This window comes from Hippopotamus amphibius, chromosome 1 (assembly GCF_030028045.1).
Source record: "Hippopotamus amphibius kiboko isolate mHipAmp2 chromosome 1, mHipAmp2.hap2, whole genome shotgun sequence".
NCBI classification, from domain to species: domain Eukaryota; kingdom Metazoa; phylum Chordata; class Mammalia; order Artiodactyla; family Hippopotamidae; genus Hippopotamus; species Hippopotamus amphibius.
This window is the reverse complement of record NC_080186.1, coordinates 9976803-10048404: the sequence shown is the minus strand read 5'-3', so window position 1 is coordinate 10048404 and position 71602 is coordinate 9976803. Positions and strand designations below refer to the sequence as shown.

The 71602-nt window shown below is 48.4% G+C and overlaps 1 protein-coding gene across 1 annotated transcript; it reads left to right on the top strand.

The window, feature by feature from the left end:
• Positions 1 to 29481: 29481 nt before the first annotated feature.
• Positions 29482 to 68641, top strand: LRRC38 (leucine rich repeat containing 38). Its single transcript, XM_057732614.1, has 2 exons — positions 29482 to 30139; positions 68019 to 68641. The coding sequence occupies exons 1-2, from the start codon at positions 29482 to 29484 to the stop codon at positions 68270 to 68272; spliced, it is 912 nt and encodes a 303-aa protein (XP_057588597.1). The 3' UTR covers positions 68273 to 68641.
• Positions 68642 to 71602: the final 2961 nt, after the last annotated feature.

Below are 71602 nucleotides of genomic sequence, written 5' to 3'. Positions count from 1 at the left end.
CTCTGCCCTCCAGGCACACTGGCTTTCTTTCTAATTCTGGAACTCTCCAAGCCCAGCCAAGCCTTAGGGCTCTCAGGCTGACTATTTCTTTTATCCAGGGCTTAGTGGGCATACGACCCGTGTCATCACACAGGGCCCTGAGCTTGGAGGGGCCTCACGCTTGGATTAATGCTGTGCTGTTACCAATGTGAAATTCTTTTTTTTTTCTTTTGTGTGTGTGGCGCACGGGCTTAGTTGCTCTGTGGCATGTGGTATCTTTCTGGGGCAGGGCTTGAATCCATGTCCCCTGCATTGGCAGGCAGATTCTTACCCACTGCGCCACCTAGGAAGTCCCTGAAATTCTTAATATGTTTTGAACGAGAGCCCACATTTTCATTTCAAGCCTGGGACTTTGAGAATCACATGGCCGGCCCTGCCTCTGCCTAGAACTCAGTCTTGGCATGTATGGCTCCTTCAGTCACCCAGGTCTTTTCAGCTCAGATGTCACCTCCTCAGAGGGCCCTTCCCTGGGCACCTGCCCGAAGCAGCCCTACCTGGTCTCCCTTGGTCACGAAACTTTTGTTCTCCCTACAGCGCCGTCCCTGTCTGCAATGACCTTACAGTTTAGTTCTCCCCATGCGTGTCTGTCTTGTCTTGTTCATGCTGCCTGTCCACAGCTGGCAGTGTCCCCATGCAGAGGTGGCCCTGGGGGAGCAGGGGCACCTGTGCAGGAAGGAGAGTGGGTGAGTGTGAGCCTGGCGGGGCAGGGGAGGAGGCAGGCATGGGAGCTGGGCCCCCAAGACGTGGGTAGTTCTCTTTTCTTTTAAAATTTTTATTGAAATATAGTTGATTTACAACATTGTGTTAGTTTCAGGTGTACAGCAAAGTGATTTGGTTATACATATATATGTAAATATATATATTCTTTTTTTACATTCTCTTCCATTATAGGTTATTGCAAGATATCATATATAGTTCCCTGTGCTATACAGTAAGTCCTTGTTGATTTTCTATTTTCTATGTAGTACGCTAAACACTCTTGCGCAGCCCCAGGTGAGGCAGTTTCCCCCACTGCCACACCAGCACCGCTGTGTGTGTCCAGTATGTGGCCTGTCCGTCCTGCCACTGAGGAGCTGTGAAATTCTAGACCAGAGCAGGGGGAGTGAATTCCCCTCTGACGTCAGTGGCTGATCCAACCTGTGTCCTGAAGCCTGAGAAGGAATGACTGGCATTTTCTCTCTCACTTGGCGCCTTGTGGATGCCATCCCGGGGACAGGGGCAGGGCCGAGCATCCAGGCAGGGCTGTTTATAGCTTCTGGGTGCTTGGCAGCTTGATTGGAGTTCAGTCAACCTTAAGTTATTGACTAAAGGCTTGCATGTGCGTCTTCAGGTTAGAATTATCCAGAGCCCTCCAAGGGCATCTGGAACTGTAGAGCTGCTGCCTCTGACTCTGTATTTTGCCCACGGATGAGGTTTCTTTTCTTTGGAAATTTCTCCAGTGTGGAAAAGAAATGACTTGATTAAGGCTGTGGTTGGGAGACAAAGGGTTCAAATTGTGCTGTGTGCTTCGTATGATTCAGTTAAAAGCATCATCTTTATTATTGTTGCTGGTTGTTGATTTACCCAGAACTAGAGGGCTGTCTCCTTGGTGGAGAAATGAAGACTTTCATTTAATTAATTCAGGAAATCCTTTTTGAGTGTCCTCTGTGTAATAAGCAGGATACGGGTCTCATCCGGGGGGGAGCCAAAAGATAATAATAATTGCTGTTGTTTAGGTATCAGACACTGAACTAGGTACACTACGTATGTGAACTCACTGTAACCTCCAGCCACACCCTGAGGGGGTGTGTTATTTTTATTCCCATTTGACAGCTGAGAAATCTGAGTCCTAGAGGGAGGTAAAGCCATGTGCCAAGTTGCCCAGCTAATATCATGGACAGCTGGGCGTGGACCTGTCTGTGCCACTCTAGCGCCCAAGCTCATGGTCACCACCCCATTATGGCAGTGGGAAGAAAGGTGATGACCTTGAGATTTGCCCACAGCCTCAAGATGGGTCTGCCAGTCCCTGTGGAAAGGAATCTCCTCCTGTCTGTAATCTTTGGAGGAATTGCCCCATTTGCTCCATCGAAGAGAACAACCTGGCTTCGGGCACTTTTTCTGGTGGAGTACAGGTAGGGATGCCACACGGAGCTGTACACTGCACACCTCCAGGGGCAGCGTTCACATAAACTGCTGTCCCTTGAAGTAGTGCACTGATTAATTGCAAGGTCCCTAAGTAGAGATTCATTGCCTTAATGAGATTATTTAAAATAAAAGGGCGAGAGGGTAAAATGAGCGGGAGAAAGGAGGAGAGAAATTGTCAAGGATGAGTACCACCTGGCGAGGTAAGGTTCAATGTCCACAATGGGGAACCTTTGAAAAGGACACAACTTATACTAGGTTTCTATGTTTATATAACAAATGACCCCCAAACTTAGCAGCTTAAAACAGCAAACACTTATTGCACAGAATCTTTGGGTAATTTCAAAAGGATCTGCGCTCAAACCATCACCACCCGTGAGGGCGTTGCAATTGTGAGCAGCTCGGTCTTGCATGGCATGGAGTGGCCTAAGGCGCAGCCCAGGTGGCGTGGGGGGGCCATGATGGCAGTGCCCGGCCTGGTTGGCGTAGGGTGGCTGGGGTGGTAGGACCTGGCCCGGCGGCGTCTCTCTTCTCCGGGGAGAGCAGCACGTCAACTGTGGTGCGTCCGGTCGTCCCGCACAGTCCGGATGGATGGACACGAGGCTGCCAAATCTGCAGACCTGGAAATGTCACTCTCGAGTGGTTCAGCTGGTTGGTTCTGACTCAAGATCTCTCCGGGGGTTGCAGTCACCATGTCTGATGGAATTGCAGTCATCTGGGGCTGGAGAACCGGCTTGCAAGCTCACTTCCATGGTTGTTGGTGGGAGGCCTCGGTTTCTCACTGACCATTCATAGGAGACCTCAGCTTGAAACTGAGCAGGACCCTGTGGGACTCCTGGGAATGGAAGCTTTTCTGTGTGCCCCATTTCTTATTTATAGGGAATAGACTCCAACTTCCATGACCTTCCCTGAGTCCCAAGCACAAATTCAAACAGTTGCTACTCAGGGAAGGGTGGGGATGTAGAGACAAGGGAGGATCAGCCAAGAAACAACAGTGCAGTCTTGGGGCAGGCTCCTGCTTCCTCCTCAAGGGATACACATCATATCTTTGAGTTCTTCTATAGAACTAAACCCCCAACAAATGGAAGATGAACTACTTGATAAAGAATTGTTCATTCCAAAGGGAAGCTCATCGTTTTATAACCTCGAGAAACATAGCTTATCAGGAGAACACCTGAGACCAGATTAAAGGACAGGCCCTGCACATACCCTGATTCTTATTAGCAGCCCTGCCCTTGAACCATTGCTATAAAACTCCTCACCAGTTCCTCTGAGTTGGGACATATAGTTTTTGAGGGCACAAGTCCACTGTGTCCCCCTTTGCCTGGCAAAGCAATAAAGCTCTTCTTTTCTATTGCACCCAAAACTCTGTCTCTGAGATTCATTTCGGCACTGGTGCACAGAGGCCGAGTTTTTGGCATCAAGCTCTTTGCCATGTGGCAAAGCTCTCTAAAGGCAGCCTGAGTGTCCTCACCAATGGCAACTGGCTTCCTCTGGAGAATGTTTGAGAGAAAGAGAGAGAAAAAGAGTCAGAGACAGAGAGATCTGAGATGGATGCTGTAGTCTTCTTATAACCTAATACCAGAACTGACACACCAAGAGCTAGCTGTCACAGGGCCCACCTCAGTACAGTGTGTAGGAGGGGATACAAAGGTGAGAAATCCAGGGGGAACCACTGGGGGATGTCTCGGAGGCCTGCTTCCACACAGCTGCGAAACAGGAACACTGGTATCCTTAGAAAATCAACTTGCGAAGCCAGTAATGTCTCTCCCAGCGTGGGCTCCCCAGGCTCTGCAGGCCTTGGGGGGTTTCAGTAGTCAAACCCTTTCATGCCTGATACATGCTCCATGGATGGGATCCCCTCGTGATCGTTTCCAGCTGAGTTCTGAGTGGTGGGGTCTTTGTCTTGTCACCCATGCAGCCTCACCTGTTATGAAAGCCAACAGGTTCCATCAATGGTTTGAATGCAACATCTGAACAGCAAAATGTGTGACTGGTTTCTCAACTCTGCCCGCCCCCCTGCCACAGGGCTCTTGAGAAAGGAACCTGTTAGAGCCTGGGACTGTGTTCTGTTTCATGTAACAGCTAAGCCTGTTGTTGTTGGGGGTATTGCTTGTTTGGTTTCTTACTTAAGACCTTTAAACCGGGTGTCTGGGGTGGAGGGGGAAATAAACCAAACCTAGGGTCATCCACACCTGGTTGAAATTGCAGCATTGTCGCTTCCAGTTTGTGAGTATGGGTAAGTTACTTAATCTCCCTAAACTTTATTATTGGATCAAAAATAATGGAAATAATGATATCTAGCTCACAGAAATGTTGTGGGAATTAAATTAGATAGCATGTAAAATGCCTCATGTGGTGCCCTAAACTTAGAAACTAAATAGGAAATGGTGGTTGACATGGAAACTATTGTACCATATACAGAAATAACCCTAGCTACTTTATTTCATGTTTTTCAGCCTTTTTGAAATGTAACTTTTTTAATATAAGAAAATGGTCAGTTTTAGCTATAAAAGTGATCATGTTAAAATGTTTTCTGCAGTCTTAGCTGTGGTTTTATTACATCCTAGAGCTTAAAATATTCTGTGGACCCATTTTTTTCAAGAATGGTATTGGAAAAAACATGACTTAGGTTATAAAAATTCCAATTTAAAGTTAAATTTTCAGGAACACATCTCTTCCTTAAAATGAGGAGCATGTGTATCCCAGATGAGATGAAAAGTTCCCTGTTTCCTTTTCGTCCCTTCATTCCTTCATAATCAGACACTAGTGTCTTTTGGCAAAATATCTGCCTGTCTACAGGTACAATTTCTCAGAAACAATTGCCTCAAAAATTCTTTTTCTGAGAGTCTCATCTGCAAGGTGCTTTCTCATCAAAGACACATGCCTATTTTCAAGGGAGCAATTTGCTTTTTTCTTTTTTTTAATATGTATTGCCATTCTGTGCAGAGGGCTCCCTCCCTGAATTCTACACTTCAGGATATTGAAAGTCGCTGCAACTCCAAGGCAAGTGTCACCCACCAACAGCTCTGGAAAAACTAATCAGGAGTGGGAGATGGAGCATCACAACGCAGAACTCATTTTCTGCTCTTGCAGGACTCGTGATGAAGCTGAGAAAAAGGTCTTGAATCACCCTCTGTGTTTGTCTGTGTGTACGCCTTGCATTTGCAGGTGGAGGGTGGACCAGATGCCCAGGGGGATTTCGCCTAGGGGGCCTGGAGATGGGATGGGAAATTGGTAATTAGGTGTCATTTCTTATGAAGCATTTCCTTTCACCTCTTCCCATCTTCTCATTTGATAAAATCCACCCTCCACTGAGGTCATTTGCTCCGTAAAGAATCAGACAGCTGGCCTCCTAATAGACACTGGAGAATTTCCAAATGCAGCATCTCCAATCTGATTTGAGTAGCTCTGCCTAAGTGCTTCTCACTTAAACCCAGTGATGATTAAGAGTGTTTCCATGATGAACTAGCCACCTGAAGATTAGAGTTTAATGACTGTTGAGAACCAAGGACTCATACCTGTGGCTCAGAAGGTGCCTTCCATTGCTTTCCTCTTCTTCTGAATACCTGGTCCAGGGCTGGTTTAGGGCTCTGCGTGCACACAGGAGGTGCTCAATAAATGCTTACTGACTGACATGGTTCTTTACACACACACATACATAGCTCTTTTAGCTTAGTCTATTCCTTTCCTTGAGTGATTGTAGGTTTAACTGTGTCTACTCACTTTTCCATTGTACCACCTGGTCAATTTTGAGGTCTGTTCCACCTCATTCATAAACAGGCCCAAATGTACCTCATCTGTAAACTGCTAGGGAGAGGCTAGTGCTGATGAAAACATTCATCAGAAAGCTCTGAGAACTCGGGACTTCCCTGGTGGTCCAGTAAGAATCCATCCTGCAATGCAGGGGATGTGGATTCCATCCCTAGTCAGGGAACTAAGATCCCACATGCTGCGGGACAACTAAGCCCGTGGGCCACAACTACTGAGCCCATGGGCCACAACTAGAGAAGAGAAAACCCACACACCTCAACTAGAGAGAAGCCCACATGCCACAGTGAAGAGCCTGCGCACCACAACAAAAGATCCCGTGTGCTGCAATGAAGACCTGACACAGCCAAATGTAACAAACAAACAAACAAACAAATAAATAAAATATAAATAAAAATGAAAGCTCTGAGAACTCTTCCACCCCTTAGAGGCAAAGCACAGTTATATAGGTTTTTGAGACAGAGGGCTGTACATTAAATGCCATAGATAGTTTGCACAATCCAGATGTGTAAGTACAAAGGTGTGAGTCATCCTGACCTCTTTACAAGATCAAGAAGGAATGTTACTTTTTTTTTTAATTTTTACATTTTTTTTAATTTTTAGCTGCTGGACATAGGTGCCATTCATTTATTTTATTGTCATACCGCTTTGGGAAGTTTGAAGGAAAACATCCACTAGCAAGAATTCCGTCACTTTGGAATTCAGTCACCGCCACCACTATCCAGTCTCCTGCTGGAAACAAAGGAATGTTATTTTTTAAGAGGTTGTCTTCTTGGTGCTTAGGAGAACATTGCTCTTTACAGTTGAGCAGGTATTTCTGCCAATGGGGAGGGTTGGTGATGCCCAATGCAGATACACGATGCACAGCAGCACAGGAGAGAGGAGGCCAAAAGGCAGAAAAAATTTTCTGTGTTTCAGTTTTTCTTGTCTTGCCATAAAATATTGTTACCAAACTCAGGTTTTATGCTCCCGCTCAAAAGCCAACGCTCGAGTCAAGGGCTGGTTGGAAAGAAAAGGTTGCTTTATTCAGGAGGCTGGCAACCTGGCACCTTGTTCACCTTGGTTTCTCTGGGGAAGAGAAACCAGAAGTGGGTGTGCTTTCTGCGACATCCTTGAATTCAATTTCTGATCTCATGAGCAGATTGCAATGCTCGTTATTAATTTCATGTTTTCTTTACTTGGTTAATTTACTAAGAATTAGAAATCAATGAAGGGAAAGATTATAATGAACACTCTTCAATGTCTCTGGTCTATTTTCTCTGACACCACACAATTCTCCAATTCTTTGGACACCAACTGTATGCCCCGCTATTCAATTCAATTCTGACATTATTTACCTGGAGTTCTTAAGTCTCACCTGAACTTCTGACTGACTGGCTATAAATCCGGAATTCCCATGACTCCCTCAGGTTTTTTGTTTTTTAAAATATTTATTTATTTATTTGGCTACACCAGGTCTTAGCTGTGGCATGTGGGATCTTTAGTTGTAGCATGTCAGACCTTTAGTTGCGGCATGTGGGATCTAGTTCCCCGACCAGGGATCAAATCCCAGCCCCCAGCATTGGGAGTGTGGAGTCTTAACCACTAGACAACCAGGGAAGTCCTTCCCTTGGGTTTGACAATTTGTTGGAATAGCTCACAGAACTTATAAAAACACTTATGTTTACCATTTTATTATAAAGGACAACTCAGAAATAACCAAATGGAGATGATGCATGGAGCAAGGCATGGGGAAGGGTGTGCAGAGCTCCCATGCCCTCTCTGGGAGCACCACCTTCCCAGCACCTGACATGCTTACTAACCTAGGACTAAAGTATTCGAGAGTTTTTATAGGGCTCCATCTCCGGCCTCTCTCCCGTCCTGGGAGGTCAGGGGGTGGGGCTGAAAGTTCCCACCCTCTAATTACTTGGTCTTTCTGGTGACCAGCCCCACCCTGAGGCTGTCTATGGGTCCCACCTTACGTCATTGCCTTAGCACAAACTCATGTGTGATCTAAAGGAGCACCTGTCAGAATTGAATTGAATTGCTGGGTATACAAAGAATTGGAGAACAGTGTGGCGTCAGAGAAAACACACCAGAGATATATAAGAGGGCTTTGTTATGAATAGCAAAAGATTCTCCTAACACTCAGGAAGTTCCAAGGGTTTTAGGAGCTCTGTGCCAGGAATCAGGGGCAAAGGCCAATATCCAAAGGTGATTTTTTTTCAGCCCTCCCTACGAACAGCTTACCCCGGGGGTGGTCTTTCTAAGAGTTCCCACTCTTTCCCCATGACCTCTTCAGATGAAAGGCACTGACTACAACAGGTCTGAGACTGAAACAATAGTGAAGTTGCTGGTTCCCGTCAACTTAAAAAATATGCACAATCTAAAAGTTGAGAGTTATGTTTTATTCAGTGGGAATTTTTAGGACTTCAAGCCAGACAAACAACATCTCAAGGAACCCTGAGAACTGCTCCACAGAGGCAAGGGGGGAGCCAAGATAAATAGGAGTTTTGCAGCAAAGGGCAGGTAGTCAGAACATCAAAAGATTATTGTTAAGTTAAAGAAAACCAGATATCCCTAGTTAAGGAAATTAGCATTTTTCTATGTGTAGGAGATGCAAAAGTCTGGGCTCTCTGAAATCATTCCTTTGATATGCACCTCAGCTATGTGGAGCCAGTGTCCTGTGTTTTCACATTCTGGGTTTCCTCAGGGCTCACCATGGGGAGTGGCTGCATTCTGATAGCAGCTAGATGGCAGGTATTCTTTCCTTCCTGAATTTTCTCAGGGCTCACCAGATCGCGTTGGAGGGCTGCAGTCGCTGATGACTGTGACATCCTTTGTTTACTGATACAGCGGGAAATATTCCATTTCTCATTCCCATGGAGGTGGTACCCATTGTTTGCTGTTATTGTTGCTTTTCCAGTTATGTGAGGCAGAAAACCCAACTCAAACTTTAAATTGGCTCAAGAAAAGCAGGACTTACTTGGCTCATGTAACTGAGAGGCCCAGAGAGACTGCACATCTTCTCACTGGCCCTCTTCTCTGCTTCCCATCAATTTGTCCGCAAGCTCCACACTGGTTCAGGGCCCTGCATGCACACAGGAGGTGCTTAATAAGTGCTCACCATGGCCACAAAATGGCCCCAGAAGCTGCAAGCACCACATTCTCATACCACAGCATCTCAGCAGAGGGAGGGAGAGGATGGTCCTCTTTCCCCCAAGGCCCAGAAAAACAGCCACTGGCATCTTCATGGAGCCAACTGAGTCATGTGTTTAGGACCAAACCAATCACATGGAGATGGGGTGAGGTCTGTTAAACTATTCATGACACTTGTTAAAAAGGAAAGACAGACTTTATTCAGGACTGTAGCAATAGCTATAGGGATTGCTCCAATGGGGTTTTGAAACGGGTAGAGAAATTGGGCTCAACTCCCTACACAGAAAGGAAAAGTGGGAATTTATAGCCAAGACACAGGGGCAGGGGATGGTCAGTGGATGGAAAATTACGGAGAGGAAACATTGGGAGTAAGAGGGGATTTTGGCTAAACTGACCTCACAAGATATTGCTGAAATCAGGCCAGGGTGATCAGACATCACCTGGGGGATGGTGGGGGACGAGAAATTTGATCAGATATTGAGAGTGAGGGTTCTGGCTAAACTGACTTAGCAGGATTCTTGCTAAAATTAAGCTCTGAGGACATGCCCAAGGACAGGGCCTGGTGGGAAAAGAGCTCAGAGTAGCCTGACTAGAATTTGGTCAAGGAGAGAATTTTTTCAGGTCAGTGCTCAGAACACAAGGCTGAGAATGGGGGAGGGGCTGATTTCACCAAGAGGAAAACTCTGGGAAGAGAAGAGAAGGGACGGTGGGTTGACAAACATGTCCACTATGGGGATGGAGCCAATGCCCCAAACCTGCAGCAGAATGATGCTCAGTCCTTGGGTGGGGGGACTGCTGGGGTGGGGGGACTGCTGAGGTGGGGGGCGGTTAACGTGAGTTTGTTTCCTACATTTACCCAGCATGGCCACTCCTTAGAAGCTACTGTTATCCGAGTAACTGGGTTCTCCTCTTGGTGAGTATTGAGCCAAAAGACACAACCAAGCCAAGATCAGGAGCAGGAAGGATTTATTACTTGCACAAGCAAGGAGAACACCAGGGATCTTTCCCAAAGCCATATCTCCCCTAGCAGCAAAATTGGGGAATTTTTAAGTTAAGGGTACATGCATACTCATGAAGGGGCTTGGGTGGTCAGCAGAGTCGACTGAAGTCACAGAGATCAGAAAAGGTCCACATCCTCATCCCTCAGGTTCCAGTTGATCTGGTGGTTGAGAACCTGAGGGGGGTTTAAAGTCTGCAAACCAGCTCATGGAAAGTGCTTTAGGCTCGTCTTTACCCTTGAAACAGAACTGGGAGTCTTTACAACTGATTTGTCATCTTTGCTATCATTTCTTCTCTTGCCTGATAACAGTTTGTTCTTCTATTCCCTTAGGGTCATTTTTACTGAGACCCGTTCTAGGACAAGCATTGCGGCCAGGCTTAGGCCACAAAATGGATTAGGCAAAAATGGCTTCTCTTCTGTCAACAAAGCCATGCCTGGTTTTTTTGCTCCAGGGACCCTCTGTGCTTCGCCCCTGACCCTATGTGCTCACAGAACCCCAGGAAGGGGTGTTAAGCATCATCTCGCCTAACAGTTTCATTTCAGAGATGAGCCTGAGGTCCAGAGATCTTCGTAACTTGCTCAAGACGGCAGCAGGGAGGAGGCTGCACTGACCCCAGAACACAGATCTGGTGCCCTGGAATCAGCGCCGGCCCTCTCCCAAGAGCCAATCGTTAAATGTTCAGGAATTTTGCAAGCTTATCAGTAACCACAGCCACTATTAAAAATTAAATGCTATACACTTACAATGAAATAAACTATATTAAAAATGAAGGCAATCACAAGTGCTCACGGCAGCACTATTCACAATAGCCAAAAGGCAGAAACAACCTAAATGTCCATCCACAGACAAACGAAGAAATGAAATGTGGTCCATCCACATTTGGAATGGAATATTATTCAGCCACGAAAAGGAAGGAAGTAGTGACGTAGGCTACAATATGGAAGAACTTTGAAAACATTATCCGCAGTGAAAGAAGCCAGACACGGAAGGCCGCGTAGTGTATGATTCCCTTTATGTGAAGTATCCAGGGTAAGCAACTCCACAGAGACGGAAAGCAGATTAGTGGTCGCTGGGGTCTGGGGGTGGAGGTGGGGGTGTGGTGATGGGAAGTGGCTGCTTGATGGGTGTGGGGTTTCATTTGGGGTCTTGACACAGTTCTGGAACTAAATGATAGTGTCCAATTTAAGTGGGCTAAGCACTTCAAAGTGGTGATGTTTGCGCAACATTGTGAATGTACTTAATGCTACTGAATTGAGCATGTTAAAATGATTTTTCCAAAAAGGCAATAAATACTCAAAACTCATTATTTTCTAATTATTTAACTATGTTTTACTATTGTCTATGCTTGGGAGGTTATTTATAGCTAAGATGTCTGCATGGCAGAAGCTCTACTAAACAATGTTCTATTTACTGTACATTTATCCTCAGGTCCACACTCAGTAATGTCATGCTGGGAATATTTGCATACTCCCATGACAGGAGTATTTGCATCACAGAAATTGAAAAACACTTCCTTGACTGGGCTATTGAAAAACGAATAGACTTAAGAAAATAATGGGAAAACACTAACAAAGCAGATTTTGTGTCTGTGATTATGATATTGAGACCAGCCAAAAAAGTTAAGGAAATATTCTAGTATTGGAAAACTGTTACCTGATTGAGCAAAGAAGTTGCACATGTGATTAATGAAGTCTCGACATATACCTTCATTGTTTCACTTTTATTTTAGTTATTAATGCAAATGAAGACATCCATCAATATTCACGCTAGAACTATACTCAACAGGCAATGATGGCAGTGACTGCTTTGCTGAATCGGATAGTGATCAAGAAGTTATTTGTCGTCTGATTTTGCCAGATCATGGTTGAATTGCGACCAGAGGTTTGCTACAGCTCAAGAGTTCTGCAAAAATCAGTGAAAACACTCCGCGAGAATTAGTTGGGTGTATGGAATTTACAAGAAAAGGTATTGTATAATTTACTATTAGTTGTAAATTGTGTGTTAGATGTCCTTTATGTCAGCAAAATTTTAACTTGTTTTTGCACATATCTATTTGGAATATGTTTTTTCTGGAGACGCGATGGTTAAATACTTACCAGCACATCGCTGGCTACAACACCCTTCTAGCATGATAGGGCCCAATTTAAATGGGTTAAGTACTTCAAAGTTTCCCCTAAATGTGATCATCCCACTAGAGCTATCATAAATTATCATCAAGACCCAGAAACTGAATGCTGGCAGCACTGAGAATAAGGGGGACTGCTATTTCTTGGAAAAAGTAGGATAAATTGAGTAAGAGACTTCTTGCTCAGAATTGGTTCAATTTTTTTCCACCTGCCAGTTGAAATGAGATCATTTTTCCCCACTCAGAGAAACAGTCTGCAGTATATTCTTTCAATCTTGCCTCCCAGAGTTCAATTGGGAAACCAGGTTGTTTGATGTTTAAATGAACATGCAAAATGACTTTTTTTAGAGTATGTTGCAGAAAATTCAGAACAAAATATTTTGGCATTTCCCCAAACCTATGGGCTCCTTGTACGCTTGTCAAGAGAGGTACACAGACTTCTCGGCACATAAGCTGGTAGGATTCCCACCAGAGGACCAGTACAAAGAGCTCCAAAGGTCTCAGAACTCAACAGATTGATCATGCCATCCCAGGAAGGGAACATTCTCAGTGAAAAACAGGTGTGTCGGATTTTCTGCTCTTTCACACTTGAATGAAAGATGGATGGATCACAGTTTTCAGGGGCTCAGCAAAGAGAGGACCTGATATTTATGAAGCTTTTTAGAATCAATCAGGCGCTTCACAGATGTTATCCCGTCTAATCTTTGTGGCAAACTTGAAAGGAGGGTATGATTGAGATACAGTATGTGAGGTGAGGAAACTGGGGCTCAGAGGGAGAAACTAATGGTCTAGCCTCATACAACTATAGGGAAAATCAGATTTGAACTCAGGCAGGAGATAAGCAAGGGTCGATGGATAAAAAGGGAAGGGAAGTAGCACTATGGACTTTCTATTGATTACTGATGCCCAGAGATGAAGAGGGTTGCTCTGGGCAGGGATGGTTAAAACTAACACCTATATAGCTTAGAAAAGAAAGTAAGAAAGCATAGTCTGCGCTGATTAGGCTTGCTGGGAACAGATGGGAGGCTGAGAAGGGAGGTGGTGGGGTCCAAAGAGACCTGATAAACACCATCCTTCTGGATCAACGGATACATAAATGGGTTCTGGATCAACTGAGAAACAATAGAACTGTCAGTGGACAGAGGTCTGGAACATTCTCTTTATTACTAAGACTTTGGCGAAGGTGGCTTAAATCTGAGAGCAAGTGGACATCCTACAGTGGAAATGGGCAGACGAAGGTGCCAGCTATATGCAGAGCTGGGCCAGCATGAGGCTACCTCTGTAAACCGCCAGCTTGGAGGCACACAGCTCTCAGGGAGAGGGAGGGAGCGGCTGGGTTAGCCAGGCTCAGTTTCTCCAAGCTGCTCTTCTTCCCCCTCAAAGGATGGGTGAATCGGCTGAGGACAGCTCCCTCCAGGCTGCAGGAGACATCCCCCAGTCAGCTGCTGAGCACTGTGGCCATCATGGCCTAGGCTCATCTGCATGTTGCATGGGCCCTTTCTTAGCCAGCCTTAAATCTGCAGCTCACCTGTCAGGTGACAATGCGCATTCCAGCCACTGGAAGTAGAAAGGAGCAAGTCCCTTCCCACCTGCACAGCCCTGGAGCTGAGGAATTATTGTGTATTTGCCTTCTCAGGACTTCCTCTCCATCTGCTTGGGAGGGTTCTGTCCTTTCTGTCTTTTCTGGGCTTTTGAAATACCAAATTGGGACCATGAGTAGAGAAAAGCAGGGGAGAGCACAGGAAAGGACAGAAAAAGCAAGCTGGCTGAGGCTTCAGAGAGCACGGAAGAGTGAGGGATTTGGAGTGTGCAGGGTTCTGGAACAGCTGTGAGGATTTTTGCTTATATGTGGAATCTAAAAAAAAATGATGCAAATGAACCTATTTACAAAACAGAAATAGAGTCACAGATGTAGAAAACAAACTTATGGTTACCAAGGGGGAAAGCGGAGTCGGGGGCAGGGGAGGGAAAAACTGGGAGACTGGGATTGACATACACACACTACTATATATAAAATAGATAACTAATAAGGACCTACTGTATAGCACAGGGAACTCTACTCAATACTCTGTAATGGCCTATATGGAAAAAGAATCTAAAAAAGAGTGGATATATGTATATGTATAGCTGATTCACTTTGCTGTACAGCAGAAACTAACACAACATTGTAAATCAACTATACTCCAATAAAAATTAATTAAAAAGTAAACAAACAACAAAAAAAACAGAGAGAGAGAGAGAGAGATATGGCCGGGGAGAAGAGAACCAGACAGAGATTTCTAAAGAGTTGCCCTTCCCTTTAGTGTCACTGGAGAAGCAGCAGCAAGGATTGAAACTGTATTGTAATTACTTTCAGGGACAGGAGGGCGCTTCTTTGAATTTGACATTGTGAAGACTCTTTACACATATTCCTGGCTTATAATTGGGGTGCCCTAGATATTAAAATGACTGGCCTGTGCGTGCCAGGAGCTGATGGTCAGTGTGAGTCTTGGAATCTCTCCTTACAAAGCTCACGGTTTCACGCGGGACAGACAGGTGAGCAAATAATTGTAACTCAGTGAGGCTAGAGTTGCATCAGAGGATGCACTAAGGACCAGGAGGACACAAGTGAGGAAAGGAGACATTCTATCCTGAGGAGCAGTGCAGGCAGAAGTGGGGCCGGGAAGGAGGTAGTACAGAGCAGGGAATAGCACTCAGCATGGAGATAATAGCAGGATAGAGGCACAGAGGGCCAACGACTGGTGTGTTTAGAAGCAGGAGGGATGGTGGATGGAGATTAGGGTGGAAAAAGCCAGGAAGAGGTTGCATCTGAACACAGAAAGCATGTGTTCAAACTTTCTCTAGGACAAAGGCAAGCCATCGAAAGTTTTTATTTTGATGTCAATACCCTTTTCCTCATTATAAAATACCACTTAGAGATACACTGATTTTATCCTTTTTTCTCTGTATGCATGTCTGTAAAACAAAATTGGGACATAACGTTTTGTAAACAGCTTATTTTCACTTAATATTTTCCATGTCACTGAATAGTCTTCTAAAATAAGATTTCGAAGAGCCGCATAGCATTTCCTTAGGTGGACATTGTATAATTTATGTAACCAGTCTTCTGCTATTGGATGTTTGCCATGGTCTGAATGGTCCCCCACGAAATGGTGTGTTGAAATCCTAACCCCCAAGGTGATGGCCCTAGGAGGTGGGACCACTGGGAGGTGATTGGTTGGTTCGTGAAGGTGGAGCCCTCATGAATAGGATTAGTACCCCCAGCCCTTTCCACCATGTGAGGACACAGCGGGAAGAATGCTGTTTATGAACCATGAAATTGGTCCTCACCAATTATAGAACTTGACCCCATGGGCACACTGATTGCAGACTTCCAGCCTCCAGAAATATGAGAAATAAATTTCATTGTTTATAACACCATCCTCCCACCGCCTGCTGTCCCAGTCTCTTGTATTTTGTTATAGCAGCCCAAATGGACTAAGCCAATATTTCAGGTGTTTCTAAAAAATATATGCCATTATAAATAACAATGTAATGGACATCTTTGTGCCCATCTCTTGTCACCAGAAGGCTATAGGCAAAGATCAGCTCTCTTTTTGAAAGATCACAATGATAGGAATGTAGAATGTGATTTAGGTAGTGGCAAAGCCTGGAGACAAGAAATCAGTTAGGAGAATAAGAGTTTTACAACCACTGAGAATGTGAGGCCAACATTCCCAGATCAGGACTGTGGGCTGCTGAAAAGAAAAGGATACAAGGAAAAGATGAAGGAAATCTCCAAGAGTTGCTGTCAATGGGTGTGGGATTGAGGGAGAAACAGCAGCAGCCAGGGATGTAACAGCAGTCATGGTGAAGACAAGAATGATAATAGAACTCACACTTATGGAGGGTTGTTCTAAGTTTATATCATTTCTTTCCAACCTCACACAACCCTCTGAGGGAAGTACTATGATTCCCATTTCACAGATGAGGAGAACAAGGCACAGACCGTTTAAATAACAAGCTAAGATCACCAGGGTGATTGCACAATTTGCCAGCTTAGCTCTGTGCTCACTGTCCCCACTGGGCCCCCCTAGCCTGGGCCACACATGATGGAAGTGGTCCTGCTAGCACAAGAGAGGAGGCATGGGGAAGAGCAGGCCTGTGACTATTTTATTCCCCAAATGGAGCACAAAGTTTCTGTGGCCCTGAACCAGCCTGTTAGAAACCTGTTTGTCCCCCCCGAGGGCAGAGCCTAACACCTGGGTTTGCATAGCAGGTATTAGGTAAAGATTTGTCCAATGAGTGCATGGCTATGTGACCAATGATGGGCTCTGCCCAGAAGCCAGTTGTTGCTGGAAGAAGACAACTCCTGATTGGACCAGCTGGGCTGCGGGCTGGGTCTGCAGAGGTCTGAGTGTATCTGCACAGCCATATCCATGGAGGGCCACTGGACCAGAAGACTCAGGATGCAGTGGTGGGCAGCCTGCTGCCCAGCTATCCCAGGGCTATGGCTCTCACCCTGATGGCGGTTGTGATGAGATGCTGCAGAGGGAAAATGCCATCAGCCAGCCATTGACAGGTATCTTCCAGCATCTCCCCGCATCTTTGCCTTCCTCCCTGGCCCCTATCTCCTGCCAGAGAGGGGCATCAGCCATAGCTACAGGTGAAGTAGGCAGTAGCTGGAAATACAGTGACCCCCCGGGACACCCAGAAGCTTCCAGCTTCAAAGCCGTCCACCCCCCTCCACCCACTGCTTGGTCTTCATCTTCCACTGCCTCGGATTCTGCTGTTTCTAAATCCACTGGGCCAGCTAGAGTGCTCCTTCCCAAAGCTCCTACAGTCCTTACCATTGTCAATATTGGCCATTTCCTCCAATATGCTTAACTGTTTTCTTTACATAAACTCACACTTTTAAACCCGATTACTGACTCCTGCTTTGTAATAAGCAGTAAGATCTGTGAAATGCCTAACTGACCCAGTGAAGATTAGGAAAGGCAGGGCTGTGGGCATCTGGGGTTCAGAAGGCAGGTTAGTGGGACTGTGGTGGGCAAATCCTCCCTCCATCCTCTCCCTTATCATTCCCCTTGGTCAAGACCATTCTGGCCTCTGTCTCCTATGGTCAAGACCCTAGTTCAGGACCCCATCATCACTCTTATTTCAAATTACTTTATTGAACTATAACTTACATACCACCAAATTCACTCATTGTAAGTGTCCAACTCAATTGTTTCTAGTAAATTTATAAGTTGGGCAACCAACCCCAGGATCCAGTTTCAGAATATTTCCACCACTCCAAAAAGTGTCCTCATGCTTGTGTGTAGTAATCCCCACTCCTACTGTTTTCTGTGGGCAGATCTGCTTACTGTCTGATTTGCCTGTTCTGGACAATTGATGTAAATGGAGTCATACATTTTGTGGTCTTTTGTGTCTGGCTTCCTTCACTCAGCATAATGTGAGGTTCATCCATGTCGTAACATGGACCTGTAGTTCATTATTTTTTTTATTGCTAAATAGTATTCCACTGTATGGACATACCACACTTTGTTTATCCATTCACCAGTAGGTGGACATTTGGGTTGTTTTTAGTTTTAGGTAATGATCATTAATGCTGCTGGGAGCATTAGCCTGGATGTTTTGGGGTAGACATATCTTGTTCTTTCTCTTGGGTAGAGTCCTAGGAGTGCTGGTGACATCATCATCTGCTTGAATTGTCTTGAAAACATCTTGCCTTCCCCAACTCAATCTCTACGCTGTTCCCATAGTCATCGCTCCAAAAGGCACACCCAGTGATGTCTCTTCCCAGCATAAAACATTTTAAGAGCTTAGAACAAAGTCCAGATTCCTGATCTCGAAATATACAGTGGCCTTCCTGGTGCAGCCTACTCTCCCCTCTCAAGCCCCTCTCTCATGGTGGGGATCAGGCCAGGTGGGGTTGTCACTGTGTCCCCAGTGTTCAAATCCATTTAGAATGAATGCACTCAGTCAGTACTGTTGGGTGAATGTGTGGAAATAGCAGTTCTGTGATCAGAGCCTTTAAAATGCTTGTACAGAACTTAGAGACTGACTGCCAGACCCTGGGGCAGCTGCAAAAGAAGGTCCAGAACTACTGTGAACTAGCAATCAGGAGGCTTGTGTTACCTTCCAACACCGATTTTAGAGTTTAGTAAGCCTTTCTCAAATGTTCATGGCCAAATTCTAAATTATTTCATAAGACCTCTGTGTCTTTATGTACAAAGCTCCCTCTTGCTGGAACATATTTTCCTTACCTGGAACAGATTCCCAATCTGCTTGGAAAACTCCTGTTCATCCTTCAAAACCTTAGTCAGCTATATGTGTAGTAACCAAACCACTTTGCTCTACACCTGAAACATTGTAAATCAACTACACTTCAATTAAAAAAGACAAACACCAAAACCAAAAAATAAAACCTTAGTTAGCTGTCACTTCTTCTGTGATATCTTGTCTGATCCTTCCCATTCAGTTCGAATTACCATTCCCTTCTTCCTCCATACGACTGTATTTCGTACATACTTTTATCATTGTTTGCTTTACAAATCATTTGCTTATGTGTTTGCATACAACATTAAGCTACCTGTCAAGGTATCTGAGGGAACCGCACTCCATTTGCCTTCTTATCCCAGTTCCTTGGCACAAAGGAGCTCAATGTAGTTTATTTTCTAACTGAACAGATCATTCTCAAGCCTCAAGTTCCCCCATTGTCAAAGGGGCGGCTGATAGTACCTGCCTTAATTACCTTAAAGGATTTTGTTTTTTTATTGGCTATGTTGGGTCTTTTTTGCTGTGCACGGGCTTTCTTTTTAGTTGCGGTGAGTGGGGGCTACTCTTCGTTGCAGTGCTCAGGCTCCTCATTGCCGTGGCTTCTCTTGTTGCAGAGCACGGGCTCTAGGCGCGTGGGCTTCAGTAGTTGCAGCACATGGGCTCAATAGTTGTGGCTCACAGGCTCTAGAGAGCAGGCTCAACAGTTGTGGCGCACGGGCTTAGTTGCTCTGTGGCATGTGGGATCTTCCTGGAGCAGGGATCGAACCCTCGTCCCCTGCATTGGCAGGCGGACTCTCAACCACTGCACCACCTAGGAAGCCCATCTTAAAGGATTTTTAAATACCTTGATAAAAGGCATGAGAGACTCTATGAAGGTCAAATCCAATCACCTCTTGCTTGGCCAGAGCTTCTGGTTACTCAGCTGGACATGAATTGACTTTGGTTCAGGGAGTGCTTGGAACTCTCCTAAGCCTTTGGCAGCCTCACTGTGAGCATGGGTGTGAGTTAAGGAGCATGACTAAGAGCTCATGACTGTCTCCCGCTCCTTCTCGGCTTTGTTTGTCTTCACTGTGCGCACCCCGTCTGACATCCTCCAATAGAGTCATTTCCCCATGCCTCCTCTCTCGTGCTAGCGGGACCACTTCCGTCATGTGTGGTCCAGGCTAGGAGGGCCAAGTGGGGACAGTGAGCACAGAGCTAAGCTGGCGGATTTTGCAATCACCCGGCCCGCATTTGAATTGTGAAATGTTGTTCCATGGCGAAGACTGCTTGCTGGTTTCCAGCCCAGATTCATCCTCTCTTCTTCCTCAGCCCCTCGCCAGACCCAGATCCCTAGCCCCTCTTGAAGCTGGTTGCGGCTAGGGGCTAGACTTTCACTCCCAGAAAGGAAGCGGAAGTGATGGTCGCCTTCCCCCATCACCCAACCCTGGCCTGGGCTTTAGCTGAGGTGGGCCCTGCTTGTTCCCTTCCACCCTCCTGACAGCTACACAGATGTGGCAGCAGCCCAGCTCCACCCACGCAGGTGAGGATAGCATCGTATGCGCTTAGCAGAGCAAGGACTTGGAAAGAACCTGGGTTCTCCCCAGTAACCAGGTGGAGTGGGGCTGCCCAACAGCCTGGGACACACATCTTAAATTACTAGTGCTACTCAAGAGAGATTCATTCTTTGTTCTTTAATTTAAAAAAAAAGGTTTTTTTGGCTGTGTCCCATGGCTTGTGGGACCTTAGTTCCCTGACCAGGGGTTCAACCCAGGCCCTGGCAACGAAAGCTTCGAGTCCCAAGCCCTGGGCCACCAGAGAATTCCCTCTTTGCTCTTTAATTTAATGAATGTTGGGGTCTCTTTGTTCAGCAGTCCAATCTTACCCTAACGTACACTGATACTTTGTAACAGCTGGGACTTTATCTTTGTTCACTGCAGTGTTCCCAGTGCCTCCAACAATACCTGGCTCATAGCAGGTACTCAAACTAGTATTCGATGTGGAAATGAATGGAGCCAGATGGCCAGGGTTTGAGTCACTGACAAAACATGTGACCTTAACCCCATGGACCTCAGTTTCCTCACCTGTAAAATGGGGATAGTTATTGGACCTTTTTTGATTGCTGAGAAGACTAATATATTTAGAGCTCATAGAGCAGTGCTTAACACACAGTAAGCCCTCAGTGAGTGTTAGATACTGTTATCATGATTATTGCATAAATGTCGTGTTTTCCTTTGAGGTCTTCAGTAATTCTGAAAACAATTTCATGTTAAATTAGAAGAAACTTCAGGGATAAAGAAGCCATGCTGGCTTGGATAGTAGATGTGTCCACCTCTGCTACTGGCTGGCACAGATGAAGTGGATTCACCCGTTAATTGTTTATTTCATGAACTCGGTGTGATGGCTTTGGGAAATGCATGCAAATCTATGCAAATTACATACAAATTCACATAAAAATAGCCTCCCTTGTGCCTCCGCATTTACTAGAAAGAATTCTGGTGCCTTTATACTCTTGTTCAGGTTATGTCACGTTCCGTTGCTCCTTATCTGCACTCTCAGAAAGACTCACACCTGGCTGGAAGGAGGGAGATGTGCGCACATGGTTGTGTGCATGTGGGGATGTGCACATGTCTGTGGGATGGTGGTGCGGAGGGCAGAGGTGGCTAGCGAGGGCAGCTTAATACTGCTCTGCAATCAGATATCTGTGGCTGGTCCAGAATAAACTTTAAAATTCCAGGCTCTGAGGCCCTGCGGCCAATCAGTTAGCAGTCCAGCCATATAACCATTTCCCATTATTATTAAACAGCTCCCTTTAGGCCACAAGAGCTGCGAAAGGAGCACAGGAAACTTGTTCCTGGGGTGGGGATGTCAAATATCCTTGGAGCTCCCCAGCCGTTGAGTAATCAGTGAGCCGTCTGAGGCTCGGTTTCCATAAAATGGACACAATGACGCGTGGCCTGCGTACCTGACAATTGCTTTGAGGATCAGCGGAGATTATGGGTGTAAAGGGGCTTTGCAGTCCCGTGAATGGTTAACAAGAGGGCTTGGGATCACTGATCACTGTCATTATTACTGGGGGAGGGGGTAGGATTTGCAAGGAGCAGCCTCCACGGGGCCACAGAACAGTCTCTAGTATTTATGGGGTTGAATGAACAGCTCTGCAGTACAATTACAGACACTCATATCTCTTGAGCTTTCCAAAGCGGTTCAGACTTCAAATATTCTTCACCCAATTATCACTCCGCATGGCAGAATCATTCATTCATACAGACATGCACTCATTTGTTCATCTAGCAAAGACATAGAGCACCAGCCCTGGGTAGGGTCCTGTGCTGGGTTCCAAGATTTAAATATGGAAAAGTCACGATCTTTGCTCACAAGGACCTTTTCCTTCTGCCCTTGTTCATAAGGACCTTTCTTCTCACACCAGAGCTCACTAACCCTCCAGCAGGGGAGACAAACATGTCATCGATAAATGCCACACCACATGCAAGGGACAGTGATGGAAGCCTGGAGAAGAAGAGAGGCAAAGGAGGCTGTACCTGGGAAGGTCAAGGCCACCTGGAGAAACGCATGGTGTCTTGAAGGGTGAGCAGGCACTGCCAGGTGGACCGGCAGAGGGAATGCTGCATGCCAGGATACAGAGCATGAAGCCATGTGGTCACGTGCTCCAAAATCTGATTTGGAAAATATGGTCAAGATGTACCTTTCCCCAATCACAGCAGCCCAGGCGTCCCTGACTCCTCCAAACGCCTGTGACATTTATAAACTCATAAGGCTTGTTGGCAGTTATCATACATAGTGAGTCCTTGAGTTGTCTGCCCTCTGCTGCTGCTGTGTGTCTTGTCTCTTCAAAGAGATTGTGAGTCACCTGAGAACTGAGGCTGTCTACTCTATCTTTAGCTCTCCAGAACCCAGGTCAATGCCTTTCTTGTGAATATTAAGCAGGCAAAGGACGTTTGTTGCAGGAGGCATCCAAAAGGATGACAGTGTTAGGATGCTACTACTTTTGAGCACCCACTTGGATGTTGTGCCACATGCTAATTTATACATTATCTCATTTAATCCTCACAGTAACCCTACAAGGTGGGGTTATAGACTGTGAGTCTATTTTACAGATAAAGCAACTGAAGCTTTGAGAGATTACTTGCAGAAGAGATGAGGTCTAGAAGTGAGGGAAGTAGAATTTGAATGCAGTCTGACTGCCTCAAGGGCCGATGCTTATAGCTTTGATTCTACACAAATTTACTGCCCCTATTTCAGCACAGGGAGATCAACTTGATGCTTGGTGATGACCTAGAGGGGCGGGATAGGGAGGGTGGGAGGAAGGTTTAGGAGGGAGGGGATATGGGAATATATGTATAAATACAGCTGATTCACTTTGTTGTACAGTGGAAACTGGCACAACATTATAAAGCAATTATACTCCAATAAAGATCTAAAGAGAAAAAAAATAAAGCAGCATGAATTGGAGTTTTCAGACTGACAGGTAAGTCCTGAGCTCTAACCAAATTGTTAGTTTCTCTTCCTGTGGCTGCCTCTCAAGCCAGGGGCTCCTTGAGGATGGGGCCATGCTTGCTTCATCCTTATACCCCTTTACCTAGCATAGCACTTATTCTCCCAGGATGGATAATAAGGGGATCAGGGAATTGTCCAGAGCAACTCTGGAGGGCTCCCTGGAGGAGGCCAAGTTTCCTTGAGCCAAACTTGGAACGTGGTGGGAGGGAAGTGGGAAAGAGAGTGTGTGTGAAGGCTTGCAGATGGATGTGGTAAGCCATTTATGGGGTGCTGTGGGCTTTGATGGAGTAGAGAGGAGCTAGAAAAGTGTCTGGGAGAGCCCCGAACACCCAGGCTACTTCAAGGGTACAGGTGGAACACTTTGTGCTCCATGCTCCACACATGAATCCCTCTCCCTCTGTGAGACCAGGGGAGCCAAAGTCCCCTTCAGAGGGATGAAGGTCCTTGCTCCCTCTAGGTGGTGAACGTTCATCTCCAGGTGAGACACCACTGGAAGCTCTTGAGAAAGTGGTGGTCTAGTTGAGAGGCATCATTTGTAGGTGGCAATTAATTAAATATTTTTCAAGTGCCTATTATATTTTGGAGCTGATTCTAGCAACTGGGACAATGTAATGGTCCTCATAGAAGTTCTATTTTAGTGGCAGGAGGTAAAGTGGATAAGTAAACTGACAAGCAAGCTAGGTAATGTTAGGTGGTAAAAAAATGCTCTGAAGAAAATAAACAAGGTAGTAGCACAGAAGTAATGGGCGGGAGGGGGAGGGAGGGCAGCAGAGGCCAGTCAGAGGAGGAGGTGACATTTGAGCTGAGAAGACCCAAATGATGGCACCCACCATACCAAAAGCTGGGGGCTGGGGAAAGTGTTCCAGCCAGAGGGTATAGCACAGGCAAAGGTCCTGGGGTACGAACAAGCATGATGAATTAGATGTACAAAAAGACCAGAGTGCCTGGAGCATGGTGAACCAAGGGGAGAGGGGTCCAAAATGGCGTGAGATAGGAATGTGGGGCCAGAGCATGCAGGGTCTGGTAGGATTTTATTCCAAGTGCCAAGGTGTATTAGCTAGCTATTGCTGTGTAACAAATTCCCGAGAAATTTAGTCATTTAGAATAAAACACATTTTAAATCTCACAGTTTCTGTGGGTCAGGGGCCTGACAGGCCTTCACTGGGTCCTCTGCTTAGGGTCTCTCACAGGCTGCAAACAAAATGTTTGCTGGGTTTATGTGGTTGTTGGCAGGACACAGTTCCTTGTGGGCTGTCGATCTGAGACCACCTTCAGTTTCTCACCATGCAGGCCACGCCAACATAGCAGCTCACTTCATCAAAGCACACAAGCCAAAGAGGTAGCAGAATGAGTCTGATAGCAAGATGGAAGTCACCGTCTCTTGCAATCTAATCACAGAAATGGCATCCATCACCTTGGCCAAATATGTTAGAAGCAAGTTGTGGGTCCCACCCTCACTCAGGGAGTACCAAGAGTGGGGATCATTGGAGGTCATCTTAAGTCTGCCTACCGCTCACAGGAAGCTATCAGGGGTGTCTGAACATGGAGGAGACATGGTCTGATGTATATTTTCAAAGGCTCACTTTGGCTTTCTTGAGTGTTGGGAGCGTGAGTGGAGGTTGGGCAAGACTGGAAGCAGGAAGGGCAGTGGGGACTTCTGTAAAAGATGTTGCCAGGTTGGACTAAGGAGGTCCCAGTGGAGGCAGAGATGTAGAACCAAGGGGCCTTGTCAATGGACAGGAGGTGGGTGCGAGGGAAGAGGAAGAGGGGATGAGTCCCGAGCTCACTGTGACATGTGCCTCCTGCCTGTGGGATGGTGGTGCCCTTGACTCTTGGAATGTGTGCTCTGTGTTTTTCTCCTGGGAGACACAGGGTGGCACTATCCCCATCCTCCTTACCCAAGGTCACACATTTGCTGGATGGCTGGCCAGCATTAGGAGCACCGGCTGTGAGCAGAGAACAGATGTCTCCTTGTGCCAGGCTGAGGGACTGACCCCATGTCCTTGGTCTCATTAGTCGGCCTATGCTCAGGCCAACCAAGCCAGGATGCTGGAAGCTGCTCACCTATAACTGTGCTCACAAAGTCAGCCAGAGCCGGAGAGGGCTAAAGTGGTGTGTGTATGTGTGTGTGTGTGTGTATCTGTCTGTCTGAGATATGTTATACTTGGAATAAGGTTCTGGACAGGGAGAGTTACTAAACCGATCCTAGAATGTTGGACATCCCTAGCAAAAACATCCCAGATAAGCACTTTATTTCTTTACCTAAAGAATACCACCTCCATTAAATATTTACCTGCTATAGGTGAAAAAACAAAGAAATAGATAATTATGTGGCCATTTACGATGTGAGACTCACTGCTAAGCACCTGATAGATCTCCTTTAATCCTCATAACACATAACAACCCAGTGAAGTAGGCACTAGTATTATCCCATTTCGTTGATGGGAAAACTGAGGCTTAGATAAATTAAGCAACTTGCCCAAGGTGACAGAGCCAGGGAACAAGAGAGCCAGGTTTGGAGTCAGACAGGTCTATTCTTAACCACAACCACCACCCTGCTTCCACTGACGCTGGTTAAGGATTCGTTTCCTACTACCAGGGGGGAAATAGGGGCAGGAGCTTTTCTTCTAAAAAGTGGTTCCAGCCTTGCCAGAAAAGAGCGAAATAAAAGCAAGTTTTATGGGAGGAGACAGAGATGCTGCCTTGAGAGAGGAAGCGGGGTGGGGGGGGGGGCGGTCAGCTCTCACCAGTACAAGTGGTGGATGGTGCCCCCTGGTGGTGGTGGTGGTGGGAAAGGGCAGTGGGTGGGAACAAAGAGGAGCTTGGGGTTTGCCAGTCAGTGGCAGGACAGATACAGAGCAGTGTCCTCGGAGCAGAGAGTGGTTCCACTGAATCAGTCTGCCCCCAGGCAAAGGGCCAGAGCAGGTCTCCTTTCCTGGGGCCCACAGGGTGCCAGGTCTGCCAGGCACTCGTCATAGGTGATACACGCCAGTAACCCAAATGACATCACCAAACACCATCCACAGTCTCATCATGCAAATCTAGCCTCTGCACCTCAATTCAGACCCCTGCACATACCATACTGGCATCATCTTGTTTACAGTTTAGGGCCCAGGATTTGGGCTAATTTAGAGGTCAGTCTGGCAACCAAAGGGGAAGACCTCACGCCCGATTGCTTTTGCTTAGGGACCAGACACCACGTGGGGGATTTCCTGGGGACCCCACCCACATAAGCTCCCCAAGGCCCAACCTCAGGGGGAGTCAGACAGGGGCCACTTATAAGATAAGGGAAGTGCTCCATAGCTCGGGGAGGGGATGGGGTGGGGTGGGGAACAGAGGAGGGATGAGGGATTCTGCTTGGTGACTTGGGGAAGGTTTTAAAAACATCAGGGTACCTTGGGTATTTGTCCCACCCCTGTTCTGAACCTCTTGATCAAGCAGTACAAAGTGTGTTGACTCTGGGAATAAACACAGAAACAGAGCTGATAAACTGAGTCCCTGAAGGTGTCTCTCCACATCACCTGCAGTATTTTCCCTCAGGCTGTAAGAGGCCTCCCTTTCCGGGGAAGGAGCAGGGCTAGTGGGGTGGCTGGGAAGTTGGGATGCCTGAGTTCTATTTCCAGCAGCTATCACTGACTCATGGTGTGACCTTGCCGAGGTCATGGCTATGTTTTCCTTGCTGGGGGAAAATCAAAGGTGGCAAAGTTTGCATTTTCCCAAGGCATGGGAGTCCTGGAACATGGCGGGTGGGCTCCCTGCTCCCCACAAACCCCAGCCACGTCCGCTCCTGCTGCTATTCATGAAAAAAGGCTTTCAATTTGGATTCAAGGCACTTTGGGGGACACTCAAAGCAAGAAGCAAGGCGTTCCTGCCACAGTAAGACTTATGGCCACTTTTATATGCAGTGTCTCTCCAAACACTTTTCAGCTCATGCTCCAAACCAATGCTTCCCCACGTGGCCTTCACATTGGCTGTGGAAGGGGAGAGGGAAGGTATTTTCTCTCTAGTTTCAAGACGAGGCAATCAAGGCCAAGAATGTCATTTCTTGACATTTCCATTACCGGGGACCCCTTTTATTATTTTACAACTATGCATCCCCCTGTTTTGCGGGCCCTTGCTAAATGCTCTGCATTTATTAGGTAGAAATTCATCTGTTTCCATTAATCAAAGTCACCAGTTTGTGCTCAGCACAAAACAACTAGGGCTACCACTGAGTTCATTGCCAAGAACTGCAGCATTTGCTCTGGGTGACCTCCTCATAAGCAAAGGCCCAATTTTCACCAGAGTTTTTGAAATCCTGAAAACAGTTGATCCTCAGGCAGCCCAGGGATCCCAGACTGGGAAGCATTTCCCTGGAGAGATCGAGCGGCCTGTGAAAGGTTCTGTGGCCAGTGGTGGGGCCAGGATCAGGTCCAGGGGCCTGACACTCGGGCCAGGGCTCCAGCCAACCAGACCACTTGGCAGGGAGGTATGGTGCACACTCAGACACACAGACTCACGGGTGCACGGGTGCAGGACAGCAGCCCAGCCAAACGCAGGTGCCCTGAAGCAATGATGCTGGGGGCTCAGACCAGTAAGAAATCGCTTCCCCTCAGTACTGGAGTGAGGAGCCAGAGCCAAGCCTGAGGCTGGAGGGATGGAGGGTGTAACAGATTGTTCCAAGGTGTTCCTGGAGAGTTGCAATGGGGAGACCTGTTTGTTCTGCCACCTGCCTTTGCTTTGGCACTGCAATAAGGCATCGTTTATGCTGCTTGGGGCATTCACCCACTCTAGGACCATTCAGACGATTCCCCCAGCACCTGCCTTCTCAAAGAGATGAGACCAGAGTGCGGGCTGAGCCCTTGCAGCTGGGGATGAGGAAGATAAACTGGGGACCTTAGCAGAGTGGGAACACAGACAGGAGACTCAGGAGGTCTGCTGTGGAGGCCTGGAGTGTAAGCAGGACCCCAAGTGCCTCAGAGCTTCCCTCAGGGCTCTGTACCCCTTTCCACCCAGGGCTCCTGCAAACACTCGTCCTCTGTTGAGCCTTTGGCTGGGTCCCAGAGGCTCAGGTTTTTGATCCGTTGGAAGGCATCAAGCTGCCTGTACCTTTGGAAAAAGCCCGAGGGCTTAGCTTTCTGGCTTCAGAATTCAAGCCTCCGCCAGTCTGCTTGGGGCCAGGGCAGGGTCTCTGGGGGCCTGTTGCCCCAGCAGCTGTTCCTGGGTTATTTTGGTCCAGTGGGAGCTTATCAATTCCAGGATATTTGGACCAGAATAGCCAACAGCAGGACAATCTCTTGGTGGCTTTGTGGGGACTTCTCCTTAGAAAAGTTGCTAAAACGGGGATGGGGAGGGAAAGGAGTTTGACTTGGGGGCTGCTGAAGTGTCTGAGGCTAAACTCACCCACTCATTGTTGTCCTTCCAGCCTGGGCACCTCCCTGGCCCCCTTCCTTGGGGACAGAAGCTGGGGGTGTTTGGGGAGGGAGTCAGAATTAAGAGGAAAAAAATATCATTTTTAAACTTTGTTTCTTGACTTTGTGTCCCTCCCCCAAAGCTGGTGTCCTGCATATTACCTTTCCCCATTTTTACAGATGGGGTACACAGGGTCCAGAGAGGTGGAAGCACTGGCACTGAGGCCACACACAACTGGGAACCCTGGCCTCTAACCCCCGGCCAGGGTGCCCCTCGGTTGAGCCTCGGTTAGACCGGCAACAGATCCGCACCCTGGTGGCTGCCAGTTCCCCCGACAAACTCAGGGCCAGCGTGGAAACTGCTGACTGGCCCTGGCTTTCCTTCGGGCCACAGCGGGGGCCCTGGCAGCGCCCGCCTGGTTGATCCCGCCTGCCTCACTGAGATGGGTTAAGTGCCAGTGGAGAAAAGGAGGAAGGAAGACCGGCCACCCTGGAGCTCCCTGGAGCCCGCGGGAGCCCCGCCCAACCCCGGATCCGCAGGCCCTGGCGCGGCCGCCGGGAGCCCGCCCGGATTGCCCGGCGCAGAGCCAGAGGGACCCAGGTCGCGCTCCCTTTGGCAACAGGGGTTGCGCGCGGGGAGCAAGCTTTGACACCTGGCGGGTGCAGGCGCGGGGCGCACGCCCCCGACACGCCCTCGGAAATCCACTGGGGTTGGGGGCACTTTGGTACCCGAACTTGGTCGTCGAGCGCTCGGCGCCAAGTCCGACAGGTCTTATGGCCCAGTGTTGGGCATAAGCTGCCGGGGCGGGGCCGCGTCCGGCGACGGTCACTTCGCCACCCCTACCTCTCCCGCCTCTCCTCCGGGATTTTCCAGCGGGTTAATTTCCTGTCCGGGTAAATCCTTCGCGAGTCCCTTGCCCCTCCCTCCCCGGCTCTCCCCCCTCCGCCCCGGCCGCCCGGCTCCCCTGGTCGGTGCGCGCCGCGCTCCATCGCCCCCGCGCGCCCGGGCGCACGCCCTCCCCGCCCCGGCCGCCCTCGGCTCCCCGCGGCCGGCCTCCGGGGCCCCGCGCGCCGCCCCGCGCCAGGGCTCGGCCCCAGAGCCGCGTCCGCGTCGCCGCCGCTCGCGCGGGTCCCGGCCATGTGCCCCCGCGCCGCCCCCCGCACCCCCGCCGGCGCCGGCGCCGGCGCCGCCGCCACGCTCGGGCTCTGCAGCCTCCTGCTGCTGCTGCTCCGGCCCGGACACGCGTGCCCCGCGGGCTGCGCTTGCACCGACCCGCACACCGTGGACTGCCGCGACCGCGGGCTGCCCAGCGTGCCCGACCCCTTCCCCCTGGACGTGCGCAAGGTGCTGGTGGCCGGTAACCGCATCCAGCACATCCCCGAGGACTTCTTCATCTTCTACGGCGACCTGGTCTACCTGGACTTCAGGAACAACTCGCTGCGCTCGCTGGAGGAGGGCACGTTCAGCGGCTCGGCCAAGCTCGCCTTCCTCGACCTCAGCTACAACAACCTGACCCAGCTGGGCGCCGGCGCCTTCCGCTCGGCCGGGAGGCTGGTCAAGCTGAGCCTGGCCAACAACAACCTGGCGGGCGTGCACGAGGCCGCCTTCGAGACCCTGGAGTCGCTGCAGGTGCTGGAGCTCAACGACAACAACCTGCGCAGCCTCAACGTGGCCGCCCTGGCCGCGCTGCCCGCGTTGCGCACCCTGCGCCTGGACGGGAACCCCTGGCTCTGCGACTGCGACTTCGCCCACCTCTTCTCCTGGATCCAGGAGAACGTGTCCAAGCTGCCCAAAGGTGAGTCTGCCAGGCCCGGCGGGGGAAGGGAAGGAGGGAGAGCCGGGGAGACGCTGCCACAGCCCAGTAGCCTCCGGGCAGCGGCCTCAGGTAGAGCCTGGAAGGGAAGGCCTGGGTGCTCATGGCCACTGTCCTGGGTGAGAGCTGTGCCCGGTGTAACCCTCGCAGGTTCCCAGCCTGAACTTTTTCCTGGGACTCTACTAGGGAAGGGGAGTAGGGAGGAACACATCTGGAATTCTCTGGAGTTTCTGGACCTTGTTGCCAGTGCTTTTGCCCGTTTCTCCAACAGTGTTCGGGACCTGGATTTCCGAGATCATCTTATCAGGCTTTGGGTCCTGGTACTGGTAGATGTGGGTTATTCCTGGGCCCCTCTAAGTGGAAGTCGGCTCTGCACTGGTCTCGCTGCACTGAACATGCAGAGAGAGCCCGCCAGTTCTAAGAGCTCTCCAACAACCTCTGTAGCCTGAGCAGGTCTTCGTGGCTCAGCTCCCCATTTGCTCTTTGGGCTAAAAGGGGTGAGGAATATTCCTGGTGAGGAATAACAGCAGCCTGCTAAAAGCCAGTGATGCAGTAAAGATTTGCATTTCAGTAGCTTTTCAGCCCAGATGTGAAATTGCTGAACAAAATCTTGTGGGCTGGGGCACCCTTTGCTTGCCTGGTACACTTTTCGGCTGGTGACATGGACATACATGCCCGCCTGACAGACAGGAAAATAAGGGCACAGCTGGTAAGGGGCCTGTGAAGGCCAGCGGGGAGGAAGCATAAGGCAGAGCCAAGAAGAGGGGACCCCAGGACGAGGAGCAGGTGGAATGTCCTTACCTTCAGTGGATTCCAGGCTTCCACTGGTGCACATGTGAGCATGGGTCCCGGCAGTGACCTCTCAGAGCCAGACGCCACCTCCCACCTTGCCCCTGAGGGTTTGGCAGAACAGGAACCAGAACTGTAAGATCCACAGTATAAAAAGTGATGTAGATGTGGATTCATCACCGGTAAATATGTATTTTTTCCATTTATTAAGGATTCAGAAATGCTGCTCAACTATGTCCTGAATTCCTGTGCTCACGTATTCATTTTGTACTGTCACTGAGTACAAATGCCAGGCATGGGGCAATCACTTCTCTGCAGATGCGGGCCCCTGAGCTGGCACTTTCAAGCCCACGCTGGCTCTACCACACGGGCGAGTCCTAAAAAGATCTAACCTGCAAGGTGCAGAGTCTGCCAACTTTAAACTTTGCCTTCATTCACCTGCCTGGCTCCCCAGACCCTCCCCACGAGAAGACCGTCCTGGAGACAGGAAGGTCCACATGCAGACCTCACTGTGAAATGGCGTTTGCCTTGGTTCTGATAGCTTCTGCCTTTGCTGCTTGGTGGAGGTGGCATCATGACCTCCATTGTCAGTTGAGGTGATGTAATTGGTTCCCACTGTCCTTCACATGAGGGCTAGGTGTTGTGGGTCAGAAGCTGTGGATTTCAGTCTTAGTTCTGCCATAGATGGCTGTGACCTTGACCAGGACGTGATCCTGACTGGGCCTTGATTTCTTCATCTCTAAAGTACTTTGGTTGACCTCTGAGGTCTCTAAAGAGCCCTCGATTTGGAAGGCATAGACTGGGTAACTCTGAGCAGGTCACTTAAGTTCTCTGTGCCTCCTCTTCCTCCTGTGTGGAATTGGGACACAGGAATTCTGACCAGTCCATCTGACCAGTGTTTGTCAGCACTGAAACCAGATAATATGGGTAAATTAATGAGCAGTGAGAATACAAAATGTTATTCTTCTTACTGTCTGTAATATAGGAAAGCAAAGAGCCACCACATGGAGAGGTGTGGCTGGGGTGATGATGGACAGGTCCAGAGCAAGGACCAGTGTGCAGGCCCTGCTGGAGAGTTGGTCTCATTTGGTGGGGAGAGGATGGAGGCAGCGGGAGGGCAGCAGGGGGCTTCCAGCGTCTCATGCGGTGAAGTACCAAGAGCAGCTCTGACCTCTCTGGCCGTGTTCTGTGGCCAGAGCAGTGGACCAGAGGTGGGGTGGGTGTGGAGCACCTAGCCCAGGCCTTGAAGTGAGAGAGCTGAGTTGTGATGTAGACTCAGATTATGACCCTAGGCAGGTCCCTGACCTCTCTGCCCCTCCGTTTCCCTGCCTCTAACTTCAGACCGGAGAACAGAATCCCACAGCATGCTTGAGGTGAGGGTTGTACGAGGTCAGCTCTGTCAAGGGCGCCGTGATTTTAGCAAGGAGTAGGTGATTGCTAGGTGTCAATCACTCCTTTCCCTCCTCCTCCTGCATTTGGGCCTCTCATATTTTCACAGAGGCAGCAGGCAAGGGGGCTAAGAGCCCAGAATCCAGCGTAGAGTCGCTTGATTCAAATCCTGCCTCTACTTCTTACCAGTTGGGAGAATTAGAAGGGTATTATCTATAAAGTACTTAGAACAGTGCCTGACACACAGGAAATACGAATAAGTATTAGTGCTGTTATTATTACCCTGTTTTCTCTAGAAGACCTGGAGAGGTGGTGGGAGTGAGTTGCCCAAGGTCACACAGAGAGTTAAAAACAGCTGGGGGCGGGGTGCACCAGGACCTCCCGGCTCCCGGCCCCTGGCCATGCTGACCACCCACTTCCCACCAAGGAGAGCCAGGCGCCATGGGGCACACGCTCCAGGGCTCTGTAGGCAGGCGCCCAGGGCAGGGAATTCAGAGGAAGAAGCAGAGGGGACCACCTTTCCTTTACCTCCCCTGTCCCTCCTTCCCCAGAGAAGCAGAGCAAGAGACCTTGACTATCCCTGACAGCACAAAAACGAGATCGGCTGCCAGGTGAGCCTCTGAGCTGATGGGAGCACTCGGTCACCCATCAAGGGACATCACGGGTGCGGCTGATCCCCTCTGTGAAGGCCCCTTTGGGGCTTGGTTGCAGGGGGCGGAGGTGTCTGGGTCTGAGGACTCAGGGGGAGCCAGCCTGCTGGTCCTGGGTCCGAAGGAAGATGGCAAGGGGACACCTGCCAGAGTGCCCACCGGCCAACTTAGCAACAACAAGCAGACAAACCCCAAGCAAGAAAACAAAGAAACAAAACCCTGGGATGCCTAGTTTGCTCTGAATTTCAGATAAATCATGCATAATGTTTTAGTATAAGTATGTCCCGTGCAACATTTAGGATATGCTCACACACAGAATTATTTGTTGTTTTCCTGAAATTCACATCATTGGCTGTCCTGTGTTTTACCCGATGGCCCTACCTTGTGCTGGCGGTCTGTGATTTACAAGTGCTGTCTTTTTAATATAATACCTGTGTCTGGCAAGTACCTTCACCCACAACTTACCCAACAAGAAGCAAATGAGGTGCAAAGAAGTGAAGTGGTTTGCGCAAGGTCACATCGTTAGTGACTGAGATGAGCTTGCACTCAGGAGTGTCTGACCCCACTCCTAATTCTTTCTGGAGGGTGAGAATGGCCCCAGAACTGTCCTACCATCCCCCACTCTCATAGGTGACAGCTGACCTTCCAGCCCCAGATTCTGTACCTGGTCTGGTGATTCTTCCCGGAGACAGTAGGTCCTGGGCCATGTGGGACAGTGTGCCGTCAAGGGGACAGTGACCATCTCTCTTTAAGTAGAAAGGGCTTCAGACCTGGAAGCAAGAGACCTGGGAAATGGCTCAGGTGACCAGCAGGGTAGAGAGAGGGAGATAGGGAGGGTCTGGGGAGACAGGGAAGCAGCAGGACAGCGGCCGTCTCAGCAGACAATGATCTTTAAAAGGCCCTCCAGTCCCTCCTATTGCCTTCCCTTTACAGCAGCCCAGTGAGGGGGGTAGGGAATGAAAACACACAGGCGGTGAGAAGCCTGTGTGTGCTGAGCACCTGGGGAGCTTGTTTGACATGCAGATTCCTGGGCCCCCAGACCTACTGAATGTGTGCCTGGGAGATAAGGCCTGGGGATCTGCATTTAAATTCCCCCCACCCCCACCCCCTGAAGGGGGCTTGCAGTGCACACTCACTAGAGCTTGAAAACTGCTGCTGGAGGGGGACGTCTCTTTGCTGCAGCTGTGGAAATGCTGTGTGACGTTCTATGACTTTCCTGTCTCTCTGTGCCTCAGATTTTTCTTCTGTAAACAAAGGAGTATGGGTAGTAGGATTTTAAGATTCCCTCCAACTCTAGAGTTCTGTGGTTTCAGGAAGGGAAGATTGTCTGTGTCTTAAAGGTTGGGAAGTTGAGGCCTGGGGAGACCAGGTCCCTCCAGAGACCCCTCTGCTGGAATCCAGGTGGCCGTAGTCTCTGCGCAGTGCGGGGGGCCGAGCGCTCAGGCAGCCCGGGGCTCTGGGCTCGTAGGACATCTCACGTGTCCCAGCCTTGCGCCCAGAGCCTCAGGCAGGAAAGGCCACTGGGTATGAGGAACTCGCTGGCAGGCAAGGGGCTGTCTCTGTGCTCTGAGGTGCACGGAGCCAGCGTGCTTTCCAGGGGCACAGGTCACACCGCGCCCTGAAGTGTATCATAGGAGAAGCCTGAGTCGGGGGCAGGGGTTAGGCTGAATCCTGAGGCACCCTCTGTCGCCTCTCTTTGTAGCCATGGCCTCGTGTGCCCTGCAGGACACAGCCCAGAGTCCCCGGGGAGAGAGCTGAGCTGCGCCCAGGACCTTGGCAAGAGAGGCTATGGGGAGGGAAGGGCTGGGAGAAGTGGGGGACGGGGGGAAAATTAAACACGGCCACGTGTCAAGCCTCGAGTCTGCTCACCCCGGCCCCCTGGGGGGTGCAAGCCTCCGAGACAAGGCCCACTGTACTGCTGGGAGCATCTGGGCGTTTGGTGACTTGGTCCCTGTGGGGTGGACCCTGTAGGCAGAATCCTGTCAAGGTGGGGGTTCATGGCGGGCGGGGTGCTCACCAGTTACATCACTAACCCTGCTGGTTTACGAGGCCGGACTCACAGCTCCCCATCTTCCAGTAACTCCACCTCCCTTTCCTGGTGTCAGATGCTATGACGGCCTGGTTTGGTCAGATGAGTGAGGACTTCTTGTCATAGTAACAAAAGAAACAGTCATTCAGCCAAAGGGACACAGCTGATTCTTGCCTGGAAGTCACACAGGTCCTTTCTCCAAGGTGACTCTATTTCTTTTTCTTTGAAAATAAAAGCAATTTATTTTTCCGATTATAAAATAACAGGTCTCTTGTACTTGGGAAATGTAGAGAAATATCATGAAAAGAATAAAAACCACCCAGAATCCCACCACTATGAAAGTTTTACTGTTTAGTTCTGTTCTTTTATAAGCGATTTTTATTTTTCCACATTTTTCAAATTTTCTAGAATTATGACATTTATTTTATTTTATTTTTATTTTTTAAGGCACTTTTATTGAGGTATAATTGACATACCGTAAACTGCAAATATTTAAAGTGTACAATATATTTTTTTTCTTATTGGTATTGTGTTTAGTTCTGGTTTTATTTTTATGCATGTATATATATTTTAAACGAATTGACATTGTACTATATGCCTTATTACTGACTTTTTCTCTTACTGAGTTGTGAGAGTTTTCTGTCATTATAGCTCTTTGAGAATTTAACTTTTGGTGGCCGTATAAGAGGTCATTGTATAGATCTAGTCTTTGAACCTGTCTCCTGTTGTTAGAAATGTGCATTGTTTTCTTTTTTGTATACACACAATGCTGAACTGAACATCCTCATTCAAGCAAGTTTGTGGACACCTCGTTATTTCTTCGGGGTGGATTCTTTGAGGAGGAATCACAGACGTCACAGTCTATGGTTATTTTAAACCTCTGGATATATATGTATATATATATATATATTTTTTTTTTTTTTTTTAAGCAGAGCATCATTAGTATGACATAATGGTTAAGAACAGTTGCACAGCTGAGTGAACTGGACAAGTTACTTAGCTTTGGTGTACCTTAGTTTCTTCAGCTATAAAACGGGAACAATAAGGGGCCTATTTCACAGGTTTTTCCGAGGATTCAGATTACTTAGAACTGTGCGTCACACATTCTAAGCACCTGTTAGTTATTATGCTGATTTTATCATCATTACTTGTTCCTTGGTATGTATTGAGGCTTCCTTTGTACATGGTCAAATTTTATAAATATCCAATGAGTGCACAAAAATGTGTATTCAGTGCTGCTGAGAGTTCTACATATAAGTAACAGCTTGAGCATACTAACTACATTGTTCAGGGTTTCTATTTCTTGGCTACTTTTTTCCTACCTCATTCCAAGAGGATTGTGTTAAAAGTCTAAAACTACAACAGTTGATTCATCTATTTCTTCCCGCAATTGTTGCATTGTATTTTGAGGTTGTATTGTAAGATAGGAATATTCATAACTATTATATCTTATTTTATTATCCCTTTTATTGGAATGTGATTCTTTCTTCATCTTTGTAAATATTTTGGCTGACTTCTATTTCATCACATATTAAGATGGCTAATACTACATCTCCTTTTGCTAATATTTCTGGTTTTTCTTATTTTTTTGTTTTCCAGTTTCTATATACTTTTGTTATAATTTCTATCTATTAGACACTGGCTTGAGATGGATATATTTTTGACTAATTGCACCCCAGACAGTGGGCACTGTTGGCAAATAGGAAGTACGTGTCTCACCATCCATCTCCCAGGTTTATATATTATTATTATTATTATTTTTTTTTTTTTTTTGGCACACGGGCTTAGTTGCTCCGCGGCATGTGGGATCTTCCTGGAACTGGGATCGAACCCGTGACCTCTGCATTGGCAGGCGGATTCTTAACCACTGCGCCACCTAGGAAGCCCATGTATTATTATTTTTAAACGTGCCTTCCAATTGGATAGAACCATGACATCTTCTTATTGCTGTAATTTGCATGATTTGCTCACCAGCAGACTGGACATTTCCCGTGTGTTTGTACACCTAGTGTAACCGAAGGTGGGGTCCAGCTGCTTGCTGCTCAAAAGCCAATAAAGAGGCCAGGTTGGTGGAAAGGAAAGTTTGCTTTATTTTGGATGCCGGTAACCGGGGGTGGGGGGAGGGTGGATGCCTGTCCAAAGGCCACCCCCGTCCCACCCCAGCCGCCGACCATCAGGGATGAGCTTTTATAGACGGGGGAGGGAGCTACATGCAGAAACAATACAGTCCGCTCTGACAGTCATCTTGAAATTGGTCATCCGTGGTCTGACCAGTGTCATCTTGATTGTTTTAATACAGTTAAGCTTCAGTTCCAGGGTCGGTTTGTTTCCATTTCTTTGAGGCCCGTTCTCGGAATTGTGGCAGCTTATATCCTGGCTGCAGCCTGGTCATCATGTAGTCAACTTTTTCCACCTGGTGAGGGTTTACGTATCTATAAGACAGCGCACAGGATATGATTCAGAATTTTATCTATAGCCCTTGAGAGGGAACTAAAGGCCCTTGACTCTGCTTAATGACTAAAGTATTATTTGGTCCCCTTTGACTGCTTTTCTTTGTTTCTGCATTGTCTCACTTCTCTGATTAAACGCATTATGTGGCGAAAGCTTTTCCACAGATAAGAGGCAGGCTGAGGACAGCAAGGCGGTGGGCGAGGACCACAGGGTCCTGCTCTGTTTCACTAAGAGAACCACGTTCTTGGCAGAGGTTGACTGAGGTCTCCCTCGCGCCTGCGAGTGGCCTCCTCCTGCTGTTGACAGGTCTGTGCATGTCCTGGTGCCACAGGCTCGTGTGTTTTTTCACTTGTGTCTCAATTAGAGTTGAGTCCCCGGTGTCACCTTTCTCACCATCCCCAGTGTCCCGGCCGGGTGTCAGCTTTTACGGGCACCGCGATCTGGAGTCCCGGGGAGAGTGGACGGCAAACATGACCTGAGACAACCCCGCCCCGTCTCTCTTCTCCCTGGAGAGCCCCGCCCGGTCCTGCTACTCTGTCCCAAGTGCCGGATCGTTCTGGAAATGTCACCTTCCTCCTGCTGCTCTATCAATTAACTCAAAGGGTGACCTCCTTGCCGGGCCACATGGGACGGTGGACCTGCGCTCCTGCCCAGCTGGGACAGCCCTGGGGGAGCACGAGCAGTTGGGGGTTTGCTCTGGGGAGGCCAGTGTCACTTTTACCTGAAGCTGACCAGCTGCCAGCTGACTCAGATACCCAAAGGCTTATGCCTTTCAGCCAAGTGGCGGTCCAGTGCCCGCTGTCCCAGAATCCCGTGGTCTCCGATGTAGCTGGGAATGAGGTGCTTGGCAGGCCTTGTCACCTTTGGGCTGGCAGTGTGGTGATGGCCCAGAAGGACCTTCACGTAGGTGGTTTGTCGTGAGGACCTGAAGCCGGCGAGCTCCTGGCTATGTGAGACACGTCGTGTCCTGAACTCGGTCACCACAGAATCACAGCAGAGTGTGTCACTCTGTTCCTAGGAGTGTCCTGGGCTCCTGCCCTCAGGCCTTTGCCCAAGCTGTGCCAGCCAGGTCCCTGCTCTTCCCTCCCGCGCTTCCCATCCCCACCTCTACTCCTCCACCTTCCTGGTTCCTACTTAGCCTTCGAGCCTCCAACCCCTCTGTGCCTCGAGGCTGGGTTGGGAGGCTGGCCTGGGTGACCTCATTGGATGCTGTATTACCTCTTTGACCACTACTCGACCTCGCCAGTTCACAGGTCTGGCCTGTGTTGAGGACACAGAAAGTGTCTTTTCCTCCTTGAATCCCCAGCTGCTGGTGCAGTATATGGTGCGTTTGGAAACCGTCTAATGGCTTGCTTTGCACTTGGAAGAAACCAGCTCCCTTCCATGTCCGCGAGGCCCCATCTGGCCTTCGTCTGTCCTGGGTGCACGCCAGGTGCCAGTGACCAACCAGGACCTCTGAACTTAGGGCTCTCTCTCCTGCTGAGACGTTTCCACCTTCAAATGGCTGCATCTTCCTCATCATCGGGTCCCCATGAGATGTCCCCTCCTCAGAGAGGCCTTCCCTGACCACCCTGCCCAAGCAGTCCTATCCCCACCCTGCTCATTGTTGTTCTGTATCCTTGCTGTGTCCATGGCATGGAGCTCACGAGTTCACATTGTCTGGGTCACAAGTCTTGTCCCTCTAGAAACACGAGCTCCAGACTAGCACTCTCCCTGCTGTGTCCCAGTGCCAGAAGGGGCTCCATGGGGCTGCGGGCGTGTGTGAGAGGACGAATGCCTACCCGAGGCCTCTGTCACAAGGGCCTTTGGGGGACAGGCCAGCATCACTGGCCTTGGCTTTTGTCCCCACCAGATACCCCCTCCCCGACTTTGGTCAGTCAAGGGTATCTAGACCACCTTTAAACAAAGACCGAGGCTCGCAATGAGGGCTCCCTGGGCTCCTTCTGCAGATCTGTGTGACGCTGGCCAAATCCCAAGCCTCGGGCTCTCTCCTGTGAAGGGCTGTGCCCGCCCCATCTGTTGGAGCGGTGCTGGCAAGACGGCCGGGTGGCTGTTCACTCAGGGAGTCTGTTAGCCCCTGCTCTGCAAGGTGCAGTGTGAGTGGCTGGTGGGGGGAGTTTAGGACACCGAGGCTGCAGATCTCAGCCTGCCCCGCTGAATTGAAAGTCAGCTTCGTCTGACATAAGCAAGCAGAAGGGTGTCTTGTAAGGATGTGGGTGTCACCAGGAACCCAAGCCCTGAACAGTCAGGCTCCAGGGAACACAGGGGTGAGACCTGGGAGACTGCAGGGAACGCAGCACCTCCCTCTTTCACTCTCCACTTCTCGTGCTTTTTCCCCCGCTTCATATACTGATGGGCTTTCTGTATTTTTCCATCCATGTGGCAAAAAATATGCTGCTCCATTCACAAGACCAGCTGAGGCCAGGCGAGACTGTGCTGTCTTGGTCCCAATTTCCAGGTCCTGGGAGGAGACTCTCGGGGGGCAGAGCTTAGGGATGGAGGCTGGGCAGGCCATCCACTGGACATCCAGCTAGGCATCCATGACCTTGGCCGTGCTTCCAGTGAACTGTCTGATGGCAGGTAAATCCCCTGACATTCCCGGGCCCCTTTGACCTCGAGTGACATCCTGTGAAGGTGCTCAGAGTGCAGCTTCTTCCAGCACACACATAGAAGCTGTTCTTTTCTTTCTTATCCAATTCATAGAAATGTGCAAACAGGCTTACAAATCCCACCGCATTTAAGCCTTCCCTGTCAAATCCCAGATGTCTACAATCCATGTAGATGGGCATTATCTGTGTGTTCCAATGCCAAGGGCAGGAGTCAGAACCTCGAGGGAGCTGCAGGCCACTTGGAATCCAGAGAGTCAGGAATTGGGGACCCCGTCCCCACGCTGTTGTCAGCCAGCAGTTGACCTGAGTCACATCCCCTTTCTCAGTTGCTCTAGATCATGAGAGGTGACCTCAGATGCCCTGGGGGTGTAGGTGGGAGTCATCAGAGAAGGTGGGGCAGGAGGGGGACCACATGCACATGAGAAACAGCTTTGAGCACCGGGCTGGCCGGACCCCCCAGAACACGGTGGTGTCTGCGTTCCTCTCCTCAGCCACCAGCTTTAGACTCCAGAGCTAGATGACCTTGAAGGCCTCTCCTAGCTCTGACTTTGGCTGGCTCTGTGCCCTCCCCACCTAGCCTCCTCCAGGTCGTGGGATGAGACGGTCCTAAAGCCCCTCACCCCCAGTTCCCAGCAGAGGTCTCCTGAGTGGGTTCCCTGGGCACAGGCTCTACCACCTGGCGGTGGCTCTCTTCAAATCAGCAGGTACAAAAGTACATTCCCCTCTTCTCTTCACATGAAGCCCCCCGCCACACTATTATAAAGTATAGTACTGTTTTTTCATAAGACACCAATGAGATGATGTCTCTTTTTAAACATAACCATCATAAATGATTGTGTGCATCAGAAATGAAGATGTCATATGGTCCTATTGAGAGGCTGAGATGCTTAGAGCTGAGGGTCAGGACCCCCTGGTGCTGCCACCTCCTTGACCTGGGCAGTTCACCTGACTTGTCTGGGCTGTGGTTCCCTCATCTGTTACCCTGAGGTTTGTCGGGAAGATCAGGGAAATACTGATGTAAGAGGGCTTTGGGAGAAAATGGGGCCGTGAAGAATGACTGTCTTGAAGGATGAGGTTGTATACTCACAGATGTCTAGAAATAGGAGGAATGGGAGCCATGCAGGGCCACACAGGGAAGCACCAGGATGGTCAGGAGGCAGAAAGAGTGGAAGGAAGAACAGGTGAGAGTCTTTGTTGTGGTTTTTGCAGGAAGGAATGGGTGAGACAGAGGAAGCAGAGGAGGCAGGTTAAGGGTTGGTTAGTTTGAATAATTTTAGGAGGCTCTGGCTAAAAGGGTGATCTCTAGCTGTCTAGTACCTGGCCCTGCAGTGATTTAGGGCAGGGAGATAGTGTCTGCAAGAAGCTGATAAATGACGGTGAGTGGGACACGGACTGGGGTTGGTAGGTTTGCATATCAAGGGTGTGCTCACCAGCAGGGGTTTACTGCCTCTAGGAACTGGCCGACCCTGGGAGGGACAGTCCTTCCCCAGGGGGCAAGGCCCCAAGATGCCAAAACTAAATAAGATATAAAATGTGAAAGTCATGATGAATACAGGGGTCACTGAAAATATAATTGAACAGGATGAGGTCATTAGGGTGGGCCCTAATCCAGTATGCCTGGTGTCCTTATAAGAAAGGGAAGGTTTGAACACAGATGCACACGGGAAACACACCAGATGAAAGTGAAGGTTGAGTTCACTGATGCATCTACAAGCCAAGGAACACCAAGTGTTTCCAGCAAACCACCAGAAGCTAGGAGAGAGGAAGCAGCCTCTCTCTCCGAGCCCCCAGAAGGAACCAGCCCTGCCCACACCTTGATCTCAGACCTCTAGACTCCAGACCTATGAGACAATGCATTTCTGTTGTAAAGCCCCCAGGTCGTGGTCCTGTGTTACAGCAGCCCTGGGAAGCTACTGCAGGGGTGGTGATGACCCCCCACATTGCCAGAGGCAGGCAGATGGATTTGGTAGCCTCCAAAGTGGCATCCAGCCCTTGGATTTCATGATGTCAAGACCAATTGCTTCACTTCCTTTGCACATGGGAACATAAGGAGCTAAAGGAACAAATCGGGCTCTGGTTTATGTGGTTGAGGGTTGTCCCCGCTTCCTGCCCCAAGCTGGCTGCTCTCATTGGCTCTGTTTATTGAGTGTCTACTATGTTCCAGGCCCTGAGCTAAACACTCTAGGGCATCTCCACCCAGTGGAAATAGAATTCAAGCTACATGTAGAATTTTAAATTTTCTAGGAGCCTCATTTAAAAAAGTCAAACGAGCTGGTGAAATGAATTTAGTATTTTATTTAATCCTGCCTATCCAAAATGTTATTCTTTCAACTTATTGATAGAAAACTCATTCATATTTTTCCACTGTTGGTTTCATACAAAGTCTTCAAAATCTGGCTGTGTTTTATACTTATAGCACCTCTCAGTCCAGACGGGCTGTGATCACGTTCTCAAAGTGTGGCTGGTAGTTACTGTAGTGGACAGGGTAGCTCAAAGTCTGTTAGCGTCTTCCAAATAGGTCAATGCCAGGCTCAGCCTGTTTTACAGGTGAGAACACCAGGACACAGACAGGTTAATGTAACTTGGCCAAGGTCACCAGCCAAGAAGTGACAGAGGAGCCAGGGTCTTCGTCACTAACCATTGCATGGCTTCTCAAATCTCATGTCAGAACCAGGTCCCTTATCTGCAAGCCCACCCTCTTAGATTCACGACTCATGCTTTAGTTGCAGAACCAAACTTAGTGATTCTTGCCAACTCAGAACCTTGACTTGGAGGGAATCAAAGGTGACTTGAACATATTAGTGGAAACCAGAGTAGACTAAACACCTGTTGAAAGCAAGTTCAACTCCTACTTTCTGCTCTTCTGAGAGCTTTACCTGGAACAATGACCCCTCCCTGCTTGCCAGACAGATATCAAGTCATGTCCTTCCACTGCTCAGAACTCTCCAATAACTCCCATGTCACTGAGATTGGAAACCAAGGTTCTTCCAGGGGTTTATAAGATCCCCCGCTCCATGATCTGACCTCCTCCTTCCTTTCTGGCCTAATTATCCTTCCATTCGCTCTAGTCCAGACACCCAGACCCTTTGTTGTTCCCCAGCCACACCAGGCATGTTTCAACCTCAGGGCCTTTGCACTTGCTGCTTCCTCCACCTGGAGCACCCTTGTCCTGATGTCTACATGACCTCCCCACCTTGTTCCTTTTTGCCACTTGCTCAAATGCCATTTTCTCACCAAGCCTTTCCTCCCAGCCCCACTGAATCCTGTGACCCGCCACCTCCAGCTCTCCTTCCTTCCCCACTTTGCTTCTCTTTCTCCATAACACCTGTCACCTTCTGCTGCATAATAATACCTCTTACTGATTTACTCTTTGTTTTTTGCCCTTACTGAATTGTAGTCACAAATGATTTTTTCGCTGTTTTTACCTCAGTGCTGGCATGTATTAGGTGCTCAATATGCTAACACAAGGCAAAGGGGAGAAGAGCAGAGAGGAGACAGCCTCCAGGACCACTCCCCTTGCTTAGAGAGATCAGTTTGGTAAACTAATTCTCATCAAAGTGTTAGTGACTTGAGGGTTAACCAGGAATAAATAGAGTAAAGGCAGAAGGAAGGGACCTCAGCTCACTACGGAGGCACAGTCTGTGCAGAATTTCAGACATGGGAAGGCCTAGGGGGAAGCTTGGAGCCCCCAGGCCTCATCAAATTGCAGCTTGTAAGCAGTTAGCTGGGCTTCCTGTCTGTTGGAAATTGCCAGATACTCTTTGTATTTGGAGAGTAAGACCATATCAACATAGGAAAATGGAGGTTTAAGGAGAGATGTGGAAGGACGTGTCCCCTTTCTCCAGATGTCTGAGGAGATGTCACTGAATGTGGGAGACTTGTTTTGGCCTCAGAAGATGGACCCATGGTTGCACACTATAAGGGGACTGATTTTGATGTGCTATAAGGAGGAACGGCTAGCTGTAAGGGCTCTGCGCATGGCTGCCTAGTGAGGTAGTGAGGTTGCTGTCATCAGAGGCATTCAAGCAGAGACCAAATGACCACTTGTCAGTGGTGCTAAAGGGAGCATGAAGTATTGGGTGAGATTTCTGCCCGTGCGCTTCAGTCCTCTGACTGACTTTCTGGGGTCACTTTCATTGTGTCCTGGTTCTGCTGGCCAAAGAATCATGTCTCGAAGGAGGCTCCAGCATGCTTGAAATTCAGTGACTGTGCCTGTCAAGATACCTGGAGCAATTGCTCCACCTCCCTTCCCCTCCCCTCCTCACCCATGCTTCTTTCTGAACCTAAATAGATGAAGCTCTTAAGCTGTGCAGCTGAGAGAGAAAGAGCTCCCAGCCCCTTGCTCCTTGCAGGTCTGGCTCTGCTCACGCCAGTCACTGTAGGAAACCAGATCACCTGCCAGCAACCGGAATTGATTTCTAAAATGCATCATGTATGTCCAGTGTGTGTCCAGCTCCCCTTGAACCAGGATACTGGCCTTCTGTGGCTCTCTCCTGAGCCTGTGTAACCTGAGCTTCCAGACACAGCGGGGCTGCCCCCTGTGTATGCCACCAGATTCTTTCCTTCACTCACCTGTGAATATTTGTCACGCTTCTGCTCCATGCTCTAGAGAGCCTGGCTCCAGGGGCTCTGTCACTAACCATTGCACAGCTTCCCACATCTCATATCAGAAGCTAGAGGTCCTTAGTTACAAGCCCATTCTCTTGGGTCCAGAGCCCTACACTTAGTCAGTGAGCATCCCCAATCCAGAAGCTGGCCTTGGAGAGTGTATACCAATGACGACTTCAACATCTTAGCAGAAACCAGAGCAACCTAAACACCTGTGAAGACAAATTCAACTCCAGGTGTTGAGGACATAGCAGTGAACCTGACAAAGGCTCTGGCCTCTTGGTACAAACATCCCAGAAGACTCACAGAATCTTAGATGATAGGGTTATCTTGTCTATTCTTCTTTATTTTCAGATAGGAAACCATGGCTCAGAGAGATGGACTGACTTGCCCAAAGCCACACAGCAAACTCGTGAAAAGCCAAGACAAGAGCCAAGGCCCCTGATTCCCGGGCCTGTGCTATTCCCTCTCCTTGCAGGGCAGGCACTCGTGGGGGATGCAGCACGGGCTTTGGATTTAGATCCACTGTGGTTGGAACCCTGCTCCTTTGCTTACCAGCTGTGTGAGCCTGGGCAGATTGCTTAACCTCTCTGTGGTTCAGTTTTCTCAAGTGTAAAATATGAACGTTAATATTCATAAGTCTATCATGTGGATCAAAGAGATAACCCCTGTGATGAGCTTGGCATGGTGCCTGGCACACAGAAAGCAGCAGTAAACGCAGGCTGCTATTATTGTCAGCTGTAAATCAAAGTCTGTGTCACCACCCCAAGGACCCAGTTCCAGAGGCTCACCCTGAGCCGTGGATGTGTCTCAAGGTGCTGTCACTGCAGGTGCTCAGGACTGAGGGTGGGGACCCCTGGCCCCCAGGCCCAGCTCTGCCACTGACGCACTGTATGATCTTGGAGGATGCATTAGTTTCCTGTTGCTGCCACAACAAGTTACCACAAAATTACGGGCTTAAAATGGCAAAATCTGTTATCTTACAGTTCTGAAGGTCAGAAGTCCAAAATGGGACTTACGGCTAAGATCAAGATGTCTGCGTCCCTTGGTCTTTTCCAGCTTCTAGAGGCTGCCCGCATTCCTTGGCTTGCAGCTCTGAATTACTCTGACTTCTTTTTCCATCCTCACATCTCCTTTCTGACTCTGACCTTCCTCCCTCTTATAAGGACCCTTGTGACTACATTGGACCCACCTGGACAATCCAGGATAGCCTCCCTTCTCAAGACCCTGAACTTAATCACATCTTCAAAGGTCACATTTTCTCAGATTCCAGGAACTAGGATGTGGTCTTTTTGGGGGCATGATTCTGTCTCCACAGGGAAGTAACCACTTCCTCAGGCTGGTTTCTCCACCTGTGAAAGGAGAGCGTCAGATGATGGTGCATCCTCTCTACCTGCACAGGTTGTTTCTAATGACCCCCACCCCCCACTCCAGACACGGCACCCTGAGGTCACGTCCCAACAGCCCACAACTCTGCCCCCACAGGGCTGGGACCTGTTGAAAGCTGCAGGGCGAAGGTGTCTGCCACCGCGTCCTGGGGCTGCCCTTGGTCCCCGCTGCCGGAAGAAGCATAAATCTAACAACAACAACAAAACCCCAGCCTGGTTCCTGACTTCCCAGAAAAATCAGAATTGCTATGTTGGTAAGTTGTTTTGGAGCTGCTTGGGGCATAGAGCTTTATGGGCTGAGAGGGAAGTGCAGCACTCGTGGGGAGCTGTCCTGGAGTGGTTGTCACAAGCAGCACAGATGGGGGTGGCTGCCAGGTCACCCCAGAGAGGGGCAGGTGAGTGAAGTCTGACCGATGACCCACATGTGAGTGAGCCCGGTCAAGACTGAGGATGCTGTGCTGTCATGGAGAGAGGATGGGCTTTGGTGACGGCCAGGCCCGCCCTTAAGTCCAGACCCTCACAGACAAGTTGTATGGCTTTGGGCAAGTCTCATAGCTTCTTGGAGCCCTGGTCTCTGCATCTGAAACCTACTTCACGTTGGTACCCATGTTCATAGCAGCATCATTCACAATAGCCTAAAGGTGGGAGCAACACGAGTGTCCATTGATGGATGAATGGACAAACCAAATGTGGTCCATCCATGCAATGGAATATTATTCAGCCTTAAAAGGAAGGACATTTTGACACATACTGCAACATGGATGAACCTTGAGAACATGATGCTAAGTGAAAGGGGCCAGTCATAAAAGGACAAATACTGTATGATCCCACCTATTTGAGGCACCTTAGAATAGTGAGATTTATAGACACAGATCATTGGTTGCCAGGGGCTGGGAGGAGGAGGAGTGGAGGGTTAGTGTTTAATGGTCACAGAGATTTAGTTTTGCAAGATGAAAAGAGTTCTGGGGAGGGATGGTGTTGATGGTTGCACAACAGTGTGAATGTACTCTATGCCACTGAACTGTACACTTAAAAATGATTAAGATGGTAAATTTTATGTTATGTGTATTTTTTTAAAAAAATCTTTTTTTATTGGCTGTGTTGGTTCTTTGTTGCTGCGCGTGGGCTTTCTCCTGTTGCAGTGAGCAGGGGTTCTCTTCATTGCGGTGCTTGGGCTTCTCATTGCAGTGGCTTCTCTTGTTGTGGAGCATGGGCTCTAGGTGCACGGGCTTCAGTAGTTGTGGCACGCGGGCTCAATAGCTGTGGCTCGAGGACTCTAGAGCGCAGGCTCAGTAGTGGTGGTGCATGGGCTTAGTTGCCCCGCGGCAAGTGAGATCTTCCCCAACCAGGAATGGAACCTGTGTCTCCTGCATTGGAAGGCAGATTCTTAACCACTACACCACCAGGGAAGTCTCATGTTATATGTATTTTACCACAAAATTTAAATAAGAAAAAAAAGGGGGTAGAAAAAAATACCCCAAAACAGGGCATCCCAGCCTCGGTGCTATTGGCATTATGGGTTGGCTAATTCTTTGCCTTGGGGGTCGTCCTGTGCACTAAGTGTTTAGCAGCATTCCTGCCCTCTACCCGCTAGATGCCAGTAACACCCTACCCAGTATGAGAACCAAAAATATCTCCAGACATTGTCAAATGCCTGCTGAGGGGCAAAATCACCGCTGATGAGAATCACTTTTCTAAAGGGCTGTTGAGAAAGAGTGTTAAATGACGGGGTAATGCTGAAGTTCTTATCGCAGTTCCTGGTAAATGATAAGAGTTTCAGTACATATCACTTCCCCATAGGACAGCATCTTCACAGTGTAATCTGAGGGGGCCCACTTAACACACACGCACCTCGTCACCCCCAGGACACTCAAAATGTCGCTTCTTCCAGCTGTCAGTGTGCCTACCTGCAGAGATTAACTTGGGACACTGGGTGCTCCGAGGGGCAGGTCCAGGGAGGGGGCTGCAGTGGGGGTCTCTGAGCGGCTCGGAGCATCGATCACCGTGAGTAGTGGGAGGTACCAGACTCACGGGGCCGGTCTTAGACTTCCTCATGCTGGCCTGGCCACAGGGTTCTGACCAGTTCATCAGTCATAATAACTAGACCCTGGTTGGTATCCTCAGAACTCAGCTCAGGGCCCTACTCGTAGCAAATGTCTGTTGTTTATAATGGAGGTGGTGGCAGTTGTGGTGGTAGAAATACTGCAGGTGGGTGTTAGGGTGGAGATGGTGGACATGGGGGAGGTGGACACCAGGGTGGAGATGGTGGACACGGGGGAGGTGGACATCACGGTGGAGATGGTGGACACGGGGGAGGTGGACATCACGGTGGAGATGGTGGACACGGGGGAGGTGGACATCACGGTGCAGGTGGTGGACAAGGGGGAGGTGGACATCAGGGTGCAGATGGTGGACATGGGGGAGGTGGACATCACGGTGCAGGTGGTGGACAAGGGGGAGGTGGACATCACAGTGCAGGTGGTGGACATGGGGGAGGTGGACATCACGGTGCAGGTGGTGGACAAGGGGGAGGTGGACATCACGGTGGAGATGGTGGACACGGGGGAGGTGGACATCACGGTGGAGATGGTGGACACGGGGGAGGTGGACATCACGGTGGAGATGGTGGACACGGGGGAGGTGGACATCACGGTGGAGATGGTGGACACGGGGGAGGTGGACATCAGGGTGGAGATGGTGGACACGGGGGAGGTGGACACCAGGGTGGAGATGGTGGACACGGGGGAGGTGGACATCACGGTGGAGATGGTGGACACGGGGGAGGTGGACATCAGGGTGGAGATGGTGGACACGGGGGAGGTGGACATCAGGGTGGAGATGGTGGACACGGGGGAGGTGGACATCAGGGTGAAGATGGTGGACACGGGGGAGGTGGACATCAGGGTGCAGATGGTGGACACGGGGGAGGCGAACATCATGGTGGAGATGGTGGACACGGGGGAGGCGGACATCACGGTGGAGATGGTGGACACAGAGGAGGTGGACATCACGGTGGAGATGGTGGACACGGGGGAGGTGGACATCAGGGTGGAGATGGTGGACACGGGGGAGGTGTACATCAGGGTGAAGATGGTGGACACGGGGGAGGTGGACATCACGGTGCAGATGGTGGACACGGGGGAGGTGGACATCAGGGTGAAGATGGTGGACACGGGGGAGGTGGACATCAGGGTGGAGATGGTGGACACGGGGGAGGTGGACATCAGGGTGGAGATGGTGGACACGGGGGAGGTGGACATCAGGGTGGAGATGGTGGACACGGGGGAGGTGGACATCAGGGTGCAGGTGGTGGATACGGGGGAGGTGGACATCAGGGTGGAGATGGTGGACACGGGGGAGGTGGACATCAGGGTAGAGATGGTGGACACGGGGGAGGTGGACATCACGGTGCAGGTGGTGGACATGGAGGAGGTGACATCAGAGTGGAGGTGGTGGACATGGGGACATGCTCTGTGGAGCCAGGATCAAGCAGGAGCCCTTGACCTGACGCTGCTGATGCATCTTCCTCTGGTAGAAATCAGCAGATGACTTAATCAGATGAAGTGGCTGCCGGCTGAGACAGTGAGGACAACTGGGAATTTTCCCCATGCGGTGATTTTTAATGAAAGTGGTGGTGGGGAGCAAAGGTCAGCACTACAAAGAATGAGAGCAGGTGTTCCCCGGCACCCCACTCCCCAGAAGCAAGAGCAAGCCCTGTCTGCCATCTGCGATGCCCCCTCACGAAGTCTTCCTTTGTAACACAAAGCGACTGCAGCAGGGGCCATGGTACATGCAACTCCAGGTGCTTGCAGTGAACTAAGAACCTGATGCCCTGAAAGAGTACTAAACGGGGAGTCAGGAGACCTGGGTTCCGTCCAGACTCCATGTGGCCTTAGACAAGTTGCCCAACTTCTCTGGGCCTCTCATCTGCAAAATAAAGGGAGACACTGGGGAAGGGTACTAGATGTCCAAGGCACCTTCAAGTCTAACCTTGTATGATTCTGTGAAATCAGGAGGCTGAAAGTCTGGCTGTACATGTGGAAGAACCAAAGCTGCTTCTGTTTCCTGGTCCTTTGGGTTTGGGTTCTGGGAAGGCTGGCAGGGAGGGCCTGGCTGGGTGTTCCACCGGCCAACGCTGAGCCCTCTTACTCCAGTGAGCAGAAGAGGAGTGTGACGGCAGTGGTGAGCTCTGGCCAAGAGCAGTGGGACCAACAGCCAGTGGTCCTGGAGGATGTCCTTCCTTCTGGGTGTGCGGCAGGGAGTCCCCTTCCCTGGGAGCTGTAGCTCCAGCAGTGAGCTGGGTGGAGGGGATCAGCCTCTCTCCCCAGTGCTCCTTGTCACCAGAGTCTTCTCACACCTGGATAAGACTTGCGAAGCTCTTAGCACAGGTCTTGGGCAGGCACTTAACAGAAGAACAACTCTGCGTGGCCAGTGAGCATACCATACAATGTTCAACTCTACTGGTAATCAGAGAAATGCAGATTTAATCACCAGGGTGCTCTTTTATGGCTTAGGTTGGCAAAGATGAAAAAGTAACAAAATCCATTGTTGACATGAGTTCAGGGACTTTCACACAATCTCCAACTTGGCAGAATTTGTCTTGGGGAGATAATTAAGAATGTGTACGTGGTGCTCATAGCAGCTTTCCTTCAGGAAGAAAAAAAAGCTGGGAACATCCTGTGATTGGGCAAGTAAGCCATGCCTCATCTGCACAATAAAATACCCTGTAGCCATTATAGGTGATGTTTGATAATTATATCGGTGGAATGAAAGATGTTCCCGGAATGGTTATCCATACCAGAGTGGCAGAGTATATCTATTCTGGGGATTTATGTACGTGCACACACAGAAGAAAAAAAACCTAGAAACGTGTAAGCCAATGTGTTAAACATGTATTTGTGGGCTCTTTTATCCCCCCTTCTTTTTGTTTATTGTTTCAGCGTATACGCAGGCTTGGCATAATAAATGGAATTAGGAAAGCAAAAAAATATTTTTAATGACAAGAAGCGCTTAGGAGAGCCTGTCATTACACAGTTCCCAAGATCAGGGGAAAGGCCCCAAAGAGGGCCTCTGGCTGCCGGCCTGTTTGTTGGCACGGGGAGAGGAATTAATCTCAATCTGCCTTCCGCTGTGTCACCATCTATTTCGGGAGCGTGGCGGCTCTTCACCCTCTCGGGCTCAGGTGTCAGCTGCTAGGGAGACGTCGTCAGTCAAGGGGACAGGTCCTGGAGGGGTGGCAGCAGGCAGGGTGCCAAGCCACCCTGCACAAGGGATGGCCTGTCTCTTCGGAGTGTGCCTGGTGGAGAAGGAAGAGGAGGTTTTGAAACGAAGGAGCAGTGGGCCACATTCTGCCTGGACCCGAAGGAGCTGGAGCCCACTTTGTTTCCGTGGGAGGTGGATCTGGGTTGGAAGAAGACCCCCTAACAAGACAGAAGGCAGGCACTCAGCTTCCCGTCAGTCATGCCTGTTCCCTGAGTTTCTCTCCGGGAGGGGAGAGGAGCTTTACAGAATCATTCCCACTCCCTCAAGAGCCTGGAACCACCCAGCACGTAGCTTTGTGGGACAGCTGGGCAGAGTGAGATGATTTGTGACTGTGGGACAGGGGCTGATGGGACAAGTGTCCAGGTCATCCTTGAACTCGGTTTTCCTATAATCCTTTGGTTAATTGGGCCTCTTGAGTGTAAACAACGGAAGCCAATTCTGGCTAATGTAAACAAGAAAAGGACTCATTGCAGGGATGTCAGGTAATTCACAGAACTGAAGAGAAGGCTGGGGAAGCAGATTCATAAAAGAGGGAGGCAGCCCTGGGAGTCTGGAAAGCAGAAACCAGCTGAGGAGTTCTCCAGGGTGGGGCTGCTGGATTGAGTGGGCTCTGGCCATACTTTTTGGTCAGTCCACTCAAGATTCAGTGTATTGAAACAGAGAGACTCTGGTGAGGGGCCATGTGTTTTAAGAAAGTCGCACCAAGACGTACCCAAGGGATGAGAGGTGGTTGCCCAAAATGAAATCTGGGAGCAGACTCCAAGTGAGGAGAGATAGAGGTGAGAAGATGAAGGAAGACATATGACTGTGACACGTAGATACCTGGACTGGGTTGAATTGCATCCTTCAAAGGGATACGTCCAAGCCCTAATGCCCAGAACCTGTGAAGGTGACCTTATTTGGAAAAAGAGTCTTTGCAGATCTTGAGATGAGATCATCCTGGATGTAGGATGGGCCCTAAATCCAATGACAGGTGTCCTTGTGGAGAAAGAGATATGAAAGAGATACAGAGCGCAAAGTCACGTGAAGACAGAGGCAGAGATTGCAGTGCTGCAGCCACAAGCCAAGGAATGCCATAAGCCACCAGAAGCTGGGAGAGGCCAGGAGGGAATCTCTCCTAGAACCCTCAGAGGGATCCGGGCTCTGCCGGCACTTTAATTTTGGACTTCTGGCCTCAAGAGCTATGAGAGGGTGAATTTGTTTTCAGCCACCTGGTTTGTGACAATTTGTTACAGCAGCCCTAGGAAACTAGGGCAATATCCAAACCCTTGAGAATGACCTCTCCCCACGGAGTACTCTGGGCTTGGTCCACTACTTGAGGTAGCAGGGGTTCCAGACTAGGTTTACAAGTTTCCTGTGCAGCTTTGACATAAGTCTATGACTTGCTGGGTCTCAGCGTCCCTGTGATAACTTGTGCAAGCATTTCTAAGGCAATAGGGGAGGGTAATGGCTAACAGCACAGGCTCTGGAGTCTGACCACCTGACTCCAACTTCTGGCTCCATCATTTCTCATCTGGAGAACTGGAAGCAGGTAACATAAATATCCAGTTTCTTTGTCTGCTGACCGAGGTCACCATCGTACTAGCCACAGAGCTTGTTTTATGGGTTAGGGAAGCATAGACAATGCCGTGCTTAGAAGACTCTCCAGGGTGTGGTAAGGCTGCAGGGGGTTAGCTGCTGTGCCCTCACTGTTTGTGGGGGCTCTCTGCTCTGCTCCACCTGTGTCCTAAGAGCAGTGGATGTTTCCACCTTCCAAGAGGGAAAAGCATGGGAGAAACATATACAGCTTTCTCTCTCCTCCCAGTGAGCTGCAAGGTATCTGCTGATGAATTTAGGGAAAAGGACTTCTGTCCTGCAAAGGAGGGATCTGTGCTTGTCCAGCACCATCAGCCATTAGATGGGATGGACTGTCCTTTTGGGGAGATGGTTTAGGAACCCCCTCTGTGGCCACAGAGCTAAACCACACTTTCCAATCCTGTCTTTATTCATACATTCATTCAAAAATACTTTCTGAAAGTTCTAGGTACTGGGAATACAGCAGGGAACAAAATTAAAAGCCCGACCTCCCAGAGCTGACAGTTGAGTGGAGGGGGACAGGGAAGCAGGAAATAAACAGATAAATACATATATACTATGTCAGGTGGACCCACAGAGAAAAATAAAGCCAGGTACAGGGGATGGAGAGTGATCGTGGGTCTGGGAGAGCATCTCTGACAAAGTGACATCTGAGCAGAGACCTTTAGAAAGTGGAGTGAGCCAGGCAGAGGGAACAGGTGCAAAGGCCCTGAGGTAGGCCTGTGCATGGGGTGTGTTTGAGGAATGGCAAACAAGGTGGAGTGAGGGTTTTGCGGGGAATGTGGTAAGGATAGTGGATTTCACTTTGAGAAAGATGAGGAGCCTTAGTGGTGGTGGTGGTGGGGTGTTGAGAAGAGGAAAGATGGGATGTAAGTTTTTCTGTAAAAGACTCATTCTGGATGCTGAAGGGAGAATTGGGGCAGCCAGTAGGGTAGACGCAGGAAGATAGCATAGGCTTCTGCAATTTTATCAGTAACAAAGCTGACGTTCTCACCTCTTTCCTCTAAATCCCATGTCTCTCATTCATTCAGTTCTAAACTCAGGGCAGGAACAGACTTATCTCTTGAACCCACCAGCTGGTACTAGTATTATTTCAGAAATCATGTGTAAGAAATAGGAAGAGGTCTCTGCATCTTGGATGCACTTCACTGAAGAAGACAGAGAAATCACAAAAATTGATGGTTTCCAACAGTTTTTGCCACTAAGAACATATTTTATTAATGTTTCCAGACCTGGAGTTTGAAAGATTTTTGTCTACCACATTGCATGTTTGAGTAACCTCCTGTGGCCTTCTCACAAACAAGTGACTGGCCTTTTGACAACTAGTCCTTGCTTCAAACCCCCAGGACCCAGCCCACCTGCAGGACCCCAGCTGGGAACCACACACGAGGATCCTTCTCACCCAGGTATTTCTGACTTGTTTTGGATTTTCCCAGTTTTCCTGATGTTCGTGTGCTGTGCACCAGGGCCTGAGCTGGGAGCTGTGGCTGCAGACGTGAAAGACACAGACTGTCCCGTGGAGGAGCTGACGTTGTTGGAGGAGGTGTGGGGGGCTAGGAAGGTAGGGGTCTGATTCAGGGGAAGGGGGAACACAGGAAGCATTCAGGACAGGCTTCCCAGAGGAGGCGTTTCCTGGGTTGAGGTTTGGATAGGAGTTGGCAAACTCTCTATTAAGGGCGAGAGAGTAAATCTTTTAGGTCTTGTGAGCCATTATATTCTCTTGCAACTACTCAAGCTTGCCGTTGTAACTTGGAAGCAGCCTTAGATAATGTGTAAACCAGTGGGCCTGGCTGTGTTCCAATAAGACTTTATTTACAAATACATATGGGAGAGGGAAGGAAGGGGGGTTTGTGCCTGGAGATATAATTTGCAGCTGTACCTCTGGTCTTGAAGAATAAGGAAATGGTCCCCAGCTCCTTGTTCTGGGTGGGATAGAGAGTACAGAATACAATGATGCTTTCCAAATGTGGCCCTTTATCAATGGTCATTTTTTCCAGGCAAAATGAGAGCAATGAGGGCACTGCGGTGAGTGTTTGTTAAGGCCAGTGTATTAACCTATTTGATGTTATCCTGCCTTTCTTAGCTTTAATGGTGTACAAATGTCAAATGTTCTCTCTTTTATAAAATGATGATGATGGGGTATGAGTGTGTGTTTAATGTCCTGAGAAGAACTGTCATCTGCAGCCCTGTGTCAATCTCCTCTATTTCTTATTAAAGAAAATTTTTTTTACCATTATGTAAAAGTCAAAAGTCAAAAATTAAAAATTTTTTTTACCATTATGTGAAAGATCACAGCTCTAGACTCCAGGCTTCCAAGAGATCTTAATCACGGGTGGATGATCTTACCCTCAACTTCTGCCCATGCTTTGCAGTCCCTGGCTGCCTCTGGGATGCAGGACAGACAGAAACTCACTGCCCCAGGGGGTTACAAACTCACATGCCTGCACAGGGGTCAGCAGGTGACATGAATGAGTGAGCAGGCTCACATGTGTCCCGTCTTATTAGGGCAGCCTGACAGTTGTCTCTGTGTGACAACATTGCCTTATCTCCTGATGTGAATTTCTTTTAGATTCTTAAAATGAAAGACTGCTGTTGTTGCTTTGACCAAAAAAAAAAAAAATCTTTTTTTTTTTTTTTTTTTGCAGCCTGAGCCTGGCTCAGGGCTGCCATCCTTTAATCTCTTAATCCAGATTCTCCACCAACTCCACACGCAGCCACTGGACATCAGCCAGTGCCAGTCATTTGGGAAGATATTGTACTCAAGGGGTGCTATTCTAGCCAAGGAGGGCACATCTAATGTCGTTTCTCACCCACACTTCTAGATTCCACCCAGGCCTCTTGCCTGCAATGCCTTTCTCATTCCTCCCCAATAACCCCCGAACCCAAAGGTATGCATTCATTTCATAAATATGAATGAATACGTACCAGACCTTCCACACATCTGGCTCTTTATTCTCTGAATTGTAAAGCCCCCAATCGATCCTCGATCATATATTCTCTTCCTTCTCCATTGCTTGATATATTTCAGTTTGGGCTCCTCTGTCAGATTGTTTCCTGAGGCTGAGCATGTCACTTTTCTCAGCATTACTGACAACATAGAGTGACTGGAGATACACAGGCTTTGGAGTAAAACACACTGAGAGGACGGTTTGAGTTCGGGCTTCCCTATTTAATAGTACGAGAATTGCCAACGATCTCGGAGGCCCACTTCCTCAGCTATGAATTGAGGATACTGCACTCACCTCCCAGAGGGAGGTCAGCTATCCGTGATGTGTGTTAAGGGGTGTGCACTGCACCAGAGCATAGCAGGTGCTCAGTAAATGCTACTCACCCCCTACACACACACACTCTTCCCAGTTTAGGGCATGGTGAGGGCTCAGAAAGTAGCAGGTGAATGATACTGGATTGGGAGATATGCCTAGTCTTCCTTTTCAGAAATCTGCCCAATGTGCCTCTGGGTCTCCCCCAGGGTTGCTCAGCCCTGTTTCCCACCCAGTTTTGACTCATCTGGGACCAACCTTTTGCAATATGACTGCTAATCCTTGAGGAAATGTCCCATGCAGGCTGTTTAGGAGACTGCAGCCTTCATTTAAAAAGAAGGAGCAGGCCAATAAGCACATGAAAGGATGCTCAGTATTACTCGTCAATAGAGAAATGCACATCAAAACCACCAAAAATGGCCACTGTTTTAAATGTAAAATAATAAGTGTGGGCAAGGATATAGAGAAATTGGAACCCTTGTGCATTGTTGATGGGGATATAAAGTGGTGTAATCATAGTGAAAATCACCACAGTGGTTCATCAAAAAATTAAATGTAGAATTACAATATGATCCCACGATTCCACTTCTCAGTTATGTACCCCAAAGAATTGAAAGCAGAGACTTCAACAAGTCTCTTGTGTGCCAAGATTTATAGCAGCATTATTTACAATAACTGAAAGGTGGAGACAACCCAAGTGCCCATCAGTAGATGAATGGATAAACAAAGTGTGGTGTCACCATGCAATGGAATATTATTCAGCCTTAAAAAGGAAGGAAATGCTGATACATGCTACAACAGGGCTGGACCTGGCAGACATTATGCTAAGTGAAATAAGCCTTTCATAAAATGACAAATATTGTATGAGTCCATTTATGTGAGTAGGCAAATTCATGGAGACAGAAAGTAGGGAGTGGTTACCAGGGGCTGGGAATAGGGCACGGGGAGTTATTGTTTAATGGGTACAGAGTTTGGGGGAGGACAAAGTTTTGGAAATAGATAGTGGTGATGGTTGTACATCATGGTAAATGTACTTAATGCCTCTGAATTTATATACTTAAAAAGGGGTTAAAATGGTAAGTTTCATGTTATGCATATTTTACCAAAATTTAAAAAATATAAAGAATAAGAAAGAGAAGGAGGACTTCCCTGGTGGCGCAGTGTTTAAGAATCCACCTGCCAATGTAGGAGACATGGGTTTGATCCCTGGTCTGGGAAGATCCCATATGCTGCAGAGCAACTAAGCCCATGCACCGCAACTACAGAGCCTGTGCTCTAAAGCCTGTGAGCCATAACTGCTGAGCCCACATGCCACAACTACTGAAGCCCTAGAGCCCGTGCTCTGCAACAAGAGAAGCCACCACAATGAGAAGTCCTCGCATCACAATGAAGAGTAGCCCCCACTTGCCACAACTAGAGAAAGCCCTTGTGCAGCAACGAAGACCCAACACAACCAATAAATTTAAAAAAATTTAAAATAAAATAAAATAAAAATAAAAAAAAGAAAGAAGGAAAGGAAAGGGAGAAGGAGGAGGGAGGAGCTGGAGGAGGAGCAGAGAAGGAGCCCCCACCAACTCTGTATTCAGGATGAATGTGGACCTGCAAAGCCTTTTTTTTTTTTTTACTTTTTTTTTTTTTACTGTTTTTATACACATATCCCCATATTCCCTCCCTTCCTTGACGCCCCCCCCTCGAGTCCCCCCCACCCTCCCTGCCCCAGTCCTCTAAGGCATCTTCCATCCTCGAGTTGGACTCCCTTTGTTATACAACAACTTCCCACTGACTATTTTACAGTTGGTAGTATATATATGTCTGTGCTACTCTCTCGCTTCTTCTCAGTTTCCCCTTCACCCCCCGCCCCCTCCCATACCTCGAGTTCTCCAGTCCATTCTCTGTATCTGCATCCTTGTTCTTGTCACTGAGTTCATCAGTACCATTTTTAGATTCCGTATATGTGAGTTAGCATACAATATTTGTCCTTCTCTTTCTGACTTACTTCACTCCGTAGGACAGATTGTAGTTCTATCCACCTCATTACATATAGCTCCATCTCATCCCTTTTTATAGCTGAGTAATATTCCATTGTATATATATGCCACATCTTCTGTATCCATTCATTTGTTGATGGGCATTTAGGTTGCTTCCATGTCCTGGCTATTGTAAAGAGTGCTGCAATAAACATTATGGTACAAGTTTCTTTTGGGATTGTGGTTTTCTTTGGGTATATGCCCAGGAGTGGGATTACTGGATCATATGGTAGTTCTATTTGTAGTTTTTGAAGGAACCTCCAAATTGTTTTCCATAGTGGCTGTACCAACTTACAGTCCCACCAACAGTGCAGGAGAGTTCCCTTTTCTCCACACCCTCTCCAACATTTGTTGTTTCCAGACTTTGTGATGATGGCCATTCTGATTGGTGTGAGGTGATACCTCATTGTGGCTTTGACTTGCATTTCTCTGATGATGAGTGCTGCAAAGCCTTTTGACATTGTTAATCCTTAATGAGTTCCACCTCCCCATCTCAGATGGCTTGAGTCAGCAGAGGAAAGAAGAGTTTCATATAAATTTCTGCCTCAGTCTAATGTAATTAGAGAAGCATTTCTCTTGCTGCTGGAGGTGTAAAGAGCACTGTGATGGTTGATTTTAGGTGTCAACTTGGCGGGGTCGTGGGGTGCCCTGATATTCAGTCAGACATTATTCTGGGTGTGTCTGTGAGGCTGTTTTGGTTGAAATTAATGTTTGAATCAGTAGACTGAGTAAAGCAGATGACCCTCGCTAATGTGGGTAGTCCTCATCCAATCAGCTGAAGACCTGATTTGAGCAAAAAGGCTGACTCCCCACTGAGTAGGGCGGAACCCCTCCTGTCTGACTGCCTCCAGCTGGGATATCAGCTCCTTCCTGCCTTTGGGTTGAACTGAAACATTGGCTGTTCCTGGGTCCTGAGCCCTTTGGCATTCAGACTGGAGCTACGCCACCAGCTTTCCTGGGTCTCCACCTTCCTGACTGCACGTCTTGGGACTTGTCAGATCCAGAGTGGCATGAACCAATTCCTTATAATAAGTCTCTTTATATATACTCATCCTATTGGTTCTGTTTCTTTGGAGAATCCTGACTAATGCAGGCACCCTCCTCAGATACCTGGCGTCAGGCATGGGCACAATCTGAAACCTTGAAAATCTGAACAATACTAACAGCAGCTTTTTCAAGCTTGAATGGTGGCCAGGTACCCTGGTAAGAGCTTTTCAGATATCCCCTCAATGCATGCTCACAGCATCATCACAAGGCAGTGCTTGGGGAGGCTGGGCCTGGCCCAGGGTCATAGGACATCAGGAGGTAGAGCCAGGATCCCACTGGGGGTCTGTTCTAGCACTCACCAGATGGTTTCCCTCCACATCTGCACCTCAGAGTACCCTTGGAGACTTTCTTCTGACCAGGGAGAGACTATGCCAGCACCTTCACCTTTCCAGGCTGTCCAGGTGAGGCCCTGGGGACCAGGAAGGTTGCTGGAGAGTTCTAGAGCATCTCTTTAAAAGACACTCTGGGGACTTCTCTAGTGGTCCAGTGGTTGGGACTTCGCCTTCCAATGTGGGGGGTATGGGTTTGATCCCCACTCAGGGAGCTAGGATTCCCCCATGCCTCACGGCCAAAGGGCCAGAACACAAAACAGAAGCAATACTGTGACAAATTCAGGGGAGACTTTAAAAATGGTCCACATCAAAAAATCTTTAAAAAATAAAATAAAGTAAAAGACAGTCTGCCTGGAGGAGGGAGCTTGTCCTGAGGTACTGGGTGGGACAGGTGCAGCCTTAGGTCTCCCTGCACAGGAGAGTGGATGGGACGGTGTAGTGGCTGGGGTTCCTGTAGGCTCTGTCGTTTTCCGGTTGTGTGGCCTTGGGCAAGTCACTTGACTTCTCTGTGTCTCAGTTTGAACATCTGTAAAGTGGGGATGATTAGAGGCTCCTCTTTGGGTTGGCCTGAGGATGAAGTGAACTAACGTGTGTAAAGCCCTAAGTGCAGGGCCTGGAACACATGAAGTGCCTCATAAAAATTGGCTCTTGTTCTCTATTCTTAACTCAGACAGCTGAGGAGGTGGGCTCAGGAAAGGAGAGAGAACATTCCAAATCAAGTAGGGATGTCACATGGACTCCCCTCCTCCCCTCCATGTGCTCAGGCCCACCCATCCCCCTCTGCCCCTCTGGGCCTCCCCCCAGAAGCCCCCCCCTCCCCGCGCTCTCCTCCAAACTGCTCTCTGGCTTTTGCTGGACCTCTTGTGTGACTCTCACTCTCTCTCTTGAAATATCACTATTTGTGCACGGGTCCTGTTGCCCCTCCTATTAGACCTAAGTTACTTGAGGCCAGGACTGCATCTTCTTCTTTTTTTCTCCTCCCTTCCTCCTTCCCTTCCTTCCTTCTTTCCTTCTTGCTTTCTCTCTCTCCTTTGTTTTCTTTTTTGTATCTAGCATTAAACCTTACCCATTTTGTTTAATGCATGAATTAAAAAAATGGTACTGAGGAACCCAGTGACAGGGCAAGAATAAGGATGCAGATGCAGAGAATGGACTGGAGGACACGAGGTTGGGGGGGTGGGGGGCAAAGGGGAAGCTGGGACGAAGTTAGAGAGTAGCATAGACATATATACACTACCAACTGTAAAATAGATAGCTAGTGGGAAGTTGCTGTATAGCAAAGGGAGATCAACTCAATGATGGGTGATGCCTTAGAGGGCCAGGACAGGGAGGGTGGGAGGGAGTCTCAGGAGGGAGGGGATATGGGGATATATGTATAAATATAGCTGATTCACTTTGGTGTAGCTCAAAAGCTGTACAAGAGTGTAAAGCAATTATATTCCAATAAAGAGCTTAAAAAAGAAAAAAAAAAAAAAAAACCATTTAACAACGAAATGTCTGCCTAGTAGCTAAGAGTAGCCCTGCCTTACAAGGTTACTGACTTAGCTGAGCATTTCAGTCTAAAGCAGCAGTTCTCAACCAGGGAATTCTGTCTCCTTCCCTGCCCTCCTCCTGGAGCCATGTGGCACTGTCTGGAGACATTACTGATTGTCACACCAGGTGGGGATGCTACTGGCATCTAGTGGGTAGAGGGCAGGCATAATGATAAACATCTTGCAGTGTATAGGACAACCTCCTACCTCAAAGAATTATCCAGGCCTGAGTGTCGGTAGTGCTGCGATTGAGAAACCCTGGTCTAGAGTAACTCCAGGAGAGAAGAGGGGACCCCAAAGTCAGATTACTCCAACTCCTGAGTTCTGCAGTCAGCCTTGAATGTGTCCTTAGAGCACCTGGCAGCGGTGCCCTGCCCCCCCCACTGGGTCCTGCTGACTCTCATTTCTCTGCCCTTTGTGAGCTATGAAAACCCATTAAGTCAGTGTATCTTATCGTGATGGCTCCATCGGGCGTGGGTCCAGAGTCTTCCACTCCTGGTGGACTTCTGTGTGGTGCTTTTCAAGCAGGCCTGTTTCCTCTAGCCGCAGAGAAATGTGAGATGACATTTTCTAAAAGTGCCGCTTTGTAAAAATGCCAAGCCTAATCTCAAGGCACAAAGAACATTGTAGAAATCAAAATCGACTTGAGGAGTCATGGCCAGCAAAGGTTGGATTTAAATGGCAGGCTCTGTGGGCTTGTGTTGTTTTGTTGGGGTGGTTGTTTGTCAGTTAATACAGCTCATTGAAAAAAGGACTTCTAGACCTTTTCTCTGGGTAGTAATCCCCTGTTATGGGTTTAAAAATGGCAAATATTATCTTGGTTTTAGAAACTGCCTGAGCTTCATGTAGTCCGTTGGTGTCCATCTTGTTTATTTTTGCAACATCTTTGGCTGGCGAGGGGGTGGGGCAGGGTGAATATTAAGAAGAGTCGACTGATGAATATAGATGCAAAAATCCTCAACAAAATACTAGCTAACAGAATCCAACAGCACATTAAAAAGATCATACACCATGATCAAGTGGGGTTTATCCCTGGAATGTAAGGATTCTTCAATATACGCAAATCAATCAATGTGATACATCATATTAACAAATTGAAGGGTAAAAACCATATGATAATCTCAATAGATGCAGAAAAAGCTTTTTACAAAATTCAACATCCATTTATAATAAAAACTCTCCAGAAAATGGGCATAGAAGGAAATTACCTCAACATAATAAAAGCCATATATGACAAACCAACAGTCAACATTGTTCTAAATGGTGAAAAAATGAAAGCATTCCCTCTAAGAACAGGAAGAAGACAAAGGTGCCCACTCTCACCATTATTAGTCAACATAGTTTTGGAAGTTTTAGCCACAGCAATCAGAGAAGAAAATGAAATAAAAGGAATCCAAATTGGAAAAGAAGTAAAACTGTCACTTTTTGCAGATGATATGATATTATACATAGAAAACCCTAAAGACTCTACCAGAAAACTGCTAGCACTAACTGATGAATTTAGTAAAGTAGCAGGATATAAAATTAATGCACAGAAATCTCTTGCATTCCTATACACTAACAATGAAAGAGCAGAAAGAGAAATTAAGGAAACTCTCCCATTTACCATTGCAACAAAAAGAAAAAAATACCTAGGAATAAACCTGCCTAAGGAGGCAAAAGACTTGGATGCAGAAAACTATAAGACACTGATGAAAGAAATCAAAGATGATACAAACAGATGGAGGGACATACCATGTTCTTGGATTGGAAGAATCAATATTGTGAAAATGGCTATACTACCCAAAACAATTTACAGATTCAACGTAATCCCTATCAAATTGCCAAAGGCATTTTTCACAAAACTAGAACAAGAAATCTTACGATTTGAATGGAAATGCAAAAGACCCCGAATAGCCAAAGCAATCTTGAGAAGGAAAGACAGAGTTGGTGGAATTAGGCTTCCTGACTTCAAACTATACTACAAGGCTACAGTGATCAAGACAGTATGGTACTGGCACAAAAATAGAATGGAAGGTCAATGGAACAGAATAGACAGCCCAGAGGTAAACCCATGCACATATGGGCACCTTATCTTTGACAAAGGAGGCACGAATATACAATGGAAAAAAGACATCCTCTTCGATAAGTGGTGCTGGGAAAATTGGACAGCTACATGTAAAAGAATGAAATTAGAATACTTCCTAACACCATGCACAAAAATAAATTCAAAATGGATTAAAGACCTAAATGTAAAGCCAGACACTATAAAACTCCTAGAGGAAAACATAGGCAGAACACTCTATGCCATACATCAAAGCAAGATCCTTTTTGACCCACCTCCTAGAATCATGGAAATAAAATCAAGAAGAAACAAATGGGACCTCATGAAACTTAAAAGCTTTTGCACAGTGAAAGAAACCATAAACAAGACAAGAAGACAGCCCTCAGAATGGGAGAAAATGCTTGCCAATGAAGCAGCAGACAAAGGATTAATCTCCAAAATATACAAGCAGCTCATGCAGCTTAATACCAAAAAAGCAAATAACCCAATTCACAAATGGGCGGAAGACCTAAATAGACATTTCTCCAAAGAAGACATGCAGATGGCCAACAGACACATGAAAAGATGCTCAACATCACTAATCATTAGAGAAATGCAAGTCAAAGCCACAGTAAGGTATCACCTCACACTGGTCTGAATAGCCATCATCAAAAAATCTAGAAACAATAAATGTTGGAGAGGGTGTGAAGAAAAGGGAACTCTCCTGCACTGTTGGTGGGAATGTAAGCTGGTACAGCTACTATAGAAAACAGTCTGGAAGTTCCTTAAAAAACTAAAAATGGAACTACCATATGACCCTGTAATCTCACTACTGGGCGTATACCCAGAGAAAACCATAATCCAAAAAGAAACATGTACCATAATGTTCATTGCAGCACTACTTACAATAGCCAGGACATGGAAGCAACCTAAATGCCCACCAACAGATGAATGGATAAACAAGATGTGGCACATATATACCATGGAATATTACTCAGTTATAAAAAGGAACGAAGTTGAACTATATGTAATGAGGTGGGTAGACCTAGAGTCTGTCATACAGAGTGAAATAAGCCAGAAAGAGAAAAACAAATACCTTATGTTAACTCATATATATGGAATCTGAAGAAATGGTACTGATGAACCCAGTGACAGGGCAAGAGTGGAGATGCAGATGTAGAGAATGGACTTGAGGACACGGGGCTGGGGTGGGGGTGGGTGGAGGCAAAGGGGAAGCTGGGATGAAGTGAGAGAGTTGCATAGACATAGATACACTTCCAAATGTAACATAGCTAGTGGGAAGTTGCTGTATAACAAGGGGAGATCAACTCAATGATGGGTGATGCTTTAGAGGGCCAGGACAGGGAGGGTGGGAGTGAGTCGTGGGAGGGAGGAGATATGGGGATATATGTATAAATACAGCTGATTCACTTTGGTGTACCTCAAAAACTAGTACAAGAGTGTAAAGCAATTATATTCCAATAAAGAGCTTAAAAAAAAAAGAAGAGTTGGGCCAATTGATTTTCCTGCTTTTCCATTGAAGAACCCAGTGTTTGCAAAGGAACCCCACTATAACTCTGTCTTAAAGCTCTCCTGTTCTGTTCAAATGCATTTTAAATGCTCAGAAATAAACAAAAGTTTGGCTTAAGAAAAGAAGTAGTCAAAAACAAAGTCAAGCATAAACTGGAGAAACCTGCAGTGCTCTGGTCCAGCTAACTCCTTGGATATCTCATGTATGCACCGATTCAGGGTGAGGAGGGAATGTGAGTCTGGTTGCTAGGCAATGGTTCCCATGGGGAGGAGAGCATCAGTGGGTTGGCTATAGGCTGCATAAAAGATGGACCAGGACAGAAGGAAGGAGGAAGCTCAGTCATTCTTCTTCCATCTTCTGTTTCTGAGCGAGAAGGAAAGATACACAGTACAGACCCAAATGGTGGTGGCAGGATTGCTGTGCAGTTAGCAGGGCTGCTCTTTGCAGAACAGAAACCAGCTAATTAGCGAGGTATGAGGAAATCATTCTGATTTTCAGATAATGCTGGAGATGGGTTGAAGGCAGCTTTTTGAAACCAGGAAGCACTGAAAAAGAGAACGATTGAAGCTTTCCTGAGAACTGAAAGGAAGCCAAAGGTAATCAGAAATTGCAGGCAGGTGAGCTTAATGTCAAAATGGTGTCTTCATATCTCTGTGAAGTTATATTGCTGCAGGCAAGCTATGTGAATTCTCTGTGCTTCAGTTTTCTCATTCATAAAATGGGTATAATAATAGTTGTGAGAATTTACAGTTCATATGCATAAAACACTTAGAACAGTGTTGGCATGTAGTAAGCACAATGTGAATGTTAGTTACTACTACTTTGTTTTTCTCTTCTCCTCCATATCAGAAACAGGTCTGATGTTTTTATGCATTTCAACATCATGCATTTTCTTATTTTTGAAGTTTGTGAAATTATGGCAGTAACTTGACTTTGTATATAGTTCATATTGTGTATCTGTCAGGATATGTAGATTATGCTTGGTAACAAACAGTCTTGATAGCTTAATACTAACACAAGTCCATATCTTTTGTTCATGTCCAGTTAAGATTTTTATTAGTCTACTAGGGCTGCCATAACAAAATGCCACAGAGTGGGTGGCTTAAGCAACAGATAAAATGTATTTTATCACATTTCGGAGTCTAGGAGTCCAAGATCAAGGTATCAGCAGGGCTGGTTTCTGCTGAGGCCTTTCTCCCTGGCTTGCAGATGGCCACCTTCTCACTTTGCCCTTACATGGACTTTCCTTTGTGCATATGCAGAGAGAGAGAGAGAGAGAGAAAGAGAGAGCTCTCTGTTGTCTCTTCTTCTTAAAAGGACACCAGTCCTATTGATCAGGGCCCCACCCTTATGAACCCATTTAACCTTAATTACCTCCCTAAAGACGCTGTGTCCAAATATATTGGAGGCCTATGTCCAAGACCCTATGTCCAAGTCACATTGGCAGTTAGGGCTTCAACATATGAACTTGGGGTGTGGGGAGATACAGTGCAGTCCATAACAGGGTTGGTGGTGGAGGTGTTCTGGTGGAGGCCTCTGTTCACAGGATTTATTTGGAGAGCCTGGTTGTCAGGGGCTTCATCTCAGCACATGCCCATCTCTCCCACTCCAGCTCATGCTGAATTCCCCTTGGCTCACTCTGCTGCCCCAGCTGCACTGTTCCCTGAACTCAGAGTTCTTTCCCAGCTTCCTTTTTCTCTTCCTGGACTGTTCTTCCATAGCTGGTTCCATCTCATCCTTTAGACCTGGTTCCATCTCATCCTTTAGACCTTAGCTCACCACCCCATCTACAGATGGTCTCAGCTTTTGACTCCTACAAGTGAGTAGAAGGGGTAAAATTCACCAGCCTGCAGTTCTCGTAGCTGCCCTTCCACTTCACTTGATGGCAGGTGGGGAACCCCGAGAGGAACAGCTTACTGATAAGGGAGGAGTCATCTGAGCTCTCTCTAAAATATCCTGGTGTAAACCCATTACACTAGGAATATGTCCCTCACTCCCAGGTGACCGACAGCTTCCGTCACCACCACTTCTTCTGGTGGCAGCCATGGGAAGACAGCGTCAGCTTCCTGTGCCCCGGCCCCTCTCTTCTTGGCTTTCCTCTCCAGCCCCACACCCCCTTTCTGTTCCTTTTGGAGGCACAGAGGCTACAGGCCAGGTCTCTGGAGGCAGACTGTTTGAGTTAGAGTCCAAGCTAGGCCACTAACTAGCTGTGCCTCTTCGGACAAGTTACTTCACCTCTCTGAGCCTGCTTCCCCATCTGTAAAATGGGGATGATGGCAGGACCTATCTCATGGAGTTGTGAGGACTAAAAGGTTTATTACATGTGGAGTGCTTAGAAGAGTGCTGGCCTATGGTAAACTCTAGATTATATTTTTTGTTGTTGCTGTGAAGCATTTTCTCAGCATGTACCCAGATGTAACTTTTTTTTGGACCTGTGGATTTGAAACTTCTTTTTAAATTACCCAAACACTTTTCAAGTGAGATCTTAAAGGGAACCCCAATATATAAAACAGAGTTTGCAGGGGGTCCTCTGGTTGTAGTGGGGTGGGTGTCCCAGGAGCTCTCTCTCAAACCCCTCACAGTCTCCCTCACCAACTAGAAGATAATGTTTCTCAGCTGTGCCTCGTGGACCAGCAACATCAGAATCACCTGGTTATTAAAAATGCAGAGTCTTGGGTCCCACTGCAGACCTGCTGAATTGGATTCTCCAGGGGGTGGAGCCTGGGAATCTGGATTTCGGTGTAGTCTTCCTGTGATTCTGAAGCACACGGGAGCTTCATGCAAGCATCATAACTACATATTTATTTTCCCCACTCTTGCCAAGGGAGAACCTTTCTAAGGTAGTGAGTGGCGTTTCTACAGTGCTACACGGATCCTCTGTTCAGTTTCTCCTGGGTGGCAGTGGCAAGAAGGCTGGCATTCAAGTCTTGGGAAGCTTCCTTACAAATCGGAGGGTACCGCCAATGGTTGGCATCACCCCTATGCATCCCACTGCCTCTGCCCTGCCCTCTGCCCCACCCCTGATGCTGCTGGGTATTACCAGGTCTGGATGAGGGTCTACAGAGCTTCTAAACCCTGAAAAGATTACGCTCCCTTCCATCGCCACCCTGAGTGATTAAAAATCAAGAGTGTCACCGCTTAAAGTAGGTCAAGGGGGATCCACACATTCTGGTTTCTTCCATGTAATTACCCTGAGGCTTTCTGAAACAGTTTACATTGCATTCAAGTCAACATTTCCCCCCTTCTGTGTCTGGGGGCATGTGCCTGCTTTGCACTTGGTGAGCACTCACCTTGCTAAGTTTTAGGCAATCCTGGGCTGCAGCCTAAACCTCTGTCTGTTCTGCCTGCCCTTCTCACAGGCCTTGACGAAATCCAGTGCTCCCTGCCCATGGAGAACAGGAGGATATTCCTGCACGAGCTGTCGGAGGCCAGTTTCAGCGAGTGCAAGTTCAGCCTCTCACTCACGGACCTGTTCATCATCATCTTCTCCGGCGTGGCCGTGTCCATCGCTGCCATCATCTCCAGCTTCTTTCTGGCCACTGTGGTGCAGTGCTTCCAGAGGTGCGCCCCCAACAAAGACACCGAGGAGGAAGACGAGGATGAGGATGACTGAGCCACCCCCTCCCCTTCCTCACTCTCCAGAACCCCAGCCGGTGGGTGGCTCCCCTCGGAGAAGAGAGGGAAATGCTGAAAGCGGAGAAGAATTGACCATCAGTGACCAGAGCAGCACCTGCTCGAGCCTTGCCCCCTGGGGGCACCCGGTGAGACCTCCAATCTCAGAGGTTAGAATCCAAAAAGCGAAGGAGCCCAGGAAGGATTCCCAGAGGAGAGCCTGCCACTTGGCTTGAGGTGCATGTAAGGAGAAGATGGGCGAGTCAGGCTTCAGAGCTGGCAGCTGAAAACAGTGTCGGGGATGTGAAGACTGGCAGCTCTCGCCGGCAAAGATGACTTTGTGCCGTCTGTTTCTCTGACCTGGACCAGGAGACCAGACATCTCCTTCCTCCTGAGAGGTGCAGCCCAGATAGTGGGGATTGGAGTTCAGATCTGTCTCCATGGGAGCAGGACTGCTGCTCCTTTGGAATAGACTGCAGCCACCTTGGGATGTTATGCAGAGAACAACCCCACATCTGGCTAAAATGGCACTGAGGAAAAAGCTAAGACCTGGCCAAAGGGTGTTTGTCATTATAGTTTGGTGAGTGGGTCTTATCCTAAGAGGTAGCAGCTTGTAAAGAAGGACAGTCGTTTTGTACAATTGTGGTGGCCTCTGCTCAGAGTCACTCTTCCCTCTGAAGTACAGCCAAGTTGTTTCCATCGTGTCCTGCCACCTCCCCCAACCTTGAGTCCGTCCTCAGCCGAATAACGCCTGTTCATTCTCTGTGCTGGCACAGTTCCAGGCTTGTCATGTCCAGAACGTGTGATAAACTTTACTGGAGGCCAGGGTTCCAAAAAGCAGGTTACATCGGACCAACAAAATGTTAAAAAAAAAAAAAAAAACCGAAAAACCAAAAAACCTGGGACTTGGCTTCTGAAAAACCTCCATCAGTGGCCTTAGGGTGTGTGTGTGACATTTCTTTGGAGCATAGGTTGTGACAGGCAGTGTTTTCCAGGATGTGGACTGCAGCACTTTGATTCAGCGACAGTGGGCAACAATGTCATGTACCCAGCAGGTTGATGCAAGATGACGGGTGTTAGCAGCATTGGGCCTTGCTGGGGACCGACACGTAGATGAGGGGCTAGTGAGACGCTCCTGGGATATTTCCGGGAATCATCTCTCCATTGTTTCCCATAATATATTCCTTACATTTCATCCTCCATTTCTCCCTTGCATCTTTGCCCCCACAGAGAGTTCCTGAGTGCTTGCTAAGTGCGCTGGTCCAGGCACTGTGGGCGTACCTTCCGTAAGGAAGATGGGGCTCCCGGCTCGCTTGGGCCTCATATTCTTATGCGTGGAATGTGAAACAAACAAGTAAACAAGACTGTAATTGCAGGCAGTGATGAGCACTGTGAAGGAAATAAATGAGGTCTTGTGACAGAGAGTAACTGGGAGGAGCCAGTCAGGAGTGGATGATTGGGTGTATTAGCCAGGGCTTTCCGGAGAAACAGAACCAATGGGAGATCTATCTATCTGTCCATCTATCTGAATTATCAGGAATTGGCTCAGGCAGTTATGGGAACTGAGAAGTCCCACAGTCTGCAGCCAGCCAGCTGGAGACCAAAGGAATGCTGGTGGTGCCGTTCTAGCCTGAGTCCAAAGGCCTGAGAACTGGGAGAGCCAATGGTTGAGTTCTAGTTTGAAGGCAGGAGAAAACTCAGCTCAAGTCAGGCAGAGGGGGGAGGGAGGAGGGAGAGGGAGGAAGAGGAGGGGGAGGAGAGGGAGGGATAGCTGGAGAGGAAGATGGAGAGAGAGAGAGAGTTTCCTCCTTCCTCCACCTTTTTGTTCTGTTCAGGCCCTCAAGATGGATTGGGTGCTGCCCACCCACTTTGGGGAGGGTGATCTGCTTTACTCAGTCTACAGATTCAAGCCTAATCTCACCCAGAAACACCCTCACAGACACACCCAGGAAGAATGTTTAACCAAATATCTGGGCACCCTATGACCCAGTCAAATTGATGCATAAAATCAGCCATCACTTGAGGGCCTCTGATTGGGTCGTTTTGAGCTGAATCCTGCCTCCTTCTCCCACCTCCTTGCTTCCCTGCCCTCCCTTTCCTCCTCTTCCACTCTCTGTCTCTACTCTCCTTTGCCCCCTTCACCCTTGAGGAGACTCCTGGTCACCTTTCTAGCTCCCTGCATTGCTGGCTCCAGTGGAGGAGTGGCTCAGAGGAGCTGTCTTCTCAGAGTCACTGGGCAGGTGGAGAAGTGGGCCAGCATCTTCCCAGACTCCAAGGCAACCTCTGTGGGCTCCACCCTCAGTGCAGGTAGTGCTTCCATTGAGGAAACAATACAGGCAAACAGATTGGTCATCATGAACCGTTAGGTGCTGCTTGAATTCACCTTGTTGTGAATGAAGTTTTCTGGAGATGGTTTTCAGTCAGGGGAGAGAACTCCACTGATATTGGGCCACCATAGGAAAGATACAGAAGACCATGGAGAAGGGGGCCGAGGGCTCAGAGGCTGGGAGTTTGAGACACGAAACAGTCTAACACCAGCACCTCCCCGGCCTGGCCATGGACTCAGCTGAGACTTGGGTGGGGTTGGACTTGCTGTCTGTCATCACAGTCTCCAATCCCCACTCCCAGGAGCATCCTACCAGGGACACAACTAAAGGCCCTGGATCCAAATGGGCTCCCACCAAAGTCACAGTGTATTTCGAATCCTAGGAAGGTGGTGCCGCGAGTTGTGGAATCAGCACTAGACCCTTGTTGTAATAGGTTCTGGTAGATGAATTTCCTCCTAATGAGTCTATTTTGCTCCTTGAGTCTACCTCAAGTGGTTCCTTGTGGTCAGCAGGCTCAGCTGTTTGCTCAGAAGACACAAGCCCTGCAGAGTGCAGGGGCCGGTGGTCATTTACTGAATGAGTGGGGGAGTGGGGGAGGGGCCCCCAGGCTTGCTGGCTGACAATCAACCATCATTTCTGCTGGCTGCAACCCAGAGTCTTGGAAAGAACATGATGCTAGGGAAGAAGAAGTGTTTTAAAATATTACCAATTGAAACAGTCATCTCCTGGATGTAAAGTTCCCATGAAACACTGGGGCCATGGGGGATGTTAGGGACCTCTGAGGTCCAACCCAAGGAAATATACTGACCAGGAGCCACAGCTCAACTGGGGAAACACCTTTTGAGAAATGACATTGCACAAACGGTAGGTGCTGATTTAGTTCTCCCTGTTGCTGTAGCATCTCAAGTTATTATTATTAACAACAGTGATAATGTTGCATGCCAGTTGAAGATCTCGTCTGCACCAGAGATGCCCCTTTCCCAGATCTCCACAAGTGTCATTTG

Coding starts and splice junctions, on each gene's coding strand:
- LRRC38 (XM_057732614.1), top strand. CDS start 29,482: ATGTGCCCCCGCGCCGCCCCCCGCACCCCCGCCGGCGCCGGCGCCGGC. Junction 30,140..68,018: donor CGTGTCCAAGCTGCCCAAAG/GTGAGTCTGCCA, acceptor CCCTTCTCACAG/GCCTTGACGAAATCCAGTGC.